The sequence below is a fragment of the Chamaea fasciata genome, unplaced genomic scaffold (assembly GCF_029207755.1).
Source record: "Chamaea fasciata isolate MVZ Bird 193981 ecotype frontalis unplaced genomic scaffold, bChaFas1.0.hap1 SCAF_8, whole genome shotgun sequence".
Taxonomy (NCBI): domain Eukaryota; kingdom Metazoa; phylum Chordata; class Aves; order Passeriformes; family Sylviidae; genus Chamaea; species Chamaea fasciata.
The window spans coordinates 33,675,477-33,747,565 of record NW_027094093.1 but is presented as its reverse complement, the minus strand read 5'-3'; the positions used below and the strand labels follow the sequence as shown (position 1 = coordinate 33,747,565).

At 41.8% G+C, this 72,089-nt stretch overlaps 2 protein-coding genes across 2 annotated transcripts; both read left to right on the top strand.

The window, feature by feature from the left end:
* The first annotated feature begins 388 nt into the window (after positions 1-388).
* On the top strand, positions 389-4,580 carry LOC136293532 (basic helix-loop-helix transcription factor scleraxis-like). The gene is made up of 2 exons (XM_066190400.1): positions 389-853; positions 1,002-4,580. Exons 1-2 carry the CDS (start codon positions 389-391, stop codon positions 1,050-1,052), a joined length of 516 nt encoding a protein of 171 aa, XP_066046497.1. The 3' UTR covers positions 1,053-4,580.
* A 29,447-nt stretch (positions 4,581-34,027) lies between these two features.
* Positions 34,028-69,793, top strand: NXPH2 (neurexophilin 2). Its single transcript, XM_066190399.1, has 2 exons — positions 34,028-34,255; positions 67,003-69,793. Exons 1-2 carry the CDS (start codon positions 34,202-34,204, stop codon positions 67,744-67,746), a joined length of 798 nt encoding a protein of 265 aa, XP_066046496.1. The 5' UTR covers positions 34,028-34,201; the 3' UTR covers positions 67,747-69,793.
* Positions 69,794-72,089: the final 2,296 nt, after the last annotated feature.

The window sequence follows — 72,089 nt, the reverse complement described above, 5'->3', positions numbered from 1 at the left end:
CCAGCCTGAATGATCCTGTGACACACGTATACACACACACGCATACACACGGCTGGAACAGACATGGAATACGGGGGCGCAGAATGGGTAAAAACCGCATTGGATTGTCCACCCCACCAGGAGCCAAGGATCGGTCACACCGGTGGATGCGGGAGCGCTGTTCCCGCGGCAGCAGCAGACGAGGCCCCCCCGGCAGCGGGAGGAGGAGGAGCGGGGGGTTTCCGCCGAGCCGGTGCCGAGCCCGGGGCCGCGACAGGTGCGGCGGCGGCGGCGGCCCCCGGCCGAGAGCAGCCGCCAAGCGCGGCCGGCGGGGACACGGGGCGAGCAGGGGCGATGAGGCACCTGCCGCGCATAAAAGTGATGGAGCGGCGGGGCGGCGGCGGGCGCCATGCGGGGCGGCGGGGGCGCGGCGGGCGCGGGGCAGGCGCGGGGGGCCGCGGGCGCGGGGCGGCGGCGGCGGGCGCGGGGCGGCGGCGGGCGGCGGGCGGCGGCCAACGCGCGGGAGCGGGACCGCACTCACAGCGTCAACACGGCCTTCGGCGCCCTCCGCCGGCTCATCCCCACTCGCCCGGCCGACCGCCGCCTCTCCAAGGTGGAGACGCTGCGCCTGGCGTCCAGCTACATCTCGCACCTGGCCAACGTGCTGCTGTTGCAGCAGCGCCGGCAGGACGAGGCGGCGGCCGCCGAGCAGCCCTGCCCGCAGCCCGCTCCTCAGCCCAGTCCGCAGCCCTGCTCACAGCCCTGCTCACAGCCCTGCCCGCAGCCCGCTCAGCCCCCGCAGCCCTGCTCGCCACCAGGTGCCTCCGCGCCTCGGTCCATCTGCACCTTCTGCCTCAGCGACCAGCGGCAGCGGGTAAGGGCCGGGCTTCCCGAGGGTGCTCTTGGAGATCTCTGGTGGGGAGGGTGGTTATTGGTATCCCCCTCAGGTTTGGGATTGAGCCGACCAAGGGTTCGGTGCTGTCCTTGGTGCCTCCTAACCTGTGCTTTTATCCATCGAACAGCACCGAGAAAGAGAGAAACCATCGCCTGGCCCAGCCGTAACCGGACTCTGAACAGGCTGAGGGTCTCGCACCGCTTCTGCTCTGACTGTACCACCGCTCTGGGTAACATCGCCTCACTCGTGCTGCATGTTTACATTTAGATAGCACAGTCCTAAAAGAGTTACTTTTTAAGCTTATGCACTTTGTTTCATATTGTAAGGGGTTCTTTCAGGGTGTTTTGCAAATGAAATTCACTGCCTCTGTTGAGACGGTTGCACCTGGCGCGGCAGCTATTTTAGCGCGAGAAATATTAAACCTCAGCAGCCAAGCCCTGATCCTGATGCCTCCTAAACCTGTGTCGCATGATGAAACTTGAACTTCCAAACAGACAGTGTCCCCTGTCAGGGGAAGCTGTCATGAACACGCCGTGCCCTACGCCTCCAGCCCAGCCCGGGCTGCACGCCGCGCCGCCGCCCACTCCTCCAGCTGCACGCCAGTCCTTGGGGACAGGGGCTGATGCCGACAGCTGACATGCTTGAGAGGTCTCGACGATGCTGGAAGATTATTTTGAGGTGTTCACAGAAAGTCGGAAAACTTCCAGTGAAAGCAGCGCCGTTGGCTGTGCACAGGCGCAGCAGCGCAGCAGCACGGGACGGGAGAGGGAAGGGGAGAAGTGCAGTGTAAGCGATGCTCTTTTCTTATTAACACCGCGAGTCGTGCCAGTCCTTTAAATAGCACGGGATACTCCTAAATCTGTCTGGCACCGAGGGTTTCCCAAGGGCTTTTTCCCATCACCCAGGTCATCCCATAACTGTGCCCTGTACATCACCGAGGTTGTTTATCTCCCCTCAGTTTGCTAACTTGTGAATTTTTTTTTTTCAGAAGTAACTCTAAAGGACAAATAAGCGTTTTCTATTTTCAGATTTGGACAGGCTAAAATCTTAAACCCCAGTAATGCTGGATTCTAAGAAACACAGAGATAGGTTAATTCTGCAATGTTTTTTATAGCTATTTATAATCCAATTAATTAGGATTTAATTAATCTTAACTTGTTACTTTGGGAAGCACTCTGTAGTCTTTAAGAGCTTGGTAACTGTACCACTCCAAGTGCTGCAAGGAAAACTTGTCTCCTTTTTCCTCCCCTGATGCCATCTGTGCAGTGCTCCTGGCCAGCCTTGCTGCCAAACATGAGGACTGGAGAAGCAGCACTGTGTTGTTCACTTTCTTTTCTTTTCTCTTCTTGCCCTACATATATGCAAAGTAAATGCTGGCAGTCGTTATGAAGGACTTGACTTGGCAAGAGCAAGGTCGTGGTGTACTCCTACACAACTTCATTTTTCAGTTTCCCTTCTCCCCTGCCCAAAACACTCTGGCCACTTTTTCTGTAGCACAGTGAGGAAAAACCTGCTCTACCTACAGAAATGCAATGAGCTCTTCCTTTGAATTCTAACAAAGAAAAATACCCAAGCAAAGTCCACATCACATCAGCCTCTTCAGTTATTAAAAGCTACAGGCTGTGTTTTCCTGGATTGAGAGGAATTTTTTTGTTGTTGTTTTTAGAAGGTTTCTATCATTAATCATTTTTTTAATGGGGAATTTTCATTTGCTGCCAAATCATGGTCTTTGCTTGCTTTGGCACTGATTTGTGAAGCTGGAACTCTTTACAGCTTTATACAAAGTGTTTTTTAATTTCTGTGTTGTGTCGGCCTCTGTGTGTGGGTATAGAGTTCTACAAACTTATCTTCCTGTATTTTTTTTAATCAATTTGAAAATATTTGTCTTTTAAGAAGTTTTTTTCTCTACAATTAAAGATGATCTTACAGTTAGGCCCTACATTCTTATGAACACATTAAACCACAGCATCTGACCTCTTTATAGACAATTATCACTAATTTATTCATTTAGTTGTATCATTTCATATGATACCCTAAAATGGCAAAACATAATGCAGTTTTTCAAACAATTTTATGAAAATTTTGCATTCAGCATGCTCTGAATTTTTATATTTGTAAGAAAGACAATAAAATTATTTATTTCAGGTTTTCAAAATGCTGTGATTTTATTGCAGTTTTAAGAGGTTTTAGTGTAGCTCTTGGCAAATGAAGTATATTTAGATTTAATAAGATATCTTTATACTTAGTTATTAAAGGAAATGAGTACAAAATGTGAGGTCCACTTTTGTACCAAAGTATGAGCTGAAATCTTATAACTCGAAACTCTCATGAATAAATTCTACAATCCTATAGGAATTTTGTGTTCTCCTTTTAAATGGGATTTTGTCTCCCTAGTTTTGTAAAGGGTTTATACAAAATGCTTTTCAATGACAAAAGCAGGAGCAGGCCCTAACTACTTAGCCTTCTCTCCTGTTTCATGTGGTTCAGTGTAACATTAAATTCTTCTCTTTTTACTCAGGATAAACTGTTGAATTCAACTGGGCTTGAAGATTTTTCTCAGGGTTTCAATTACTACATAATACAGGAATATCAGTAGCACTGATTGATTGTGGCAGAAATTAGACCCCAGAGCTCTGTGGCTCAAATATTTATGGTATAGACAGATAATGTCTATCCAAAGCAATTATAACAGTGATTTCTCTGAGGAGCATTTGTATATGTGTAATTCTATGTATTTAAATAAGGAAAACTGGGGACAAACCCTTCACTTTGCTAAAATTTATTTGTAATGTAAAACTCCTCTAACCCCAAGAGCAAAAAAAAAAAAAAAAAAAAAAAAAAAAAAAAAAAAAAAAAAAGAGGATTGAGCTCTTATTCTGTAATGAGTTTTCTATAAATCAAGGGAAAAAGAATTTAATTTCTGGAGACACAGATGAATCGAGGGCTCAGATTGCACATATAAAGAGCTCATCATCATTAGGTGTTTTACGGAGCTTTTACTGTATGAGCTTGTGTGTCTTATCAGTCCTATTTTTTTATTCATGGAGCAGTGTTATTCATGGCATGCACAAATATACAAGTCAAAATCTTGAGGGTGTCTGAGAGCAAGTATCTTACTTGATGGTGAGGCATTGGAATGATGTGAGTTTTTCCAGAGGTGTCAAACAGCCTCTTGTTCTGCAGATATTGGGTGTCTGACTTATTGTATGAGTGCATTCTGTTCTGTATGTATGAACAGAGGCATGCCTGATGTCAATCCCAGCTTTGTTTTCCTGTAAACACTTGGATATTCAATTTACATGATGCATGAATAAAGCAGAAACAGTGAGATATACACCATTTGGTCTCAGATTCTATTAAATTATTGTTAAAATAATCCAAGCATAGTACTTTGGATAAATCATTGTACTTACTCTGCTACATCACTGTATAAAAACAGCACCAAGCAAAGTGAATAAATCATGTTGTTTCATTTTACTGGTTAAGTTTAAAGAAGCATTTGAACATAGTTCTTGGTTATTTATGAATTAATCATAATGTAAGTCAAAGTAGTTTCATATGTTAGCTTCTATTTTCACTTCTGTTCTACAAAACAGAAGCTTCCTTTCATGGAAAATCTGCTTCTTTACAAAAATCTGTATTTGTTTGCAAAATGTGATTATATTTGCTAAAACGAACAGTATTTTTGTTACTAATTTAAACAATAAACTGCAATGAGTAAGATGGAAGTTCTCCTCTATAGTCCTCTCAAGACACAAGAATTTAATGTTTTTCTTTACCTTTTTCAAATCTATCTCTCCAAGATTTCAGCAGCATACCAACATGTATGATTGCACCATGTGTGTGCATTGGCAGGAGAGAAGGGAAGAGGGTGGAAAGCTCGGGAAAATGAAAAGTGAGCTCCTCTGCTCAGGGCCTGTACAATATCCTAAGTGCCAAACACAGGAGGAGATGGAGGGAGGGAAAGGATGGGGCAAAATGCAGGGAGAAGAAAGGGAGAGGTTGATTCATCAGTGGAAGCTCATCAGGGCAGACAAGCAAAAGAACCCAGAGTGTGAGCAGTCCCTGCCATGTTTCTGTGCTTTGACCTGTTGAACTGTGAGATTGTTGTCACTACACTAAGAGAATATCACCAAATTTACATAAAACCTAAAGTGAGTGCCTAAATAACACCTTCGAAAAGAGAGAATGACGTCTTGATTAATAGTAAGAGCTACAGGATAATTCAAGGTGAGGAGAAATAATTTATATAAAATTAGCTAAGATAGACAGCATGCTACAAAGGCAAGAGATCTGGGAGATTTCTTACACCAGGAATCCTTTGAAGGTTGAAGAAAAATGTTTCTAACGAATCAACATGAGGATTGTGGGGGCAAAAATAAAATTATTACTGAGATAAAAAGTATCATTGAGTTTCATGAAAGCTTAGGGGGGAAAAAAGCCATTTCTCAATAGTGAGAAGAACTAAACTGGCTGCTCTGGACGTATTTCTTCAAGAACTTTCTCAAAATTTGAATATACATTCATATCCAGGCAGCCCAGGTTCTTATTTCAAGTGAAATCCTTTAGCTGTTACAACATAATACAAAGTCTTAGAAACCTTGAAGATTCATCCCACTTTTGACACTGTACAGCAAGGATTACAGGCTTCCTCAGAAAAGGAAGGAGAAAGAGAAGGCATGGATGAATAAAGAAGAGTAACCAGCAGCCCACCATGGAGGATATTCCCCATGATGCCAAGAAATTTCCCTCTTTGCAAGGATTTGACATCTTGATACAAGTAAACTATGGTGCACCAAAGAAAGTGATCCCTGTTTTGGTGACAGATAAAATGTGACAAAATACTTAAGACAAAAGTTGCTTTAGAGAGGCCTTATCTCCTCTCTTTCATTTACTACCTTCACATCACAGTACTGTTGTGAGGTTTTAATTAAACATTTGGAAATTGCTATGTGTTCTTCCAAAGGAGAAGCCAATACAAATAAGACAATTACACTGAAATGGGTGATGGAACAAGGAGGCAATAAAAGTAATTCTACTAGTTATGGCATCTCTCTCCAACATCTTATTGTATTTCCTTCACATTATTAAAATAAGACCTACTTTCCAAGCATATGTATGCAGATCATTTTTAAGTGCAAAGATTGCAGAAACAGGTAATTCTTTCAATAAGACAGTGGAGCTTGGTGGGAGGGGTAGGCATCTGTCAGGCCCAGATAAGATCAGACAGCTGTGCTCTATCCTGAAAGGGTGCCATGAAGCTCAGTTTTCCTAGGGAAATAACATCTTCCGTGTGAAAAGCAGCAAAATGAAGTCTCCAAACAAATAAGTAGAGAAAACATGAACTCTCAGAGCTCATTTTAATCTGAAATACCAACTCTATGTCAGGTGAAAAGATGCAGGATGAGAGAAGGATAACATCTTTGTCAAACAGTAAAAAATAAAGGGCGGGAGAATCATTTCACTATATAGCTTCAAATTAATCCTTTGTATCAGAAACAAAGGTGACTTTAGCAAAAATAATCACTGCAGAGAGCCACTGAGACAGTAAGAGGATTGGAACACAGGACACCCAGGACAGGCCGTGGGAAGAGAGGTGGTTAAAACAGAGACAAGAAAGCCAAGAAAGCGGAAAACCAAAAACAGTGTCGCAACAGCTGCATGAGATGGTAGAGCCAGGCTTTCCCAAGGGATACACAGTGAAAGCACAAGCAGCAAAAATCACAAGTTGCAATAAATGAATCTTTATTTTCTTTTACTTAAGGAAGAAAGTTTCTCACCGCAAGCACGGTTAAGCACTGGAACAGGTCACCTAGGGAGGCTGTGGAAGCCTCTTCCTTGGAGAGCCTCAGAACTTGACAGAGCGAGGGCCCAGTTGGGTCTAACTTTGAAGTCAGCCTTGCTTTGAAAATAGAAGATGTATCAAATAACTCAAAAGGTCCTTTTCAATCTAATTTTCCGGTGATTTTATGAAATGATGACCTTAAGGCTCTCTGGAAAGAAAGTTTGTAGAATAGAATAAAAAGAAGAATCAAGGACTTCACAGGAAAAACCAACACTTTTGGTCAGTGCCAGGGTCTATTATGCCAGACAAGATGAGGGGCATCCAGATATGCATATCAAGAGAGGAGCAAAAAAGATTCCTGGAGAAAGTAGGAAGTCAACAGGCCTATAAAGGGGATTTTTAAAAATAGAAAGAGTCAGAGGCAGGGGTCTGTTTCTCAGGTCTGAATTAGTAAAAAGTTTTTAATTATTTGTTTGGAGGATGGTTAAATTTACAGGTAACAACTTTGGAGGGCCGATTAGAACCAGGGATTAACTCATAGAAAAATAGAACAAGAAATGTTCTTTAAAAGATGTGTTTCAGTGTAGAAATGTTGGTAGTGCCACACTTGGCAGGAATAATGCACCACACAAACATATGATGGAAAATGATAAGCAGAAAATTATTTTTGAGGTGTTGCACACCACAGACACGACAAGCCTTTGCAAGAAAAGCAAACCCCACACTGGATACAAATTTCTCCAAGATTCCTTTTGACAATATTTTCTGTGATTATTAGACCTTCCCTGAATTTTGTCTGAAACATCTGGTTGGGTGGAAAATCTGTTAAAAGTTGTAACTTAGAAGAATATTACAAGTAGAGAAGTACACAGTCTTAACTACTGTGTCTGTGCAAATGAAATGATGGAGAAGGACTTGAGATTGTGAATGCCAAACTAGGTAACAGTGAAAGAGGATATCTGTATCTTATTAACTAATAAATGTCTCCCAAAGACACCAGCAGCAGTATAAAAAGAAGTTACAAGACCCTGAAATTTTCAAGAGTAACATTTCAAGAACCTGTGGTGCTGCTAGTGATGGGAGCCTGAGAATATGCTAAACACATGCATATACAACAATTAGAGTGACAGAAATGCACAATAGAAGTTTTAGCATTGTGGTAAGAGGCATAAAAAAGTGATTCAAGATATATGCATGGGAAACAGGCACGAGGCTGCAGAGAGTAAGGCCCTACTGTGTGTTGTTTTGTTACCACTGCAACCGATTATTTTTATTTGCCACACTGCTCAAAGAAAACCTGAGTGGAAAAGACAGCCTTTAATAACAGGTGCTGTGAAAGATAACAGCATAAGTGAGAGTTTCTGGCTGATGTAAGAGGCAGTCTCAGGAACGCTCAGTATCTCCAGCAGTGTGAAACACCAACCCTGGAGCAGCCAAGCATAGGTCAGGCCCACTGAAGCACGAGCAGTGGCCAGCGAGACAGACCCAAAGAGAAACTGCCAAGAGCAGCAACCCACAACATTCCTGCGCCACACAAAACAGAGCTGAAACCAGCCAGAGGCAGGAGGAAAATCAAAGACCACTTTTCTGCTACATAAAACATGTTAGTGCTTATTTTAGCCTCTGCAATGAGGTGGAGCAGAAACAAAATGTACGTTATGGGGAGCCTCTGCATTCCAGCAAATGCCGCAACATTGCCGTGTCCTCCATCACACCAGACAATCCTTTGGCACCTGGCAGCTGTCACCAGAGTATTGCAAATGAGCAGATCCTCTTCTCTGCAGGAATTGTTTCTCTCTGCCGTCTTGGTGGGTTTGCCTCTCCTCAATTGGCCCAGCTTCCCCCAGGATGCGAAATACACAGGAAAAATTACTTGAAATACCACTACCATTAGGAAAACACCACTGCTCTTGAAATGTTTTAATTAAGATGGTTAAACTGCTTAATTAAAACAATTTAAAAGGCCTATTCTCATTTCCATTAAGGACTTTAGAGATCTTATGCCCTCAAAGAGTGCAAAGGGGTCCAAAAGTCTCCATAACGTAAATAAGAATTAGGGAATTTATTTTCACTGGCGTTATTTACAGTTAGTGATCTTCTCATGTTGGCTTAATCACCAACTGATTCTAAAAGGCTAATAATTTCACTCCATTACCCTCCAGATCTGCTTCTCTTTCACAAGTAGTTTATCAGATGCCAAAATTAAAAAATAAATAACTAAATAAATATATAATAAGAAAAGATTAAGAGTCAAAGTAATGCAGAAAATCAAAGCTGTTAAAATATAAGGTTGGGAAATTGCTGAACCAGTGATTTGGAATTTGTTGCTCACCACCTCCATCTGCTGAAAGTTTCTGTCTGTACCAGCAGAAACAGATCAAATCTTGCAGGTACCACTGCTCCTGGACTGAGAAAACAGCTTAAAATATATCAGAAGTATTTTCAAAGAATGCATTAGACAGTTGGTTCTGGTGGGTAAGGCTCTGGTTCCTTTTGCCAGCTCTCCTAGTCCCATACTCTGCCACAGGCAAAGACAATACCTTCTAAAACTGTACTGAAGGAAATTGCTGGAACTTACCTCTCAATGTGCAAACTCATCTGATTTTCAATAAGATTTGGGTCTTTGAAAATGAAACTAAGGTTTTATGGGGGAAAATTTTCTAGGATACATGTGATGAATAAAAATCACAATGCACACAAAGATCAACATTTGCACACACACAAACTCCCTTCTGTGCATGTACTTCCAGATCAACCATTACCTGAACCACACAAGAACTGACTAGTTTGGAAAGGAGCAGGGACAGAGGGACCATCTTTGTGTATTCCAAATTGAGAAAATGATCAAAATAATGCAGAATTTTTGAAGGGGTGGACATCAGCTAAGAACTGATGAAGAGAGAATACGTGTTTGCTACCAGCTTACTTCCACAAAGACCCAGAGTATCCTTCTCCATTCCTGCTGAACAAGACCAGCCATGCACAGGGAGGAGGAGCTGGGAAAGACACTCTGCTCAATGTGTTTGTTCCTTTTTCCACTCCCAAGACATAAAATTGAAACGCACATTTCAGTAACTTAGCTGGAAACAGCACATTATGCAATTTCCACTGAGCTGGTCCCCAACGCACAACTGCTGCTCCACAACCAAATGTCAGCAGAGCAGCTGAGCCACACACAGGCCTGGGAGGGAAAGGGAGAGCTCAGGAGCCTGGAAGGAAAAGGCAAATCTCAGTGCTGACCAAGGAAAATAACAAAAACACCTTCTGTTTGGCTACTTGATGACATATGGTACATGGTTTGAGCTTCCTTGTGAATCCCTGTCAAGTCAACTACCAAGCAGAATTGGAATATTACACCAGAAAATGTCCCAATCCCAATCTTTTTTCAGGACTGGTACTCCATTATGCTCCCACTTTAGGAGGAAATGAAACCTACAGCCCACTTTGCCTCAATATGTAAGGATAGGTTTCTAATAACTCTGTGTCACCTTGGAAAATTAAAATAGTACCTCTTGTTCTGATTGTATATGAAAGTATAGCTAAAACAAATTTCATGGCGCTGATTAAGTGTCGTGTTCACTAAACTTTCCAATCCCATTATGGATCTTTCCATATTGGTGTTTGCGGAGGCTGCGCGGTGAGTAAGAAAAATCAGATTTCAGGTGCTCACAAGCATGACAAATAGGCATTGAAGTGGCCTTGAGCACTGTGATGTAGTAACAGAGAGGAAATTGAAGCATTCAATATTCTGAGGTGCCTGAGCCCTCTGCAGATGGATCTTGGACTGTTGTTTGGAATGTAGCAAAAAAAAAATCCAGTTTTGTGAGGGCTTGTTGTTTGTTTTGCTTTGGCACTGCCAAAATAAATAATTTTTAATGCAGGCAGAATAATATGAGCAACAATAATACACACACTAACTTGCAGCTCTTGCTTTAGGTGCCCATCTCTAAACAAAATCAATGCAAGATTTAGCAAGTCCTTCACATACAGGAACAAATCTGCAGTTCCAGGAGGCTACTGTACATTTCTGTGTTAATTAGGAGCTTTGTGGAATTTAATTCAAGGTTGCTGACAGAAAAGCTTGTGATGAGGAGTATTTTAAACCCATGACTGACAGTAACAGCAGTGCTGCAGTCTATTGCCTTAGTTGGACTATGTGTTCTGCCCATCTTCATACCCCACTATTTCATTAAATAACTCGATGCTTAACAGCTCATGAAACAAAAATATATTTCTGCATGTTAAGCTTTGTATCATTCTACATTTTATAACTGGAATAATTAAAATACAGAAATTCAATTATATGCTTTTATTTTGGGGCCTGTTTCTATCTGGCAAGTAGACCTGTGGAAAGAGATGAATTCGTAGTTGAATAGATGATCTGAAAATATTTATATATTATATAATCCATTTAGACATTCACTTTCAGTGAAGGAAGATAATAAGAGCATGTGTCTGATCATAGGAGTCATTAGTACATGCATAGAGATAAATTTTAATCTGTTATACCGCACTGAAATTATCAAGGCTTAATATCTTTAAATTAAGAACTTCCCTGTTTTAGATTTTCATATATATGGAGGTGCTGCAATTCTGAAGTAAATTTTAGTATTTAAAAAGTCACAAAATAATAGAAGAGTGATGTTTCCTCTTTAAATTGTCAGGCACAGCAATTGTGAGTCCCAGGAAAAATTTCTGATTTGTTAACACAAACCTCCCTGATCTTCCAACAAAAATAATTCTCTGTCTTCAAATAAAATTAACTCAGATTAGCTTGTGGGTTTAATCAAACATGTAGAACGCAGATCAGAGCAACAAATTGGCTATTACTCAGTAATATGCACAGGTGTGACCCTGCAAAGGTCAACAGCCAGGCACTTTGTACAAGTATGGAAAGTTAAAAATAGCCTGTGCAAGTGTAGTTTATATAAATTGGTGATGTACAGTAGCCTTTGAAGGCGAGTAAGAGTGAAAAAGTGTACTTAATTACCTAAAATTTAATTGACCTGCACAGGAGGAAAATATGAAATATGAACAATCCAGCAGCTTCATGAAAGAAATGAAGTGGTGCTTTATAAGACTATTAGAATTTCTATTGATTTTGTGAATAATCGTGTCCTTGATTATTTTATCTCTCTTTCCACACATTCAGCCATCCCCTGCAAATGAAATTTAATTATTGTTTAGACAGAATCTGAGCACATCCTCAAGCAAAATAGTCCAACCGGCAATGGCACAACAATCCGACAGCTCCCTGCAGCAGTACACAGAATCCATCCAAAATTGGATTGTGTCCCAGCATGCTGCAAAACTACACTTTGCTGCCTCTCCTTGTGTTATCAGACAAAGCCAAGTCAGCCAAAGGATGAAATCAGGTGGCTGTTGGTGGAATTCCTGTTTCTACCTCACAGCCAGCACTCATTTACTACAGTGCATTAGGACCAAGCCAGATTCCCCGCTGGTGGCCCTCTCTGTCAGGAGCACAGAGGGAGGAGAGATCCACCAAAGAAGAAGTGAATTAACTTCCAGAAGGAAAGGGGCATGTGGAGGAACAACCAGGACAACCCAACATCACAGGGCTTGTGCAATACAGGTCACAACACCAAGGTGATGTTTCAGACTGGTGAAGACTCAGGCCGGTATCACAGCCCTCGTTATGCCAAGATCTGGTCCAAAGTGGGAAAATCCACATAATTTTGAGATATTCTTCATGCCTCCTTTCAGAGGAAGAAGAGTTCTTTCAAAGGCACCAAACACTGCGCTCGGCCATGACATTTCTGTAAAGGTTGCAGGAGTACAAACAAGAGCTGGACTCAGCAGCTGCCTGTCATCTATGCCAGTTCTGGATGCCAGCATAGAAGACTGATTTAAAATTGCATGATGTGGTACATTTAAAATGTACCTCAAAAACCTGAATTTATACAGGCTGGATTCATCCCTAATTTTATGAGTACATCTTGTCACATTTTCCAGGCAGCTTAACCTTTTGAAACTACTACCTATTAGTGGGCCAAAACCATCTTTTAGGTTTAGAAGGGGTTTAAATTCAAAATATACTTGGCACTTCTGTTTCAAGTAAAGATTAAAAGCTGGTAAAAAAGAGTCTCACACTGAGCTAAACCCACCCCAGAATGGTGTTATAAATATGCAGAGGCTACAGAGAATAAAAAACAAAAAAAGACCTTTCTGCAAAGAAAGCTTTTTCCTTCTCAGGATCAAATGTGATCCAAGAGAAAATGGTGAAAACTATAAAAAATTACACAGAAGGAGAGTCTGCTGTAAAATATAGAAATATTCTTTTGTAATATGTAAGAGAACAAGGAAATAACCATCATTTATAGCTCTAGATTGAGACACCCAAGTTATTCTCTGAATACTCACCAAATGACCATAATCAAGGTCTGAGTAAAGATATCGTACTGCAATGAGACCGAGGAATGGATGTTACTGAAGCCAAAGGGAAAGTAAAGCTTGATGTTCTCAATTTGAACATGTCCAACAGTCACCATTAATAAAGTCTGATAGCAAGATTTCTGTGACAAACCTTATTCAGGCTTGAAAAGAGAAAATACAACTGTGAGTGTTTTGAAAGGTTGAACGGAGTCACTTGGGAACTACAAATTCACAAGTATGACCTCTAGTAGTTTGTGAGTCTTTAGAACACACTTTGAAAGGTTTGATATAATGAAGATATAATGCAGATAAATGGAGATAAAAAGGATGGTCCTGTACAATGACCAGAAGAGCTTTTACTTGTACATTTTCTCAAGAGAGAAAGGAGAAAAAAAAAAAAAAAAAAAAAAAAAAAAAAAAAAAAAAACAAAAAACAGAACAAGACTCTACCCATATTTGTAGGCAAATGAGCATATGCAAGTGGAAGCCAGAGCCCTGGTGTTTTCTGTAATATTCCATGTGCAGCTGTGAATGCTTGCACTAATGCCAGTTAATCTGCAGAGCTATGGGCCGAGGGAAGGCAGTGTTGGCCACAGCACTGGAGTCATCTACTACTCTTCAAACACTGAAACCCAATCCTTCACATCCTCCTGGGCTCCACCAGAAGGGAGCAGATGGAGCCTCACTAAGCTGCTCGTTCAAACACAAATGCATAATAAGGCAGTAAACATTAGGGCTTTGACACCATACCAAAGCACAGGAACGGCAATAGTTTTACTAAAAGTGCTTCTCACTTACACCTATCTCTGATGCTTCCAGTAGAGTGAGAGTTCATGGCTTAAACCAGGACTAGCAGCAAACAATTAACCCTGAGTAAACCTGGTTTATATTAAAAAACAATTAAAACTAAAGAAAAGATCCTTTGCAATGGCATGGTCTGACTCTGCTTTTATTTGATGCACCAATTTCAAGCAGCTCTGCAATTTATTGTTTGCATCCTTTTAATGAAGGCTTATCCCTGAACTCCTGCACTAAGTGAATGCTTTTCAGCTTGCTTTTGGGTTTTTTTTTTTGAAAGGTCTGACAATTTTCTTTTTCATTCCTACTCCAGATGAAATATGGATTTTTTTTTTCTCTTTCCAGCAGTCCAAGCTTTAGAGAACAAATAAAATGAAGATGAAAAGTTCTTTCTGCTCAGCTTTTTAATTTAAAGGCTTTTCTGCTTTAATTTTCCTTCTTTCTTTTTTTTAAATTCATTGAAATCTTAGGGTCAGTAGTAAATGTGCCATTTGAGCATCTCTTTTTCCTGAAACCATGGCAGAAACCGTCCATCCCTTTGGGATAAATAAGCTGAAAGAAGACTTTCTTTTGTTCTCTTCCCCATGACTGAAGTGAAATTGCTTGTGCCACTGGATTATAACTTCATTTTAAAAGTGTTTTCTTAATAAATGCAAAGTAGGACTCAGACTACACAGAAAGATAGACAGGACAGAAAAGGATAAGGGATCCACAAGAAGAATAAACCTCAAAAGAGTTTTCTCCTATTTTGTGGATATCTTATTCTAATTTTGACATCCTTCCTCCTCACAGAGCAATTCTGACTGCAAAACTTTCCAAACCACCTCTTTTGAGCTGAGGAACATTTTCACACCATTTTGTGATCTGATACACTCCAGCCACTCACATGTGGCCTTACTGTTTTGTCAGGATGCATTCCTGCCTCACCTTATTACATACCTTGAGGATAATATGTGTTCCAATACAGTTGAGCAAAGAAGAGAATGTGAAACAAAGTCTTGATTCTGAATTCCCTGACCAATCTTGTCATTCAAATGGAAATAAAGAGTATGGAATAAATCCAGAGAGGAGAAAGAGAACACAGTTTTCTGTGCTTATTCAAAGGATAATGATGTCCTAGGGGAGACAATAAAAGAAAATGAAATTGTATGAAGGACACCTCCAATACATCTAGTGAACCTTGTAGGAAAACACAATAACAAAATCAACAATAAAATCTATTTGTGAGGTGGCTAAATAAAGCAAGCTAGGAACAAGACCTTTGAAATGCATATATTGTAAACTGAGTTCTAATACTTCTAAATAATTATTCATAATCCAGGCTGAGATTCAATAAGGATATTTACCCAGTGCTTACCTCTTCTTTTGTGCAACCTACAAATGATATGGGAAAGAGAAACATGGCAAAGCTCTTCAGCATGGTGCATGCCATGTAGTGTTCTGCTCAAAACAATGCCTACATTTGCCCAGAAGTTGTGTGAGTGTTTGAGGAAGATCATCCATGCGCTGTTTTGTTCTGCATGGATGGTTATTCCTGTTAAACCTTGTTGATTTTTATGTAAGAGGAACAACAAAATAAAAGTGCGGAATACCAGAGTCTCATGCTGCATTATTTCACAAATATACTGGCGACACAAAGTCCAGCAGCATCTCCAAATCAACCTTTTGTATCAGGTATAACACTGTATTTTCATCTGATTGTAACAATTATCCCTTTGTGCTGAAACTGAGCACAAGGAAAATAGTCTAAATGGACTTTGGAAAGAGTGGGATGAAGTCACTGAGCGAACTGGAGTAATGCTTGACAGAATGGCAGGTAGCAATCTACAGGTTTGCTATAAAATATATGTATTAAAAAGAAAAGAAACCAATAAACCAACCAGAATGCACACATACTTCTAGCCCAATACCTCAGCATAAAACAACTCATATTCATAATTGATCACAATACACCCCTCTCAGTTTAAAGAGATAAGTTCCTAAATACTTATTCAGTGCTTTGAACTCTGAAAGTCTTTTAATTGAAAGAGACCTGCACACTTCAGCAGTACTTAAATGTTTTCAGGTAATCCAAGATTCATCTGAAAGTTCAAAGAGATTCATGTATAAAGTATTGGCATTTCAAGTGACCAACTCTTAACCTGTCAAATGATATATCTTAAAAACTACAGCAAAAATCTCTTTTTAGAATACTTTGGTCTGGTCATATCAATAGCAGTAGAGCTTGGCAAACACAGAGGCTGTAGTTGAAGTTCATGTCAATATAGCACAAGGTCCAGGAAAGACTTGCTGTCTCACTAAAAGCTTTTCTAAAGATTTAACTAGAAAAATGCTAATGCTATTGTAAGATTTCTCTGCACTGCACCCATGTTCACCTTGCAGGAGCTTCCGATACGTTGTCAAAGATATTAAACAGAAACGTAAGTAATGAATATAAAACAAAAAGTGCTTTTGCACTAGTGCAATAAGGACAACATTGACATTTCAGGAATTGCTGAATGATAGCAATCATAACTCTGGAATTATTTACTGCAAAATTAGGGCCACTAAAATAACCCTAAATATGCAATTCTCAAGTACAGGAAAAGCTCAAGGAGAAAACCCCTTGGTTCTTACTCTTGCATCATATATTATAAATTAAAAATTAGCTGTATCCAAGTCTTAGAACATTTAATAATTACATTTCCATCTTCTATTTTTCCCTTGAGGTGTGCTTCATTACACAAGTGCACAACTGATTGGGGATGCTCTGACTGACCTCTCTGTTCTCTTAAAAGTCCAAGATGAATTCCCACTTACTATAAATGATCAAAGTTTTATAGACTAATGACAGTTTAAAATACTTTTTCCCCCACTTTTACTGCAGTCCTGTCATTAAGACTAACAATCTAAAGTAGCTAAGAGAATGAGTAAGCAAGATGATTTACACAGATGATAGTGCAATGGTAAGAAGTGGGGAAAGATCCTTTCAGATTTTTTTTGTAGCTGAAGCATTAAAAAGATTTACACCAAGGTCTTTAAGTGAAAAGAGAGCATTGCCAAAGAGGTCTGGCAAGCTCTTCTATCAATAAAATACTCTGCGCCATAAATTTAACCAAACTCTCAGCTTAAAACCTGATTAGCACTACAAGGAGTTGCCTTGTTACCAGAGAAGCCCACCAGCCAGAGTCCAAAGGGTCTGATAAAAATCAGACAAGGCAGCAACACTTCTATAAAATTTTCACCACCATGGTATCTCTCATACTTTTTATTTTCCCATGATGCCACATACAAAAGTTGAGGAAATATTTAGCATGAGAAAGCACAGGCTCTAATACAGAACTAAGTCATATTGAAATTATTTAGGGCTGGGCACGGCAGTAAAACTTTGTATGTTTCTGTACCTGGCTGATCTGGACCTTTATAGCAAAACTTACAAAAATCATGGCATAGGGTTTAACTTCTTTCAGAATGTTCTTCAGTAAGAGGTCAATTTAGAACAAGCTTGTATCTTTTTCGCAATCCAACTCCTACTATTTTTGTCCATCAGAAATAGCCTGAATCAGACCTGACTTCAGGTGTAGGGCAGGTTCAGATCAAGGCCTAATTTTATGACTGTACCAGTACATGCATTTTACATTTGAAAGCAGCAGTATTTGATACAGTTCACAACAAAATTTCAAGACAGTATCACAGAAAGAAAACAGAAGGTTTGCTGTTGCTCAGGATAACTGAATGTTATTTGTTTGGTGCTAAAAATGGGCTTAAGGTTGTAAGCCATGAGTGTTTTGACAGTCCTTGCTTCCAGATCAGCTGTTCATGACATTTCCATCAACTATCAACTTGGATTGCAGCCCATCTAGATCTAGAAAACAGGTGCCATCCAGTTTTGGACTTCACCCAGAAAGAGTAGGGAAGATACTCATATGTCCTCACCCTCACCCTGAAAGTCTGAATAAAGTGATAAACTTTATATAAGGAACTCCAACAGTCACATTGTAGCAGGAAGAAAAGCAAGGGGCCAAAGGGGTGGACAAGCAAAAGGGTCTGTTGGTTGCTTGGTCTTTTTATGGCACAGCAGTGCAGGCATCTCTGCTGAGGGCAGCAGGTTGCCCCCATTCAGACATCTCTGAGCCAAATTCTTTAACCTCCAAACAGATACAAACATATAGAAATCCACTCATATGGAAGCCAGGCTTGCCTACTGACCAGTCCACACATCCTGTGCAATTCGACTCTGAATCAGGACACAGCCTTGGATAATGGTCCATCACAGCAGAGCTGAGTTTCTATGGAAAAGTTTGATAAACAGCTGGATATCATTCAGGAATTGTTGTGCTTCTTTAGCTAAAGAAGGGCAGAAGAGAAAGCCACCAAAATGGGAGGAACCTTCCATAACCAACATCTTTTCCAGATCACTGCTGTGATTTGACAGTCTACAGGCAGCCAGAAGTGTCAGGAATTTAAACAATTCTGGTTACACAAAGGTTACAAACCTTGCTGGCAGCATTTACAAACACAGAAAGAGGCAGATCCCACTCCTTTTTCTGCTGTGCCCTTCCTCAACCAAACTTTGAGCACTTGTAGGTCCAGTTTCCAATTCTCCAACTTTCACCCGGGTCTCAGACTACATATAACACCCAGCTGTAAAGTAGTGTCACAAAATCTAGGTATTGGCATGGTAAAATAACACCAAAAAATTAATAGGGAGCCAACATGCATCAAAGGAAAGTCAGCCTACAAGTCTTACTCCTAATCTTTTATCTGCATCAAAGAATTTACTCCTCTATCCAATCACAGATATTATCTACTCCTGTCTAAAATACAGTTAGTGTTTCTAATGGTATTCTGATTGAGATAAGGGAAAAAACACTGAAGGTTACTCATGAAAGTGCTTACCAGTGTTCCTCATTGCTCAGAATTATAAGTTTTATCAAATAAATTCACTGTTTCAAATTATAGGAGAACCTGTGCCAGCATTGCATGTATTCATTCAAAGACATACACTCACATGTGCATAGAAAGCTCCAAAAATGGATATGCCCTAAACAAGAAACAGGACAGAATGTGACCTTCATGACAACAAATATTCATCTGAACACAGAGATTTTAAGCTGTTTTAGGAAAATGCTTGCTTCACATTCACCAGTTTGGAGAGGGATGATTTCTCTTCTGCAAATGCAACTCCATCAGCTCTCCAATGGCAGATGGCAGGAGTGATCAGAAACAGAATGATTTTACTTTCTGGTCAACATCCAGTTGTCAGGATTTTTACTTAGGCTCCTTTTTCATTGAAATTAAGGAAGAGCTGCATCTATTTCTTCATTCACATACAAAATATTTAGGAAAAATTAGCAGAAAACTCATAGAAACACAGCATCTTCCCTCCTGCTCCTTGCCTTAGCATCTTGTACAGCAGCCTGGGAAACCAAAACAGGTCATGCATTGAAAAACAGTTTTCAGAACAATTCATTAAAAGCACTGAAAAGTGCTGTTGTTTTCATGTTCTCCCCAGATGATGTGTTGCCTGCACATCATCTATGCAAGCCCTCATTCCTTACAGACCTGGTCCCAAGACAGAGTTAAAAGTGGGAAGATACATTACTCATGCAAGCATGAGAAGTTAAAAACGTTCAGAGGGGATTACAAATGTCATTTTTCCCACTGAATCTCTTTCACGCCAAGTCCTGTTCACTGCACACGTTCTCACAACTGTCCCCTTTGGCTGCACAATTGTAGAACCATCTCAATTTCAACTATCATCCTTGAGGGAAATGTAGAACATTTCTCTTGTTTTCAGTGTGTTGGAAAAGACATGAAACTTATTAATAAAAAAAAAAATTGTTACTTCTCTCCCATATATTTCCTCTCACGTGAAATACAACTTTTACATCCTCCATCTATAGGAGTTGTGTAGAATTGTGATTTATAGCAGTTTTTTCACCCACTTTCATTATATTGTTTTTTAATCCAAACAATTTTCTTTTTGTTTTGCTCGACTTTGTATTTCAATTACTGGGCTTTCTCCTACAGTGTATGAATTTAAAGAAGTTATGAAATTCTGTGACACTATTTGTTGCAGAGGCCTGTTGTCAGTAGATGGCAGCATGTGGCTGCTTAGTGCACAGACTGCCAAAATTCTTACAGGGGAAACAAACTCACAGACAGAAACAGCTGGGTCTTTGTAAACCCCTATCCCTACATATCTTTCCCAGCAAAATACTGCAGTCACGTCTCTTACAAAATCCTTCAGGGCCTGAGTCAAACTGTGAAGCTTTCCTTGATTTTTGGTTTGGTGTTTGGTTGAGATTTTTTTTCCCCAAACAGAAGTGCAGCAGAAATTAAAAGATTTCTGCAAAGCAGAGATAATCTGGATAAAGTCTCTTGGTACAGATACTCAGAAAGGTTTGTGCATTTGGAATTCCAGCCCTGTATCTGAAGTTCAAGACATCAGTTCCAGTAACAAAACCAATTATTGTATCCCTTTCTCTTCACGGTTCTTGACTACACAGGGTATTTTCCTGCTCTCAAACAATACACACACATATACAATGTATTTTCTCTTTTTTCCCCTGTATAAAAGGATGCAGCAGTGTATCCAGGAGAATACACCTAACAAAATTTAAAATAACGCATTCCAAAATTTCACTCCTCTCTTGACTGGTTTTCATATGATCATTTAAGTGGAAACAAATGCCAACTTAGTACCATGCACATATTTCATTCACTCTAAATTCCTAATTTTTTACGTTCCCGAAACCAAAATGGGCTTGAGAAAATGTACAAAGCTATTTGCACTTGCAATCTACAGTTTGCTTCTGTGAGTAAGTAATTATATTAAATCCTGTGGGCAACATAAAGAAAAGTGTATTTCTGTATGCAAGGTTTATTTCAATTTATGTGATGTGATTCTTCCAGGTTAGGAAGTTTAGTGTGTATTTATAGCAGAGTTTTCACAGTGGATAGAAATCTTCTTTCTCTTACCTGGAATTATCCCTTTCACTTTCTGGCAATATAGAAGCTTAAAAGTGTATTTTTCTGAAAATTTTATAAAAGTGCTAAGAATCCACAAACAGCTTGTGCATCCCTGTGTTGTGTTGGTTCCACAGCCAGAATTACTTGGTCATTTCAAAATAAATGCTAAAAAAGACCAAGAACCTCTTTTAGGTTGCCGCTGTGCTTTTCTTACCTGACATGATTTCATTAGCCTCATTCTGTCCCTCAGAAGCAGCCGAAACTCCACTTTTTCCTCATTGCAAGTAGGAGCTGATTCAGCACTGAGGGGAAAGAAAACCCTTTTGTCAAACAACATAGTGCTTTTAAATTACAACATATCACACAATTGATCTTAATAAAACAAGGCCTCAGAAGGGCCTTCTGACATGTGAGAGCTCCTAGGTGTTTTTAAAGCAGCAAGACCATTTGTTTTGGGCCTGTGAGGGTAGTGGAGATGGCTCCCATGCCAGAGGCAGGATGGCTGGAGTGCCCAGCAGTGATGGGAGCACTGCCTGCGAATCCTGTGCTGCTGGGGGTGCTCATGTGCTTGAGTCACAGGCTCCATCAATCCTCTGAGCTCTGGGCACCCAGATTAGGACCTCTCCCTGCCCAGCCCTGCTGCCCCAGGACTCCCAGTGTCTGTCAGGAGGAGCACGTGTCCCCTCAAGCTTCCCCTGGCTGCTCCTCAGATTATTTAATCTCCAAAAGTCCATCTGTCAAGGAACAGAAGTTGAAACCAGCTGCTCATCCATGGAGATATTTTTCATCCAATTTTTGCCACAGACTATCTCAAAAACTCCAAATTTCAATATGCCTTTGAAATTCGGTGTGCTTTGAATTGCAACAGATGAACTACAAAGAAGGCTGCAAAAATCCTTTGTATTGCTAAGCAGTATTAATGGAGTAAAATGATGATGGGATTTAAAGATCCCAAGGTAATGACAATTAAAATGGCATCAATTATTGTGAAGAATGGCAGTAAAGGTCTGCATCAACCTAATACTGTAAATACAGGGAAACACAGGACATTTTCCACTCCTCCAGGTTCTAATGCTGCCACAATATTTCCTACTTAAAACTATTGCTCTGCAGTTTCCGAGCACACCTTACAAGCAATGTGGCTACTGACAACACATTTCTTTATGTCTGTGATAAATATTCTTCCCATCCTTTGATTTCTTTTTTATGACCTCCTTTTCCTTATTACCTTGCCATTAATCTCTATTTCCTCCCTGACTTCTCTCTGCAGGTGTTTTCTCCTGCATTTCTTCAGATCTTAATAAATTTGATGCATAATAACACTGGGGGGAGGGAACGATCTTCTCTGAAGCAGCATTTAACAAAGGTAAGGTTAAAAGAGGGGCAACAGGATCTAATGTCATTATATATTTAAATAGTGCTAATAGTGCATGAGCAGGCATGCCAGAATTCACCAGCTGTCCCTAAAGGTACAAGCCAGCTTTCTGCCTCCTCACATTATAGCCCAGTTTAACCTCTGCTGGAACATAGCTCAGCACAAATAGATTGTAAAACCTCCTTCACTACAACCAGTCTAATTTATCTGCCTTCAGAAATGTTCAGAGTTTTTCTGTAGAGTTAGAAAATCCAAGATTGCACTCAAAGTTACGGAAAATTAACACAGCAGAGGTGTAATAGTAAAGCAGAGTGGATGAAGTAGCATAACAGAAGATTCTTCCTGGATATCTATATGTAGATGGAAAACATATCTGTATATTTGTATACATAATCTAAATATTACAGATATTTCTATAGACATATATATATACATATATCTGCATAATAAAACTGATATATAAATAGTATTTTCTGTATGGACAAACTGTGATACCATCAAAATAAGCAGAATTTGGCATACATTTGAATGGGAATTAATACATGGGAAATAGTTCTGGACATAGAAACAGGCAAGAAATTAAGGCACAATTTAGCAGAGGCAATAAGATAATTGTGCTGTGTCCCCCTAAAAGAACAGCCATTGAGTTGCAGGTAATGATATCTGATCAAGACAGTTTCAAATGTTAATGTTAATTGGCACCTAAATGCAGGTAGAAAATAACTGATCAAAATTTATGAGGAGTCACATTCTCACTCTCTGACCTCACCATTAAGAAATATAGAACCTACAAATGAGAAAGAGAATGAATTTCTAGAGAAGTGTGTGAATAGGAAGAATATATTTAATTTTGGCAACGTTCAAATGGATGTCCAACTTCTAGTGTTTGCAATCAGCTTTTTCAGGCTTAAACATGTAACACTTTCCTTGACTGAGTCTGTGGCTGGAAAGGATTTACTCTTGTCTTGGATACCCTACTGAGACAAAATGCTCTCTGGCAGCCCGCTGTGACTGTATCTCTCAGATTTACTTCAGACCTTCAGCAAAAGAAATTTGGTATAATAAAAAAAATCTCTTAAATTCTAGTCAGACAAGCTGGTATTCAGTTAGGGCTTTTATCACCCCAGAGAAATTATAGAATTGCTCACTTATAAGCTTCAGATCCCTTATAACTTTAGGTTAATAACATATATCATGTACCACGCCTTCAGTGAGCTTCCATAGCTGTGCCAGATTCCATCAGTGGAAGATTTTGGCAGTGAAGTACCTTCAGTTCAGCAATCCAACCAGACTCAGTAGTGAGTGCTGTCCTGATGAAGTCTCTGTTACAGACACAGAAACCTCAGGCAAGATTTAACTTTGGAAAATTGTTGGAAGCCTGGTTTGTGTGGCAGAGCTGGAGGTGGAAATGCACTTTACACTTCATACACTACAAAGCAAACATTACCACAGCTAGAAGGTTAGAGCTGCTCCACATCAAGAACAAAATACTTCACTCTTCTGTTTAAGCCTTTATAATTTTACAGTTCAATAAAATGTCTCAGGTTTCAGCCAGTCTCTCATAGTGTATTTTCTGACACTGCCTGCATTAGGCAGCCCTTGTCCTTATGCAGGTTCCTGTACCTACAAAACTATTTCATTTAACTGTTTATAAAACAACTTCTCAGTTCTGACACTGCCAGAAAAGTTTCAAATACAGCATCTGTCCTTGTACTTTTCCTGCAGTCACCAATGCTTTGGAAATGAAGCCACATCTCAAAAATCAGGCCTGGATTACAAAGAGGTAGTGCAGTCGCAGAAGCCAGCAGTGATGCACTGAGCTTCAAGAGCACAAAGGGTCTGAAGATTATTTTTAATAACCTGGCCTCGTCTTGAAGGAGAAGTAGGAATTTTAAAGGAGAAAAAAAGATGAGGCATGAGATAATCAGCTTAGATAAACCAAAGGCATGATTTGATGCAGTTTGCTCTGCAGTCAAATTATTGGGTACATAACAGTCGCACTCTGGGTCACTTTAGGCAACTTCTAAGAGGCACAAAGAGATTTGGGAAGCAGGGGACACACCACGTAAAAGTACAAACCAGTTCATTACTGTCCAATACACAAAAAAAAATTGCTAACAATTATGAACTACCAATCCAATCCTTGAGAAATTCTCTGCTCCAGAGATGACTCCAGATGAGTGCTCTAAACAGCATTTGCCAGCCAGGAAGATCACATGAGGAGGCTTTTCTGTATTTGTCCTTGGAACAGGTTGAACCTTGGTGCTGCAAAGCTGCAATCTTAGCTCTTGTTTGCTTCTTAGAACTATGTATTTTTCTATGTTTTTTTCTTCCTTTCGAATCCTTGAGCTGTCAATTATGCTCTTCTCACCAACCTTATCTCTGCAGTTTCACCTTGTTTCTTTGCACGGCTCTGTTCTGTGTAGGCTTTTCCAGCTCCTGCCATCAGGCCAGCAGGTTTCTCAGGAGTCTGAGCTGGGGCTGCACAAACATTGCTGGATCTTGGATCACAGCCAGCTAAACCACTGGGAGGAGGGTTACAGGGACAACAGGCTGTTCTGGAAAACTATTGGCATTCTCTTATGAAGAGCCATCGCTTTTATTGTCAGATCACGTTGCTGCGAGGGAGCAGAGAGCAGCAACACACACTTAATAAAATAAAAGAATCTCTTTGCATCTCATTCAACTCTGACACAGCAGTGAGAGCAGCAGAGGATTCACACAAAAGCAGACAGAAGTACATAACAGACCTCTTCATTTGCACTAAGAAGTTAAGCAACAATAAGCCTACTTAGGCCTGCAGATGGTTCAGTGCCTATAATGCTTGGCTTGGGTTTTAATGCAGAAATATCAAAAGCTGTTAGTGGCAATGCTGAATGACCTCCTGCCTACAGTCAGTGATTTGCTTTTAATACTGAACACAATCTACAGAATGACTGATCATATTTTGAGTCTCATTAAGCAGTCACAAATGGAAGGGAAGAGGCAATAGCTAACTCTCTCTGCCCTGCTGAGCAATAGCAGGATAAAGCACTGCCAGTCCTCACAGATAAGAGCCTGCACACTCTGGGAATGAAGCAGCAAGAAAAGTTTGGTGTGTGCAAACAGCCCAGGCAACGTGTGCCAGATGTGACACTGCAGGAAAAGCACAGGAAACAAAAAAAGTCATCACGGATATAACAACTTTATGTGTGACACTCTGTCTCTCTTGTGGGATGAAGAAATTTCCATATCCTACCAGGCAATCACATCGAACTGCATGACCCCACTGCTTTGTTCAGTTGAACAGCTAAATAAGTATTTTCCATCTTTTCTCAGATGGAAGGCTCTTAAAATGTCCCAATATTTCAACACAGTAAATGTAAGTCAACCTATAAATAGTTTGTTATCCAAGCTATTCTTCTTGAGCCGTGAAAAGAAATCCATAAATCTTTGGACAGCAGGTCGGACAAACAGAGCAGACATAAGCCTCCTCACTATAACTATTTTTTCCCTTTTTAATGTCCCAGCACTCATCTACTCTTTACATAAGGGTTGTCTTGCAAAACCCATTCTACTAAGCACTTTGATTTTACCTTGAATGTTGGTTGTCATAGAAAATTAACTATGGTAAGTGCTTTTAGAAAACTGTCACAAATGTGGAAATTGCAATTACTAAACAAGGATCCCTGGTAACTTCAAAGCTTTTGGACATAACTTTGAAGAAGTCTGTGTATGTCAGGTTTCACCTGTCTATATTTATGTCCACTATTGCCCTGAAATGACTGGAGCATCAGTACTGATGAAAGAACAGAGCATTACCTGTTTATACCAATGGGTCTGATGCCTATAATGAGTTTTGAAAACACCATTGAAAATTTCTACTTGCTACACTTAGATATTTGCAAGCTGGCTACAATGTGCCTGATGTGATGTGAGAATAAGGAGGGAATTATGTGATAGCACAAAATCCCAATCTTTTATAAATTACTTAATCCCACAAATCTTGTTATCCTTAATTCATTACCTTATTGGTGACATTGGCTGGCTGAAAAGTTACAGTAGCACTTGCCTCCACTGATCATCAGACCAAAGAAGTCTGTTAAGGTTTTAATTTTGGGAACACTTCTGAAGAATGTCTTCTGATTTGAGAAACCTAACTTTTCTCATCCACCTAGATATTTTCTTGTCTTCTTCCCTTCTGATTCCACTCTCAAAAGAAAAGAAAAACTGATCTGTCAAATCTTTCTTTCCATAACTCTGAAACTTTTAAAATTGGCAGAGGCTTTCATGGGTCTTTTCAACTCAGTTTTATAGCCATAAAAAATTGACAGATCTCTGCAAGAAAAATGAGAGCATGATAGATTTGTCAAAGACTCAGTGGATAAAAATGAATGCAACAAGACATATATATGCCTCTTTCTGCTGCAAGTGAAAGGAAAGCTCTTCGGAGTCACCAGCAGGAACATTCTGTTCCTCATCCCCCAATCACACCAAGTTTACAGCTTTGTCTCCCTGTGTTCAGTCCAGCAGCACCAGGCCTGGTGATATCAATGATACCCCAAAGATGCAGTTTTGGACTCCTGTACTCTCAAGGCCAACCTAGGCTGATTTTTACCACACTTTCCAGAACTGAGGAAACTTGCTCTGTTCCAGTTCTCTCAAAGGATATGTGACTTTCCCTGCTGTATTACAATTTGCATACAGGTATCCGTGCCCTGAGCTAGATGGTGAAGTCTGAGGTCAACACAGCAAAACTGTGGTGTGACTTTATACAGGAATTTAATAGGTCCCTCAAAACTCACTCCTGCTGTCCTTAGATAACCCAGCTTGTCTCACTGCACCATTTTTAAACATCCTGCCCTTCTTGAGATGGGTTTCAGAGCAAGAGGCAAAGCTAAACAGCATTGACTGCAATACGTGGCAAACTTAATTGCAAACTCCTGCCTCTCTCCTGAATTTCTGGTCAAATAAAGAACCAAAACAATTTCTCCAAGCCAGGCTTCTTCAAACCCACTTTTTTTTTTTTTTTTTTTTTTCAAGCACCTGGTCTCCAGAGATCACAGACATTTTAAAAAATATCCCAGCAAACAAAAAACAAAAACAACAACATAAACTACCTTCTTCCAGGGAAGACTCCTGAGGCTCTCTGCTTTATTCCAATGCTGAATAAACAGAGCATCTTTGGAGCAGCTTTGCCAGTTCTCCAAAACAACAGTGCCAGAAACTAAAGTTTGCCTTTCTCACACTCTTCATCCTTAGAGAGAAGCTGTTTCTCCAGAGGGTCAAAGCATTTCTTCCAAGTTCCTCAGTGGTTCTGGTCTGGGTTTTAAAGAAAAAGAGGCTTGTGTTGGTTTCCCCACTTCTGAACAAACCTTCCAGAGGTAATTCCCTTCTTCCCCAACAGCTCTGACCCCACCAGGGCCACAAGTGAAAGGGAAGGTGGAAAAAATTGTGTTTACTCTCCACCTCAGCTTCCAGGTGACAAGATTACAGGCAGCATCTGGGAAACACAAATTCCTTCCACGTGGCCTGACATGAGGAAAGCTCAAAAAATTCCCTTTTTCTCTGGGATACAAAACCATCTTGTGAATAATTGCTTTGGCTTTATGGAAAACGATCAGGGAAAATAAAGAATTTGTGTCAATTTTCAAAAATAACCGATTATGTATTTAACCTAAGAGCTTGTGCATTTGTCAACCTGCTCTAATTGTTCTGATAACAGAAGCACGTTGTGGATGTTTTATGAGCAATTTTATCTCTCAAGGCACCAAAGGCCACTGGGACATGCTGTACTTTAGCCTGGGTAGATTTAGAACAATAAAAAAAGGAGTAACACGATCTGACATCTGCTGATAAACAGTGTGAAAAGAGATGCAGAGTGCAACGTCTTCATTGGTGATTCAAGTCACGTATGTTGGAAATGATGTAAATAAAGACATTCTTATTTTGGCAAGTTTGGCCAGAAAAACGATGGGTTTAAAAACCACATGGGGCCACTTTAAGGCATAATGTGATATGTTTCTCTCTATCTCTGAAAAAGTTCACTTGGGTATGTTATCATCCCTTTAAGCTATTTATATTCCTACCTTGCTGAAAATCTATTAAAAATATTATATTGGAGTTGACTTTTAGAACGAGCTAGAGTTCATCATGACATTAGTAATTGTACATGTTTTGTACAGATATTTCCTTATCACTCCTTATTTGAAAGGTAACAATTAAAAAAATGTACCTTTTATATAAAGATTATGACTTAGAAATGCAATAAAATGAAATGGATTTGAAAGCATCTGCTGAACAGTATTTTTTTCAGTAATAAATGAATGCAACAGCAAATTTAATCTCTCAAATCGCAGACAAAATTTTAGCCCAGCTCTGGGGCTTGTTGTTCCCATATTATAAAGTTGGAAATTTTTTTTTTTTTTTTTTTAGAATTACACAGCAAGTATTTTTGTCATAATGCAGATTTGCATCTTTTTTCTGTTGGGTTAAATATAAAGCACATGGTACACGTTTATGGTTTATACATATTCTATGGGGGGAAAAAACAGATAAAAAATTAGATTCTCAAAAAAAAACCCTGAAAACAAAACCAAAGCTTAAAACTAAAGCAATTTTAGGACTTAGAACCTTACAGATAAATTAAACAGGGTAGCCACAGCATAAATGAATCTCACATGAGGGTTCATTATAAATGAAAAAATGTTCCTTTGCAAGAAATTAACTGATTAAATAATGTATCAATTTCTGATGAGCAAAACATATTAAAAATTTTGAAGGTAGGAAAAAGCCCCCAAGGGTGTTAATGCAGTCACTCTGCCCTCAAACGCTGTGATTGCTTTCTTTGAATGTTTAGTTCTGCAATAACTCTAGCTAGTATGACTTTTAAAAACAATTTTATTCAATAGCTCTCTTTAACCAGTTACAGACAACCCATTTTCCTTGAAAGCAGATTTTCATCATTACCTCTTCTCTTTAATGTACCTTCCAAAATCTTTCCCATTTTCTTGTTTTGACATTTCTAAAATAGTTTATAAACTTTGGAAGTTTTACTTGGGTTCTTAATGTCTCAGTGCCGAGTGTGTTGGGACTATCAAGATAAAAAATAACTTAGCATTTAAAGATAAGCACAGATCACCAAAACAAGGCAAACTATTGGTGATCGAAGTTAAAGAATTTATTAGAGGTCAGAAAGTGCAATAAACTGAACTCTGAAATGACCAACGTGGGAAACTGCAAGTCAGAGAGATGAGATCAGTAATAAAGCTGTGAAATCAGTAATGATATAAATGTAGAACAGCAAATGCAAATCTAATTCCTAAGAATATGAAGAGAAACACAGTATCAGCAAATATGGGCTTTAGAAATATGCAAAGCTGTTGAAAGCAACCTGAAGGAGGAGGGAAAAAGACTTGGAAACACAGAGAAACAGAATAAATTCCTCTGGGTTTTGGCTTGTTTTAAGGTGGAGGTTTTTTTCAGAAAGGTAGATTATTCTAGGATGACAAATATTTAATTACCTGCCTTTGATTAGGTTACTAATTTTATAGACAAAAGATATAGAGTCATTTAGCAGCACTTCATTAAAAATATGATTGGATGCCATGGAGGTAAACAAATAGGCTGGAGAGGGTGATCAGGAAAAAAGTTGTGAAAAGGGTAAGGCTTGGTTTAACAGACTGTGTTCAAGGTCTGGGAGGAAATAACTAATAGGGTTCTTCAAAGATTGATCTTTGGGACCACTGGTATTCAATAAAATAATTATTCAATATATTAATTAGCAATTCCAGCACTGCTATTGAAATATGCTGCTCACACAGAAACACCAGGCACTCAGTAGTGTGAGGGATCTGGAAAACACATTGGAACAAACAACTGGAACAATCCAGAGAAAATACAATGGGGATGCATTCTAGACAAGGAAAATACAGTCACATCATGTATCAAAGAGTCTGTATTCAACAGAGATAAATTCAGCATTAATGGTGCTCCACAGGACTCCAGCATCTAAATTCAAATGCTCACCCACATTAAAAAAAAACAAATAGATGTATTCCAACGGGAACAGATAAAAGAAAAGTTTTACTAGACTAATACAGAAAATAGAGTGCTTTGCCTGAGAGAGACTGCTTGGCTCACAGGATTAATAAAATTTGAGAGAGAATCTGCACCTTACAAAATTTTTGGGCTGCACATTAGGAAGAGGAGCTCATTAACATAAAGCAGTTGACTGTAAAAGGATCCAGCTATCGAAATCAGCAAATTTGAAAATTAGAGGTTAAGAAGAGGTTTTCAAATGCCAGAGATGTGAATTTTTGGAGCATGAAACTCCCCTACTCCTAACTAGCTAATTTAAAGGCGGATCTTGAAGAGTTTACAAAAAAACCTCACACTCCACTGTCTGCAGTTAAGGGAGATAGACTGAATGACACAGGCAGCTCTTTCCACTACGCTGTCCCCAGTAGCTGGAAACAGAGTGAGGAGTCTTAGGACTAAGAGGATTAAAAGTTGATGTCAATGCTTTGAATTAACACGGAGGAATGAGATTTGAGACTTGAACTGAGGTTGAAAACGGATTGGTTTGCTCCTAACTACGGGCATCAAGCTTGTTTGTGCGGACAAATTACTTGATAAAAGAATAAAAATTACTACTGACTTTTTGCACAGGCATTAGAGATCATCTGTTAATCAGGTATTTTTCACTGCCTTGTCACAGCCAAGATGGTTTAGCAGGATCCTGAGCTTTTAGTTTATTTTTTCCACAGCTCATCAATCCATTTCTAGAGAGATTACAAATTCCTGCAGTATGCAACCATTATTTCCTGAGATGAACCAACTATTAGTTATTGTGTCTTAAAATTAGACCAGAAAATTTGCCCAGCCCCATTTAAATTATGCTTGAAGATCATGCTAACACAGTAAAGCAAGGGAATGCAAAGGCCTTCCATTCTCTTCTTAGCCAGCACTACTGTGACTTTTCTGGCAAGTAATGCAAATAAAAACAATACTTAGCACTTACTCTGTGTGATGCTTCTCATCTTCAAAGTGCTTTACAATTATTTCCTGCTACTTAATCTGGAAAAAGCATGATTTTCAGGCTGGCTTCTGGTAGCTTGTGTGACAAAGCTAATGTCATTTGAATCTACACCATTTGCATTTAATTGGATAGAAAAGCAGTGCTTTGGTTTCAAAGCTATGGTTTCATTAAAAGCCAATTAGAGAAATTCAGCTATGAATTTATAGAGCACAGATTTTTTAAAAAAAAAATTTTTTTTTGGGGGGGGGGGGTTCTTGGGGGTTTTTGTTGGGGGTTTTTGGGGGAGTTTTGGGGGGGCTTTGTGCTGTTGTTTTTTGTTTGTTTGTTTGTTTGTTTTAACAAAATACTTGATCCGAATTTAGCCCAGTTGCGACTGATGGCTTGAGGAGCCTTTTGAGCCGCCGCACAAAGCGGCTCGCCACCAGCGGGGCCGCGGTACCGCCGGCGGGCGGCAGAGGGCGCCCGAGATGCGTCCATTCGCCACCGGGCCCCGTCTGAGCGCAAAAAACGCGATTTCGGCGACGCCGAAAGTACCATTTGTCACTATTAAACGTACGCATAGCGGCGTTCGGCTGTTTTACATCCACGCAGCTTTTTGGATTTAAAGTCTGCTACGGGTAAATCCTAACATGTTTTATTCTGACCGTCCTGTGTTAAACCGGGTGTCAAATGGGGGCACGAAAACAACGTCGGGGCAATCCCGAGTACAGAGTGGGTGGAGAAAGGATCGAAGGCAACCCCAAGGAGAAGGCTGATGTAAAGCTCGACATGAGCCAGCAATGAGCTCTGGCAGCCCAGAAATTCTCCTGTGGCTGTCTCGAAAGCAGCGTGGGCAGCACATCAAACAAGGGGATCCTGCCCCCTTCCACTCCAAAGGACATGGACCTGTTGGAGCAAGTCCAGAGAAGGTCACAAAGATGCTCTGAGAACTGCTCTGGAGCCCGGCTGGGAGAGCTGAGGGTGTGTGCTCTGGAGAAGGCTCTGGGGAGACCTCAGAGCCCCCGACAGTGCCTAAAGGGGCTCCAAGAGAGCACAAGGAAGAAATTCTTCCCTGTGAGGGTGGGGAGGGCCTGGCACAGGTTGCTCAGAGAAAATGTGGCTGCCTCATCCCTGGAAGTGTTTGGGGTCAGGTTGGATGGGGCTTGGAGCAACCTGGGATAGTGGGAAGTGTCCCTGCCCAAGGCAGGGGATGGAACAAGATGAATTTTAAGGTCCTTTCCAACACAAATCATTCTGAGAGTCTATGACTCTATGAAAAAGAACTTTTGAATACTGCTACAAAAAGTAACTACATGAAGAGCATTATTATCCATTAACTCAGTGACCATCACCATTCCAGTTTTCCCTGAATCTTTGAATCTACTGCAAATTAATTCATTTTAAGTTGTTCCCTTTGTAAGTAGATTCTTTCGCTATAGATAAAGCCTTTTGTCTAAACTCAAATGAGTGATTGTGGCTCAATCACATCCATGCTTTTTACAAGAACCTTGCAGCAGGGCTAGGAAGGGAACCAGTGGGATGTAACCAAACAACCACAATCATTATCTGGTAAAATCATGGCTGCTCTCAAGTGCCACAAGAGGGATTGCAAAGCTGTTTCAATTGACAAGGCTTTTAGCAGTTGAAGGTACAGGGCTTGTCAAAATGTAACCTGAACTCAGACCTAGTTAGAAGATGAGGCAGAGAATTAAGAGGAAAGTAATCTGCAAATGACAGGCAGGGTTTGGAAACTGAAACCACTACTTGCACTTCAGCCCGGTGGCAGAGAGCTCACATATCACATCATGGAATAACTGATGAGCAAACACAGGCACTGCCGGACCTGACACAGGTGTCCCTGCTGTGGTGGCACTGATCAGCCCAGGCTGTGTGTGGTACCTGTGCCACACCCGGCTGGGGTCACCATTGCCCCAGCCTCCTGCACCCAAACCTTTATCTCCCCTTTCAAGGTTGCCACCTTACACGGCTGTCACTCCTGCAGCTCAAAAACGCAGGGACAACTGCTTCAGCCTGCTCACGGCTATCTCAACAATTAATCTGGCGAGTATTCATTAAACTGTGTTATTAAATGGATCTGAACCCAGTGGCTTCTTTGGAGATGGGTCGTGCAGCCCTCGGGACTCCCCGCAAGCTCGGACACCATTACCAGACCCCGCGGCCCTGCACAAGGAGCCCGCTTGAACACGACCCTGTGCCTGAGTCCGCTGGAGTGCACCCCGGCCCCAGGTGACAGGTGTGCGGCGTCCCCAGGACGGGCTCAGTGTCCCCGGGACACTCTGAGTGTCTCCGGGCCGTCCCACCATGTCTGCCCACAGCTGGGAAGCACAAACACGTCGGGTTTCCCCACAAGGACCGTGGCTGCCCAGCCGTCTGTGGGTGCCGGGGGGCAGATCCAAACAAAGCAGCTGTGACAGGAGTGCCGTATAAAGCCGGGACCGAGGGACGGCCGTCGAGTCTCTTCACCTGTCTCTGCCTCCCTTCAGCGGCGCGGCCGAGCAGCCCGGGGCGGCTCCCAGAGGCGCACCCAGGCTCGGCTGGGCGGCCGCGGGCGGAGGAGGGGCCGCCCCCTCTTTAAACTTGCCGTGAGGGCCGGGCCGCCCCGCCCGGGGCAGCGGGGTCCGCTCGGCGCCCGGCGGGGACGCGCCGCCCCCGGCACCGCTCCCCTCAGCCGCGGCCCGGGCGGGTCCCTCCGGCGCGGAGCGGCGGGGCCCGGCCGCGGGCTGTGAGGGGGCCCCGCCGTGCCCCGCGGGGGGAGCCGGGCAGCGCCGCCGCCTCCCGCCCGCCTCAGCCCGCCTCCCGCCCGCCATGGCCGCCCGCGGAGCCGAGCGGCGCCGAGCCGAGCGCCGCGGCAGTGTCGGGGTCTGGCCGCTGCCTGGCAGCGCCCCGTGAGCGGGGACAGCGGGCGGCGTGTCCCTGCGCTCGGTCCTGCCCCCCGTCCTCCTCCCGGAGCGGCGATGAGCGAGACCCGCGCCGGGGAAGTCGCCGCCTAGACCGGCAGCCAGGATGGTGCCCCTGCAGCCCCTGCCCCTCGTCGTGGTCCAGGGCGTCCTCCAGCTCGTAAGTCTCCGTCCCCGCAGCCCCCGAACTCTCACGGGGGGCTTGGGGGACACCGATGCCTTGCTCCGGGGAGCGCTGCGGGCGCGGTCCCCTCTGGAGCCCGGTTCCGAGCAGCCCCCCAAACCTGCCTCCCACAGCCCCATACATATTCTTGTTTTTCTCCTTCTTTTTCCTTCTTTCTTTTTTTTTTATTTTTTAAATTTTTTTTTCGTATTTTATTTTAGTGAAGCGGCTTTGCCTCTGTCCGCCCCGTTTGGGGATGCGGGACTCCGGCGTGCCCGAGCACGGCGCGGCCCCGGGTGCCGGGATGCGCCGGGAGCCGCCGCGGAGCTGGAGAATAGGGACGGGAGGGATGTGTGTGTGTGTGTGCCGAGCATCGCCGAGACCGCCCGCTCCGGGAAAGTTTTCTGCTGGCTTTAAGCCCCCCCTTTTTTTTTTTCGCGTGCAAGCCATAGATGGGTGTGCAGGTAGAGCCACCTGCGCTCGGGAAGCTCCCCCGGTAGTTTCGGCTTGCTGCAGCGCTCCCCAGGTGTTTCCTTAATTTTTCTCACAAACTGTGGGACCTGCCGGCGTTATGCTGAATATTCCGCTGCATGCGGTGGGAGAATGCGGGGACTGACGTGGCGGCGAGGTGAGATGCAGTGTGCGAAATTCGGAGCTCCGAAGGGAGGGAGGCGAAGCGAGGTGTGCGGCTGGGGACGGGCGAGGAGCTCAACTTCTCCCACGCCCGCCCAGCGCCTCGCTCGATGGTAGGAAACAAGTGGATGGATGCTCGTGTTCATGAGGCGGGAGAGGTCATAAAGAGAAAAAAAAAATGTATTTGCAAAAGGATTTGGTCGTCTTTGCTTTTATTTCGAAAAGGTTTTAACTGCCCTTGCTGTTTTGGGGGGAGTTACGGTGTTGTTCTCGTAAATACCTCTGCTGCAAAAGTTCTGCCTCTCTTCTCCAGCTGCCTTGGACGCGAAAGTTTGTCACGAAGTAGTCAATAGGCAGTGTGTAATAAACCTTGAAGGGATTTAAACACCCTCCTTAAGAACTGGAGTCTAGTATTACAGCGTGAGGTGATTGATTAGTTTTTGAGGAAGCTTATGTCAAATTCTAATCCGGTTTTGGATTGTGCTTGTCGTGTAATGTTTTTTGCTCCAGCACTTTATCATAGCAATGAAGTAGCGAGCTGCAGCCCTGCGATAAGGCGCACATTTCTTTCACACTCCCATCCTTTTGGACAATAAAAGGCTGTTTACATTCTTCACATTCTTGCAGCCCAGTTTCCAACTAAACAACGCGCCGGGGTGAGAGATGGGAAAGGAGAGCTGCAAATGGATTACAAAGTTGCTGAGCAGAAGGGAACTAAATAAAAACAACTTCCTCACAGCTGCAACCTCTCTCACTCACTCACACCCTCCTTTTTTCTTCCTTTTTTTTTTAATTAAAAAAAAAATAAATTAAAGAGCTACCAAAGGGATCAATTGAAACTTGTACCATCAGGGATGGGGTTTGTTATGCAATGTTTTATGGATGATGTTGAGAAGTTGCTTGCTGTGAGTGAAGGCTGGCTAAATGAAGCAGAGTTGCTGCCTTTAATCAAACAAAAATCATAAATAGCCACTGCAGGTTCTCAGGTGGATGTGACACTCAGCTCACCCAGGAGGATTCATTTTTTCTGCATTCTTTAGGTACAAACCAACAAGGTTTTGGAGTCAATTAGTTTTATAGCTTATATCAATTAATTTGAATAATAAAGTAAAGCCAAAATGACAATGTGTGAGATTTTGGAGGTGTTTTACGTGTACCTTTTAATGTTATAACCTATTGCTTAAAAGTTGTGTAAATGCATTTTGGCATGCTCATACTAGAACATCTGGTTAAAGTTACAGCTTATTATAAATTCAGAAATATTTTATGTTGGTGGTAATGCATTGAATGCAAGTCTGTGCTACTCTTTGTTCTCTAGGCAGAATTTGGAGGGGCTGGTGGCTTCCTGTAATCTGATTAGCAGGTTTAGAAGGGAGGCATTGGTAGTACTGATTCTTGACTTTTTCTTTCCTTCCTTAACCAAAAATCAATGTGGATAATATTAATACTACAGTGAAGGCTCAGCATTTCAGCCAAGGGGGAAAAAAAAATCCTGGATTTCAGTGTTGCAACACAGCAGCATTTTAGCAAGCCAGAAATGCTACCATCAAAACCTTCCTGATGGGGCAATCTTGATTTTTAATAAAATCAGAGGTCTTGGAGTGGGAAATATTTTGGCACTGCATTTCAGTGAAGGGAGAAGTGTTTTTTATTTTAATAGGTTGAACTTCAAATGCTGTCTCGCCTTTGAAATACCAAAGTGTGCTGTCTACTTACCTACTTCTTAAAGATGCATAAATTAGGATGAAATCCATGTGAAACTTCACAAATTTGAGGAGATTATGGCAGAGTGTCTCACTGAATTTCTGAAGGCAGTGTTAGATGATTCTTTTTATGCTGTATCTAACATTGTTCAGTCAGAAGTTTGTGTTTAGGACTTTTAAGACGGCATAGATGTATTTTTGTAACATGCTTCTATTATTATTTGGATTAATAGACAGGGTACCAGTATGCATGCAGCAATAGCACATACATATTTCCTAAAATATTTTGCATATTTGGATATATTAAGGAGTCAGGAAGGCTGCTATTGAGTCAGGTTAAGGTGCTAACTTGCTCCTATATAAATATATTAATTTTTAAAGCCAGGTTTACCTTCTGTTGACAATGTGGAACAAAACAGCAATTTGCAATGTACAGTCAGTGCATGTCTGGGCTGTTATTGATAAGAAGATGAAAAATTGCTGTGTTGTGCTATCATTAATAGGTCCTCTTGCTTTACTATTAATTTCCAGTAAGCTTTTCCAGTTGTCACATAATTGCTGAATGCCCTGTTAGTTATCTCTTCGGAAGGAATGGAGTTCTGCATGTTGAGAATTGAAGTGAGTGAAGCATAAGGATAATGCAGTTTATAGAATCCCTGCTAGTGTTTTGTTAAGTCAGCTTTGAATGCCTTTAAGGGGGGGTGAAGGGGGGGCTTCTTCTACTTCCCTGTGAATATGAGTTTGTCATTTAAAAAAATTCTTCTTGGGGAATAAAAAAAGCTGTCACTATCCCTTTGTCTAGGCAAGGTGCAGTGACACACACACACACTCCCAGGCAGGACCTGTGGTTCTGTGGGGTAACCAGGCACTGTAACTATTGGTTTATTCTTGCATTTCTGTGCTCTGAAATTAAGAAACGACCACAGCAGCATTTTCCAGTGCTTGTACTCGAAGTTGCTTCAGTATTCTATCAAAAAACTCTCTTCTAACATTAGCATTGGGCAGAGTTGTTACTGCATTAGAAGTCTAGGAATCAATCATTTTACAAACCCTTCAAAGCAGTTGATTTTTTTGCCCCAACACCGTTTATATAGATGAGGAAAAAAAAAAGGACAAAGGTTGTTAATTTAAGATTTTTCTCCACCAAGTTTGAAGTATAGCATTTGACATGAGTGAAATTCAATGACAGGTTGTTTGTCTTGGAATTTCAAGGGCTGAAATTAACTACAACCAAAACAGTTTTTGACAATGAAACAAGATTTTTACAGAGGTTTGGGGTTTTTTTAACAGAATTTAAGGTTCTTAGCGACTTGAGCTCGAAAGAATATTTGCTATAGTACAAGATACCGCTTCATAAGAAGAAATATATTAAAAGCTGAGCTAAAGCTGCCTTTCCATTTAAAATATGCATATCCTGTGAGGTGTAGAAACACAGAGATCTGGCTACTTTAATTTTGTCTGCTTCCTTCTGGCTACTTTAATTTTGTCTCCATAGCCTTGCAAATGTGGTTCCAGGTAGCATGCCCTTGCAGTGAGAATCAGAAATAGGCACCGTACGAGACTCTCAGCACCATTTCAGAAAGGTAAATGCTTCCCTCTGGTCATCTTGAAGTGCAGAGATGAAATTCCATCCCCTCTTAATTTCAGGGAGAACTTTGACATAAAATGTATTGGACCCAACCTTTCACTTGGCTTTCTTTGGGTTTTTTTGGTTTGTTTTTTTATATGCTGTAGGCATCATAAGCCTATGTCTCCTTGTATAATAACGTAATGTAGGTAACCCAAGAATTGCAGGTAATTTGGAGCTAAAGACAGATCAACAAATGCTGGTTTCAGCAGACTGAGAATTTATTACCCTGAATAAGGAGTTGTGTCTTAAGGTGGATGGGGCCCAGTTTAGTTTACGCGGGAGGTTCACAACTCAACCTGTCCTTGCATCACATCTTCTGACCTAGTTCCATGAAATTGGTAACTGATATTTTTCAGTTTATTTGTAGGTTGACCAGGGCACAGAAATATTACAGATCCTGTTTAAAACCTGTACAGCAAGACTTGTTTGACTGGTGTCCAGTAGGCCACAAGATACCCCAGGCTTCCCTAGCACAGGGCACATAAAATCCAAGTCTCAAACTTTCTATCTGTAACACACAAGGAATTTTCCTGCCATTGTAAAGCACATTGAGAGATGTCAGAGCTGTGCTGGAAGTGTAACTGACAGGGAAGTGAAACGGAAAGACTGGTGAAGCCCCACCAGTGAAGCCCCAGTGCTAAAATAGGACACTCTCTTCACTGCCACCTTTCTGGTTTTCCTCCTGTGCTTTGGTTTCTGCAAGAAGGGAACTCCGGGATGGGAGCAGCAGAAACCACTCACTGACCTGGACATTAAGAGCATCACAGAGGTGCAACTCTGCTCTGAGTGCACCAAATTCCTATACTGTTAAAACTTTTACCCTTAATCAACACTTCACAAACAAAGCTGTACAAGAAGCAAGGGCTGCTTGGGAAATTTGCGTTGGGGTGCCAGCAACCTGATTGTGGTCTGTGGGTGAGGTGTTGACCTTTATTTGGTCCTAGTGTTGAATAAGACACGGTAATTTTTGGGCACTTCTGGTAAAGAGCTGCAGTAAGGAAAGGTCAATGTTACTCTGTGCTGAATGGTTTTAAGACAAAAGCTGAGATTCCATAGGTGAGGATCGCATCAGAAACAGAGTGAGCTGATAGGGTGCTCAGGGAAGCCTGTACCTTTGGATTTTTCACACCTATTTGTCAATGTATCAAAACCAGAGATGAGAAAAGGAAAGGGGTTTTTTTAGGGTTTGAGGACAGTCCATTTGCGCAGCTAATTTGTCTTCGTATCCTGATTTTTGCCCACTTTTAACCCACCGAATCACTGTACCTCTTTTAAAGCACAAACACCGGCTGTTAAATCTTTGCTAGATCAAGTCTTGCAGAACTGGAAAACAGGAAAGTGGAAGTTCCCATTCACGTGGCTGCTATAAATTCATCCTAAACTTGACTTCCAAAACCACCCTATTTTCAGGCAACTTTGGCCTTTCACTTCGAGTCTTAAATATGTTTATTTCCCCGACCCCATTCATCCTTCCCATTATATTTCCATTCACTCCATTTCCCACTGGTTTTGTAGCTTTAGTTTGTGTAGCTGTTTAGGTACTTAAAGGGTCAGTCAAAGTGAAAACATGGGGTGGACCTGCTCGGCAGTTTTTGCTTCCAGCAGAGCATCACTACTGTGAAGTTAGTCCAGTCTGCAGGTCAGGAGTTGGAAAACAATGCTAATTCCTTTCCAGTTGGGAATCTCCTTGTGGGCTGGTGTTCTGTGCTGGCTCTAAGCTCAGTTGCAGTTAACACAGAGGTTCAAGGAAACACATTAGAAGTGGGGAGGAGATGAAGGGCTATGAAGTTGGCGCAGCAGTTAAGACTGAGTAGTTTTGCCTTTGCAGCAGGGATTTCAGGGCTGGTGTGATGCTCTGCTCTCCCTGGAATTGCAGTGCTTACTGTAAATATAGAATTGGAACGATCGACTGTAATTTAAGGTAGATTTAAAGAGCTGTAAGAGCTGTACTTCTTGAGATAGGTTTTCTCTTTGTTCCAAATGACTGATAGTAATAGAAGCTATTATTAGCTGGGAAGTGAAAATGAAAGAATAGGGAGAAATAAAAAAAATAAAGTGAGGAACCTAATGTCTCTAAAATCAGGTTTTATGTGCATTGGGGCCAATTATGGTTATTGTATCATTACAGTATAGATTTGAGGCTACTCCAGAAGCCCTCATTCTGCTTCTCCAGATCCAGCGTGTTTGGTTTATGTTTACCATCAGTTGTGAATTTCTTGACATTATAGTTCTTGTTTTAGGTGATGACCAGGTATTTCTAATACCATCAATCACCAGAATAAACACAACCTTAATTTCGTCTTACTTTACCTGTTATCTAGGAAAATAAAACACTGTGCATAGAAGTGCTTCTATATTTGTTCTGCTATTAAGTAGATTTAAGGGGTTTTAATGGAGAAAGAGCTAGCTGTGCTTGAGGCTGACCTGGAGGAAAAAAGCCCTGGGACTTAGCTGAGGGAATAAGAGGAATATGAGAGAAAGATGATGGATGTAAAACAGCCCTGTGGGCAGGTGCAGATCCTGAGAAGTTACTGCAGGCAGAGAAGGACAGACAGACTGACAGTGACCAGGAATATTCCCACAATAACAGCTCTACTTGTGCACAAAACCCAGGTGGGTGAAATACGGGACCTTGAAGTTTTCTGTCCTTCCATGCTGCCTGTCTCTCTTCTCCTTGCAAGCACCTGCTGGTTGATTCTGTTGTTCATAACGTGTTTGGAAAGTTGGAATTCCTGCTCCCAGTGGGAATTTAAAGGTCTCATTGGCAGTGGTTTGTTCTCAGTCCTTTGGCTCTAGCTGTTGCTTGTGTTTCTCCGCCATTGGGAGCCTAAACCCAGGCAAGGTGTTCCCAAGTTGAATTTTCTCCTTACCCGAGGCAGTTGGGTGGTTCCTAGAAGAAAACTTCTGAAATTGTAGTAGAGGAATAGGCACATAACAGTAATTTTATAGTGCACTGTAATTGGAGTTCATGGCACTTTATAGTCAAGATATGTTCCATCATTATTTTGGGAAACTAAAGAAATAAAAGAGAGCTTAGAGGCAAATTTCTTATCTTCACCCCAGTAGACCAGAAGAATATTCTGCATAGCTGACTCTCTCCTTCCCTGGCCCATCTCCACACGAGGGCAAAGAGCTGCTGAATCTGATCTTAACTGGCTGTCAACAGGGGCATTTTTGGAGTGATGTCGTTTGGATCAAGGCAGGAGTGGAGCGCGGTCCTTCAGTTTCTGGGGCAAACAGAGCGCCGGGGAGAGGTTTAAAGCCTGCGGTGTTTTCCGCTCATTAAACTAACAAAATGCTAATCAGCTTGGTGGAAAGATTCGCAGTAGATAATGTTACTGTGGCACCACTGACTTATCGGGCCGCTTTAAATTAGGTGATTGAAACACCTCAGTCTTGTTTCAAACCGATTCAGTTTTGCCCATTGACTACTTTCAGTTCTGTTACTGTTGCAGGCAAGGAAAAGACGGATGCTAAACTCCTTGTGGGGCTGGGACAAATCCTGTGGTACAGCTGCTGGTATGTGCCAGCCTCTGCCCTCTGCTGAGCTGCTGTGTCGATTTCCAGGCATCTAATTACTCTTCCAGTGCTGGAAACATCCATTTTTTGAGTTAATTCTGAGTCAAACTGCACTGTCTTTTGTGCTGAATGACAAATCCATCAGTCTTCTTTGCCTTCCCCTGGCTTGGGTCTGCTCACTGCTGTGAAGAAGTTTCTAACCCTCCAGGGAGCTTTTCTAAGCTGCATTCTGCTGAGAGCTGCCTGCTTGCTCCCTCTGTTTCTGACTCCCTCCATGCTCCATCTTCCCAAAGTTTTTTTCCAAGCAGAGGATGCTCAGTTCCTTTGGGAGAACCAGCAGCTTCCTTGCTTTCCTCTTGCTCCTGGAGATGCCCCTCAATCCAAAGTACAGCAGCCCAAGAGCAGGTAGAACAACTGCCTTCCTTTCTACTACTTAGCTTCAAATTTTTTAATTTAAATATTCCAAAAAAATATTTTTAGAAGCATTTTATTAATTTTTTTCTGAGGAAACAAATTGTTAGAGCTACCTTTCCAGAATCCAGTGGTTATCCGTTCACCCCTTGCTGATGGCTTCTGTCCAAGCTCTCTGGTAGCAAATCAATCCAAAGGTTTATCAGCTTTGGGTCTTAGGTTGTATAATGTATTTCCAGAGTGTTTCCTTTTCAAACTGTCCATTTTTTAACTCATTTGTCGCGATTCCAAGTCTGAGTGGATATCCACTTCTAAAGCACGTGATTGGAATATGATGCGAGGATTGTTTTTTAGGGAGCAAGTCTTATAGAACTGGAGATTCTGCCCTAAAAAGCATTTGTTTCTAAAAGGTATATTTTTCCCCTCTGTGTAGGGACTCCCTCTGCCTGATGGTCTTTTTGTGGCACTGAGTTGTGTTGTGTAAAACTTAGATCCAAGAGATGCAAACAACTGCATTTCTACCACATTACCATCCTGGGGCACAGAAGGTTTTTATTTTCTTTATGCTTTCTCTCCTTCCCACTGGAACCCATAATCCCAGATTTATTTATTTTATTTTTTACATCAGTTTTGGTGAAATCACAGTTAATGCCTTTCCTTAATGTTCTTGAAGAGTGGGAAAGCCATTCTCATCCATCTCACTCTTCAAGTCTTTTCTCGTTTTTCTTCCGACTAGAATTCAGTATCCCGTTTCTGGCACTGAGCAAAGCTAGCTTAAAATAATACCAATGTGTTGAATGTCTGACAGGGGAATAAATGCATTGTTGAGTTAGGACCTATTTGATTCAAATTAAATAAAATGCCTCTAAATGTAAGGATGAACAAATATAACATACCTCATACTCAGATCTATTTTATGGTGTTCACCCCATAATCCTTTCATTCAGACACGTGTGACCTATGTGTTATCAGCAATGGGCAGCCTAATGCTGCAGTAACCAGGGAATTTAAACTCCATATTTTATTCAACAAAACCTTTTTGTGGGCATTGGATGGGATGTGTTACTCTGCTTGCTTAGACTGAGGGTTCAATGTTGCTGTTTTTAATCCTTGATGTTGAACAATGGAGGAAAGAATAAATTTAAAATAGCAAACTTTGTATCTATGCTGACTAAGGACACCATTCTGCAGAAATTTGTCTTTTGTTGAGTTTGCAGTATTCTTTCAATGAACAGCACAGTTATATTTTTGGTGGAATAATAAGATTAATATGGAGACAAATATAATGGCTATTGTATCTTGTGGTTTGATGGATTGGATTGTCTTGTCCATTCAGAGTAACTACTAGATTTATTTTTATTTTTTTCAATAACTGTGAAGGGAGATGGAACTTTGTTCTGTTTAGATGTTGAAACTGTAGTCCTGATAATGCAATTCAGTTGTCATTGACTGACTTGTTCTACACCAGTGAAATCCTTCTGTGCTTTCAGGGAGTATTGACATAAACTCAGTCTGTGATCAGTTATTAATAAACCCTGCTGAACGTGTGCCCTATGTCCCTATTCCTGTCTCATCCACTGCAATTATCTAACAGAAATTTAATTATCCTTGGGATCACCAGCTCTGATCCAATGGAAGTGCACAGAATGGTTGAACAGTTCCTTCAGTGATGGGCAACAGCATGACAGGAAGCTTGGTTTTCTTAGGAAATGGGCTAAAATAGCATTTGAAACAGAAACAAGTTTGTAAGCCAGAACACACCTGCAGAGCAATCAGAAGTTCACCAGGATTTCCCGGGGTGGCCCCATTTTGGTGTTTTGGACAGACATGTAGAGGCTGCAGAAGAGCTTGTCATCTTTCCTTGGCTGCAATGGAAACGTGGGCTGTTGTAAAATTTGTTTGGTTCTGACTCATCCTCAAAATACTCACCTGGGAAAGGACTAGTGATCGATTTTAGTGGGGCAAGAAAACCTACATAAATTCAGTTGGTTTGTTTGGGTTATTTTCCTTGCTTCTTCCATTTGAGAATAACATCTTGACTAAATGCGGTCAGGAGTTTTCTACACACGCTTCTGGAAAATTCAGTCATTAAAAGATAATACAGAGGTTATCGATACCATGACTTTGAATTAAACACCTGCAGATTGTGTCTGGTACCTGAGAATGAGATTCAGCCAGCTCCCCAGACAGAAGGAAAGGTCCAGAACAGAGATTGCAGGGATGCCTGCTTCCACTTGGACTAGCAGGCTTTTTAAAGGTAGCTGGGTGGCTTAAGGTCGAATAGAACAGCTTTTAATGAGTAATGAATAAACAGGTGGTATCTCCATTCTCTCTGCACAAATAAGTCAGTGCTTATCCCCTGGTTAGGACGGCAGAAGGGAAAATGAGCTTGGATCTCTCAAGGCAGTATCAAATTTATCAGGAGAGACAGTATTCTACAGCAGGGTGCTCAGTCCCTGCCCTCAACGGGACTGAAACCTGCCTGGATCTACCTTGAAGAGACACAATAGGTGCAAATGTGTTCATTTATTAGGTGGGAGGTGGAATATGTACAAATTCAGTGAGAGAAGGAAAGTGACTTTCCCTGCACCTACCTGAGGATGTCCTTGCTCCTGCAAAGAGACACTAGAAAATAAAACATGGTAGAAGCATCACTGCAAGCATTTTTTCCCTCTTTTTGCAACCTTAGTCAAAGGTGTGTGAAAACCACATCCTGGATTGGATTCTTCAACAGAAATCAAGGAAGGAATGCCAGGGTTGTATCCTGGGAAAGCCCATCCGTGGATTAGCAGCTTGGGTGACTGGTGAGGTGTGCAAACTGAAGGGAATTTACAGTCTTAAAATGTAAGGACCACTTGGGTCATGTGTCTTACTGTGTGATTTTAGAGATTATAGATTAGGGCACCAGTTATGAAACCGGGCAGGAACTGCATTTGCTGTCTGTCAAACTCTCCCTGCTTTTCTTGTTCTCCTTATCAGCTGGATACCTGGAAAACTACCCAATACCTTCCTGTGATGTAGGATTGCTGATGATAAACACTTCCTAGTGTTCTTCCTTAGTGCTTTTTTAAAAGGTCCCATGATAATCCCTAGGAAATCTCACAGCTGATGCTATCATGTTGTTTAGTTTCTCCTAATACTATGTATAAAGTTTTCTCAATTCCTTCCCTTTATGCTTAGCTATCTTCTTTTCTATCACTCTTGAGACACTTTGTTCAGGATGAATTATTTGACTGTTCCTGGGCTCCTTTTCCTCAAAGATCTGCAACATTAGCACTGTGAGTCACAGCAAGTTTTGCCTCTTTATTGATCTTTTCTTCTGATTCTGAGTGTTTGGAGTAATTTATTTATTTTTTTCCCTTGACTCTTTCCTGTTGGTTTTCACAGAACATCTTACTGGAAAGATATGTGCTGACCCAATTTGCTTAGACAGTGTCTTTTAACCCTAACACAGAGGAGTCTTGGGGAATATGGCAATTGCTCAGATTAAGAAAATGGGCTTGAATCAGGAAGAAGACAATATATTCTGAATAATTCTCTTGGAATATTTTTTTTTCCACTTCAAATTATGATGCTTTCACTGCCTTTTGTTTTGTTTTATGGGCATGTGATGTAGACAGGTTGGGTTTTTTCTGGACATCTGCAGCCAACCCCTGAGGATGGGACACTGTGTGTGCTCTGTGGATATTCTGAAGATGTGAACTACGTGACTGTATTAGCACCATGCATGAGCTCACAGGCACAGCCACAAAAAGGAAGATGAATCCAGCTGGGAGGTTTGGGTCAGCTCAGAGCTTAGGGAGAACATTCTTGTATCTACCAGAAATATTACCAGTCTCTCCCATGAAGTATTTCCATTGCAAGCTCTTCAGGGGTGTCAGTGCTCTGAGTAAAATTGATAGTGTCTGAAAAGAAAAATACCAGCAGGAAATACAGATAAACAGATTGTGCACCTAAATGTTTTGCTCAGTCCTTAATTTCCTATTAAAGAAATATCCCATGAATTCCCAAGGGACAAATTTCTTTGCAAGCAGTGAAAACCTTTGTAGCTGTCAGTGTGTAAGAAAAGCTTCTGTTGAAAGATGCTATTAAAGAATCACATGTGCTGTTGATATAAACCTGATATTGCTTCAAATTTCCTATTACTGAAAGAAATACATTTAGAGTAGTCTGTAAAATAGTCCTTTTGCCTGGAACCACCACCTTTTCTCATACAAGTCATGATCTTTAATAGATAAGCTTTTCATTAAGAGCTGGAGAAGGTGCTAGTTTTTCTTTCAGCAGTTAGAAATAAGAACAATAAATGTGTGGGGGAAATGCAGCAATTTGGTTAGGAACATCAAAGTGTGTTCCTATCTGAAATATAGACAAATCAGTTCAGAGAAGGCTCCAAGTGTAGAATTATTGACCCCGGAGAATAAGATACAGAATAACCTTCCTAGGCTATACTTTGTCAATTTTAAGTAGCGTTTGCAAGGTGAATAGTTTAACAGTCTCATCACCCCTCAGCAAAATATTAACAGTAGATTGCATCACAGCTTTTCCTAAAAGTTGTTTTTCCCTTTATAAATTACATTGCTGTAGAAGTATATTAATGTTCTATATATCTATTAATCTTCTGTAAGATAATATGAATAAATCTAAGTGATTGATGTAATTCATAAAAGCCCCTAATTGTCTCTTTCTTTCTGATCTGGTTGCTAATTTCGTGATGTGGTCTCAATTCTGGGGCCAGCTGGTTGAGCCCTCTCTGTGCTGTGTCAGAATCCCAAAAGCAGTGAGGTCTGCAGGTGCTACATCCAAGTGAAGGGTGTGAAAGATTAAACCAGCGGATCACAGGGTTAAAAAACACTTTTTGAATCTCCTTAATTATAAATACAAATCTCATCAATTAACATTTGAGATTAAATTCTTCTTTCACATGGTGCTAAGTGTATGTCTGCTCCATGATATTTTGAAACCCACCAGGCAAAAAAAAAAAAAATTGTTTTATTCAAAATGCGTTTGAGCTGTCTACTCCAAAATGCACTGTCTTCCTGACAACTCAAATAGGAAGCAGTCCTGGATGTATTGCCAAGCAAGGAAGAATATCTCATTCTGTGCCATATTCAGTATCTATATGTAAGGCAACATCCTGGGAAGTTAGCAGGTGAATTCTGTCCTTTAAGTTTACCACACAATACAAATATGATGTTTCAAGGAATGTGTACATTAGAAACAAGGGGAAAATATTGCTGATTTCAATTAAATGCCAATCAAAGCCTTGAATTCATATAATCACCTTTGGTCCAACATCAACAACTGTCAACAATATATTTTGAAAATAACTTTTTAATGAAATCTGAAGCAAACAAGATTGTTTAAATCATATTTGGGAAGATTACTTTCCAGGGGGAGTCATTCTGTTATACTGTGATTTCCAGCAACTACGTCAAATCTCTTCAGTAGTGATGGCGATTATGGACAGAGTGATTCAAAGTCCATCTGTGAATTCAGTCTGCAGTCTTACAAGAGAACAAGACCCACCCCCCTTGTTCCTGCTTAGAGTGTGACTCATGAACCACTGTCTTCTGAGCCTCAGCCCAACTGCTTTTCACTCAGTTGTCCCCTTGTCAAAGCAGCAACATCCTAACTTGGAGGTAGAGGTGCTTGGGAGGCTGTGTCAAAAACCTGAACAAAATAGGTGACATTCCTCTGTGCTCTCCTCATCCACAGATCTAGTTTTTTGATAAATATTTGGCAACCAGTTTAGTCAGTCATGGTAAATTTAGTAAATCCATGGTAAATCTACGCCGTCTATTCCCAGTCATCGTATTCCCCTTCCTTACCATATTAGACTTTAGAAAGGATGTACTCCATGATTTCCCAGAGGGCTGAAGTGAGTCTGGGCAGCTGGTAATCTCCTAGATTGTTTTTAAGCCTTTTTGAAAACAGTTGCTGTATTTGGGGTCTTTCCTGATTGTCCTCTCCCAGTCTTCAAAACCTTTCAAACCCAATAGTGAACAGCCTCACAAGAACATCAGCTGGCTCTTTCAGTACACTTGAATTGGCACCCACCCTCTGGGCCAGGTTTGGGCTCAGGTTGCTCAGGGGACCCCAATTCCCTGCTCTGTCTGACTTATAGCAGGGATTGTGTAGGGAACAGAATAAAACTTCAGAGGGCTTGAATTAGTTGTGCAAGACTCAAATGGATTCCTTGGAATTCAGTATGATATCGCTGAGACAGGCACCGTTGATTTTTAGTGGTGGATGCTAAATGATCATCGAGCCAAAAATTAAATAATCGTCTACAAAGGAATAGTTTTCATTCACAGTTTTGTCTCTAATTTCGCTAGAAGGATGTGGAGGGTTCACTTTAGATCTCTTTAGGAGATCTAAGCTTTACTTAGAGGGCAGGTCTTGAGCTTGGTCTTCCACTATCAACAGAGAATTGCCCCACAGAGGCAGAAAGAAATGTTCCTTGTGGACAAGGATGCCAGGGTGGGGCAGAAATGGGCACTTACTTGGTGACTCTGGAACAGTCCTGTAAGAGCTGCTTCATTCCCCACCTTTTCCTGCAATTTGAACATGGGATAGTGTTCTACGTTAGCAGTGTATGAGATTCAACAAAAATTGGGAGAACAGCATTAGTGTGGGTTAGCCCCATCCTTTTTGTGATTGAAAACTCAATCAGAAAATGTCTTAAAATACAGATTTAAAAATTATTAAAATCTTTGCTGTGTTACATTTTAGCAATGCCTACAGATACAGAAATAATACATCCTTAAGGAAGAAGATGTGTAATGCTTTGAAAGTCTCATCCTTCTGAATTCAGTCAGAGTTTTATGGAGAGCAAACACAGAGGTAAAACTCCAGACTGGTCTTTGACCAACAACTTTTGCCCCTGCAAAAATGATTTGCATTTTTAATGTTAGTTTGTGTCCTACACATTGAGGGCTTGTACAAAAATAATTTGAGAAATTCTATATAGGCAAATGAACCTCAAAGCAGTTATAACGTCTGAAAAATTTATCAGATGTTGGGATATTTTTCAGCTATGGCAAGAAATTATCATTAAACACAGTTGAGCACTTTCAGTTTTCTGCTATACAGGAACTTCATTCTCCCCTCAGTCTGTGAGCTGATGTAGTGACAAGCTGCAGAGAGATGACAGATTTCACTAAGGATTTGGAGTCTGAACACCTGTGCAGTGTCATGCATTTAAAAATAGAATGTGACAGCAAAACACATCAACCTTCTAATGTCCAAATGGCAACTACGGGTGTTTTTTCCTTCAGCTTTTATCCAGAGAAATCACTTTCAATCATCACTGGCCAAGTGAAAATACAAAGCAAGGCTGTTTTGTTGTGGTCCAAAATAAACAGGGACAAGTCAGAATGGTGAGCACAGGTGCACAGAAAATATTCAGTAAATGCCCATTTCTCCTCGGTGCTGTTGTGCATCTTATTAAAGGTGCAGAAAGATTTCTTCAGGAAACCCTTGGAGGTGGGGTAGGAGAGGGCTGCCAACCCAAACTGCTTTGCCTACCTTGACTTCTGCATGAGTCACTCAACACTCCAACGAATGCATCAGAAAAATAAACAACCAACACTTTTTTTTTGTTTCCTATAATCTTCTCTCTGGGAGCAAAAGAGGCATTAAGCAAGGGCAAAAAGATAAAAAGAAGCTTGCTTGATTGCAGGGTTAGATGTGTGCATTCTGCTTTCCTCTGGAGGAGCCTGCGTCACTGGCAGTGTTGGAAGGGAACATCTCTGCTGCCCATCTCCCTTAATAGTATCCTTGAAACGTTAATCAAATCCAAAGCACATAATCCTTTTTTTTTTTTTTTTTTTTTTTTTCTTCACGGAGGGAACGAGGTTTCCCAGTCTGCCAGAGCCTCTGAGCCCTCTGCCAGGCTGCTCTGCTCTGCTCTAAGGTTGAACATAATTATTGGTCACCACTATGGGCTGCTCAGGAACCAAGTCTATCCTACTTTTCCCATTACATGATGTTAACCTTTCAGCAAGTGCTCTTTCTTCAGCAAAACCTTTGTTTTCAGGGATCAGATGTTTTCTCTTCATCTTGGGTACAATCATTTTGAGAAGTGGTTTTGGCCTCTTTTCTATTGCAATCCTATTAGCTGTGTTTAAAAGGACGTTTATTCAGTGCTTTGGGACAAGATTTTTGTGGGGTTGTATGATGGGGAATTAGAGAGGGTCCATATTTAGCTCTTCTGTGCTCTCATTTATGGATGAGAAAGGCTGAAATCTACTTTAAACTCAGACAAGAATTAGCATTTTGGATGACAAAAGCTATCACACATGAATGGGTTGCTTCCTAAAATCAATGAAATAAATTAGACTCCCTGTTTAGGAGCATCTGGCACCCTTAGAACCTAGTTCATATAATGATGTCTCTGTTTGTTAAAAAGAATTATATAACAATATGGTTGATTTATTTCAAGATGATTGGCTTAGCAATTTAATTGGACTATGCAGTATACCAGAGCACAAAAAAAAAAAAAAAATTTAATTAGCTCATTTGTTTGTGGATGACTGCAAGCACTGCACATCAGGCTCTGCTCCTTTGGAGGTGAGCAGTCATTTGATCCTGTGAGGAACCTACCCCTGTCAGCTTCCAAGGAAACCATGCTCACAGCCAGGGAACAAGAGCACCACGCTGGTGCTCAGGTGTTGTCAAAGCCCACAGAAACCTTCCTTGGAATCCACGGAGCGCTCTGTGACTGCTGGCAGGCTCAGGAACCTTCCTGGAGAAACAGCAAGGCAAAAATGTGCCTTGAAGAATAAAACTCGTTTTCTCCCCTCTGTGGCCTCTCTTTTCTCTTGAGCTGATATTCCACCTTCCAGCTCCTAAATCATATTAACATCCCAGAAAATTAGCATGCGCCATCCAGGTTTTATATCCATCCTGGTGCAAAGTTTTATGTCTTCTGTTTCCAGGATGTCTACTCATACATGAAAATCAGGCATTTGCAACAGCATTTGACTCCTTCACGAGGTCACCACCTCCCACCTGAGACAGAACAGTACTATTATTATTATCATCATTATCATTATGGTTATTATTTTTGTTACAAGAATAAAAAGAAACCTCTTAGTAACATGAAAGCAACGTTTATTGTAATGTGTTCAAATTACTTAATATCCAAGCAATATTTTCAGAATAGCACTTGACGGTGGTTCAAATAACTTTCAAGATCTCTCCATTTTATTTCAGTTCCAGATGCAGCCAAGAGATTGCTGACTTGTGGGCAAATTTCACTTAAGTGTTTATTAACTTGTTTCTATACTCCAATTTTACACCAGTTTAAAGCTAGAGGTGTGGATGTTGATTTCTCTTGTGTTGTTAAGTTAAAACACTCTGTCCCACATGATTTCCTTTTTCCATTACTATAATTGAACAGCAAACTCCCCACTTCTCTCCCACCCCACAAAGCACACAAAAATCAAGGAAAAACCTAAATTCAAATCAGAATAAGGTTTTGACTTAAAACATAAAAGAAGAAATAGGGCTGAAATTCCATAGTTATCGCACCCTGTAGTTCCTAGATACAGCTGCACATCTGGTGTGCGAGATAATGCGCTGTTTAGAGACCACGGTAGAACACAGAAAATTGGAAATGCTTTTCAAGTCTTAACACTACATTTCTTCACTACTGGGAGCAAGTAAGGCCCTGCTTTTCACTCTTTTTGTAGGTTGTATCATTTGATTCCCTCTGGTTTTTTGCTCTGTAAATAATACATGCATGAAGGAAATCGGGAAAGGAATGATTCTGTAAGAAGTGTTTTGTGCAGAACAGCTGAGAAGGTTTTTTATCAATTCTCAGACCATGTACTGAAGTTTAATTGTGATATTAGCCACAGGATAAAAGAAATAAGAAATGCTCAGTTGAGGACATGGGTGGAGCAATAAAAACAGCATGTATCTTGTTCATTCACTTACCACATGATATAAATCATTAAAGCCAAAGGCAAAGGTGGTTTGCCATTCTCTATAACAGAGGATATTCTCTCAGGACTAGCTGGGGCTACAATTCACTTTTGCCACAATCACACCTCTCAGTTATTTGCATGTTCCTAGTCTGTAGCTATCAGACAGAAGTTAAACCTGCAGCAAATGTGCTTCCCTGTTACTTCCTACTGAAACTCGTGGATGTCTGCATGGGTCTGATTCCTGATAAGGAATATTTTCCTTGTACAGTCATGCAAAATGCAAGACTATTTCACAAAAAAATGACCCAGGTGTAGTGCATTTACTTTGGACTTACTGTACAGGAAATCAAGTATGTCTCTAAATGTAGAACATCAGACCTGATCTGACCTTTTAGAACTTCCACACAGCAGTGGGAGCATCACAGCCTGGCCACGAGGCCAGGGAAGCAGCATCCCAAACCAGAGAGAGGAGCAAACTGGGAGTGTAGTGACCCTTCCTCTCCCTCCAGCCTGTTTATCCCATGGAGTGACCGTGGAGAAGGGGAAAAGCAGCCAAGTGAAGCATCTTGTTGGCACTCCAGAGAAGACATCTCCTCCCAAGTATTGAGCAGCAATGATCTACACGTCAGAAGTTTTTAGACATTTTGATCCATATTCAGCTGTCAGAATTTTTGCAGAATTTCGAACAGTGTCAAACCAAAGCTTATCTCATAAGACATACAACTTATCTGCACTAATGAGGCGTTGCACTTTGCTGGCTGGACAGAGATCTGCTGAGATCCTTCTTTTCTGGAGCATGATGTGGAAATACTCACTCCACTTCGGTGAAGTAACGTAATCAAGCTCCTTGTTCCCTGAAGGTGGGTGGTAACAATCCTTGTTTCTCACGGAGTGCAGCCATCCTGCTCTCCTCCATGCATGCCTTGTGGACAGGAGAAGCTGCTATGCCTCAAACGGGAGCTGGAAGGTTCCCAGCCTTGGTAAAATGGTAAATAAATCTGGGGAAACCTGGTTTATTTACCAATTTCTGAAGCCAAAATCTGTAGCACACTACCTTACATATACTCTGGTGAATTTGATGGTTGTGGCTGGTCCGGATTAGGTTTGTAACAGTGGGTGATCCAGGCACACAGGGAGGTGGCACAGGGCTGTGCTCCATTTATCCTTATCCCTGCAGCATCACAGGCAGGTAGGACAGGCACACAAGCCCTTCCTGAAATGGTTCATCACAAGAACTGGCACTCCTGTTGGTATCAGAAGCTGTGGTGTAATTTGATGTAACAAGTTTATTGGCCTGATCATGGAGACTCAGAGACTTATAAAATCACATTTTTATTACTGATTCAGTCACGCACATACATATTTATAGCTTTGTAATTGATCACATAGGGCAACACATTAAATTTTAATACAGGGAATTACTTCCTGTCCCTGTAGAACCACCTTTTGTATCCACAGGAGACAGTTTAAAACATTTACAGCAGAGTTGCTTTTATGTCTATCATACACTTATTACCAGCTTGGGTCTAGGCAGTTAAATTTAGATTTGTTTCCTTCTTTGATCTCCACAATCTGTGGGAAAACACGCATTAGGAACAAGAAGGATTGCGTGACTTTTGAAGCCTGGCATCACTTACACATCACCAGTTCTTGTAGCTTTCCTTTATCAGCTCACATCTCACATCTCGTGTTCTAAAAACCTGCTCTTCCTAACCCCTGAATGTTTGGGGTTTGAGGTTACTTGTTGACACTCATTCCCAAACCTATTCATGACCAGTGCTTAGGTTTCTTATACAGACTCAGAATTTGACAGTTTAATGGAAAACACTTCACTTTGTCCTGTTCAGTCAGTGTGTGAATTAAGCAGTGATTATAAGTCTTATTAGCAATTTTGGGTCCTTCTGAACTGGTTTATTCAATTTTTTAAATAGTACTGAGAATAGTAGTGCAAACTGACTACTGCAAATTGGTAATTTTCAGAGTAAATCTTAAATTAGCAAAGTCTGTTTTGGAAGCAAATTCATTATTTGCCAGGGAGGTCAAGACAGAAAACAAGAAATAACCCCAAAAGAAATCTGAAAACAGAGGTGTTTAAGGAACACCTTGGTTTTGTTACCCTGCATGGTCAAGTCCTGTAGCAGGGAAAAGTCAAAGGGGTTGTTAGAGGAATGTGGATAGGAGTGACCATGGAAACTTCCTAGCTGAAGGTGTCCCTACCCACGGCTGGGGGTTGGAACAAGATGATCTTTAATATCCCTTCCAATCTAAACCATTCTGTGATTCTATGATTATCTAAACTTTTGAGGAGGGGAAAAAAGTCTGCTGCAAGTGAAGACAGACAAGCCAACAGAGCTGAGATTTCTCACTGAGAAATCTAAACTGACCTCAGGTACAGACCTTTGGGGGTTTTGCAGGTTTGGGATCCAGCTGGCTGGATCCACTGATCCACTGATATTTGCATTCCAGTTTGCATTATTTGTGCAAACACAGGGAAGATTTCTTCAGATTATGCTTTTATACAGCCTTTCCTGTAAAACACCACTAGTGTGCCTCCAGAGAGAACACTTCCCCCTGCCCTGTTTCTAGGATTGTACATTTTCTGGGGTATATGTTTCAGACATATGTGCCTTAAAAGCCTCATGCTAAAGTGCCATTCCCCTCACCCCCAGCCCTCCTGGATGATTTATCTGCTGTCAGGGCTTGTTTCACCAACTGCAAGCACCCTGCTAGTACAGTTCTTTTACACAACCTGGAAATGTTATTTTTTATATGCCAATTGGAATACATCAAATGCATAGTGAAATGAGACCAAATTAACACTAGGGGTTATGTACACTGTAATTCACAGTAAAAGAAAGATTGGAAGATGTAAAGATGTGTTGAATTTGCTCCCTTCTTGTTTGATACAGATGTGGAGCAAATAGGTTTGAAATTATATTTTTGCATGCAAATGACAGCAATTTGTATTAACTCCTATTGTGCTAAAATGTAACATTTTCATCTGATCTAAGCCTTTCTGTCTTCAGATCCTCTTTCTGTTCTTACAGTGCATTTACAAAGATCTTAAATATTAATTATCTTGGTAAATTCCTGCAAGGGAACAAACCAGGCACATGTTGTGACATTCTTCCAGGCGATCTAGGTGTCAAACTCATCTCCCTTTGTTCAACACGAGTAATGGATTTATTATATTAGGGCAGTTGACTGACCAACTTCTGATTAAGCCCTGTTAAAACTTCCATGGTGACTGGATTTCAAATTTGAACCTTGTTATTTTCAAAGTGTCTTAAACCTGTCATGTTTTTTTCCGTAAAGGAATTCTGATTTTCCTATTCTTGGGGACATAAAAAATGGCTGAATAAATTAAAAGGGATTAAAATTGGGTTTCAATAGGACCTTACAGTATGAAGTCACTGTTAGTACACCATTATGAGGAACACAATGACTGCAGGCGTGGCTGGCTCATGGCAGGCAAAAGCTAATATTGTTTCACCTTAAAACTTAATAATCAGGCAGCCTCAGTCAATGATTTTCTCTTCTTTAAGGGAGTAATTCATTTAGGAAAGCAGCATGCATGCCTGTGTGTAGGCAGCAATGAAATACCTCCAAATGCCCGAGTGTGCTACCTCAAGCTAAGTGCTTTGAAAAGGGAAAAGAATTTTAATTTAATTTAGAAAACTGCTGTGGCCTTCCACGCATTCAGCAGGGAGGACACAAGCTGTGAGCAGGCGTGGGGACAGGCAGCTCCAGCACAGCCCCGGCTTCCACACTGGCTGCGTGGTGGGGAGGAGAAGGACAACCCTCAGCCTGGCCTTCACCCCAAACCTGTGCTGCCATCTGGAGCACGTGGGGAAAGGCGGTGAGAAAGGGCTTGCCCAGCAAGGGACAGGTTTTGGTGCAGTCCTGGGGTGGTGCTGTGACACTGCCAGGCTTTTCCTGGGCCTCCATCTTACTGAGGAGATGTCAGTTGTTATAAATGCATGTTATACAGTTGGCTTTTCACAAATATTAGCATGAATACTATATGTATAATTGTACGATATTATGTTTTAGTAATAGTTTAGAAAGGTAATGAATGTATAATTTTTGATCGTACCAGAGGGTTAACAGTAAAAAGATGAGGGGTATTTTGTTCTTTGTAACATCTAAACTGACCAAGCCAGAAGGTATGGGGGGGTCGCCTTGTAACCCTGCATAATGGCTGCTAACTTTCTGTTTTCTTATCCAAATGAAAATAACCAGAAACTTCAGGAGAAAGATTTATGAGACCCATGTTACCAGACGGAGTGGAGCCACCCACAAATTAATCTACCAGATAAAATGATTGGAGATACTTGAAACAGATAAAAACTCGACAAGAATGTTTGAATCATGTATTTAGGTCTATTAAATATGTAACACAGTGATCCTTAAAAATAGAAATCTGAAAGAGTGAAGGTGTGCTGCTGGCTGGCCTTGTGCCAAGCACCCTCGGCCGAGGTACTTTTGCTTTTCTGTCTCCCAATTGTGTATTTTTATTTTTTATTAAACTTATAAATTTTTCTAAGAGAGTTGAACTCGATTTTCACATCAGTGGAGGAGCTTCTCCCCAGCGTGTGACCCTCACACCCCTGGGCAGCATTTCCAAAGCAGGTTTGCCCTGCTGTGCTCCCTGGACAGCCTGAGCCGCAACACCAGGCACTGTTTGAGCAGCAGTGGGTCCCTCTGTGCTAGCACCAATCCAGCTCCTGCCCTTCCCATGTGTTCTTGTCACAAAGCTTTGAAGCAGAAATATTTTTCTTAGGGTGATGCCACAAATGCACTGAGCAGCTCCCAGAGCTTGGGTCCGACCGTGCTGCTCAGGGTGCATTAATGATAACCCGTGTGGGCAGCAGGGTTTCCAGGAGGAAACGTCATCCCTGAAGAAAACAACTGAAGCATTCTCTGGAAGAGAGAGCTTTTAACCTGAGAGTATTAGTGTACTTCCCGTCCCTGCCCAGCTGATGGACTCTTGGATACATCCACACACTTCCTTCAAACAGTAGGAGGATTCGAGAGTAATCCAGGAGTCACTGGATAACCCCAGTTAACTGGTTCTCTAGCAGGAGCTTGCCCAGGAACTTGGGGTGACCACAGCTTTCCTGAGATGGCAGTGCTGAAAGCTCTTAGGGCAGCTCTGTTCCACTGGGAGCTTTCCACGCTGAGCTCTGTGGTGACCCTGCCTGAGCCAAGAGTGGTGCCAGAAAAACACGTTTTTATGCCTTAAACAGTGCGTTTCCTTCCTAACCCTCAGCTGGGTGCACGCTCCGACAAGATGCACTAAACTGAAAGCTGGGGCGAAGTCCAGAAACTTGGGAATTGTTTCCGGTCACTCTCCCCTGGCTGCAGTTGTCTCCCATTAAAGGCAGTGGAAGCACAGACGCAGTTCTCCAGCAATGGGATCTTTATCTCCATCGCGTCACCAGCAGGTTGTTAGAAAATGCAGCCTGCGGTGAAGCGACACAAAAATCTTACGCTTGATTTAAATAATGGTGTTCCTTGCCTATTAAAATGTAACTTCTTACTTTAAAAAAAAGATTAATTAAAATGTACAAGAATGCAATTCAGTTACATTTAATGCTTCAGCCCAGTGCTCACTTTTCATCACTCATTCCCAGAAGTAGTATTCAGGGAAGCACGGCATTCTCAGTCCTGCCATTAAAAGCACAAATGACTATCAAACCTGTTCTTTTCAAAAGCCTGGCTCAAGTATCACCATTGTTAGATTTTTCATAACATATTACTTCGGTCATTACTGTTTTGCAAGATAATTGTATCAGTGATCTAACTTTTGACAGGATCCAAAGTGGCTGAAAATAGTTCACTGCAGCACCTTTGTCTTTTAAAGGCCATTTGGGGCTTGTTATTTTAATCCTTGTGCAGCCTGATTTATCACTTCAAACATCTGTCAGCTGTGCTTTGTCTTGAAATTGATAGTGATAGTGTTACTGATTTTTCAAGAGCAGCTGGTAGAGGTTCATTAGTTAAGCTCTCAAAGGGAGTAGATAACTGTAATATTTTTCTTTGTTAATCATCTCTTACGCATTGTAATAATACAGAGCTTGAAATCTGCTAGAAATGCACGGCTTCTCTCTGTTTCTAGCTCGTCAGAAGCATCCTTTCATTCTTTTAATCTGGTTCGATTATTAAAACTCTCCTCTTCATAATGCAGTAAAAAATTGAATAATTGCACATGAGTGGGGAGAGAGAAAAACCAGCCTTTGCTGTGTCGCATTTAGCACTGAGGGAGGTCAGCGAGGTCTCAGAGTTCACATCCAAACATGAAACAACTCCGGAGAGGAGATTAAGGGCTCTTCCATAATTGATTTTTAATTTAAACTTTACAAGGCATAAAAAAACCCTCCTGACAACTTCAGCAAAGTCAGGTTCATTTCTAACAGGCACAGCAGTTTTCTATTCACGCGCTTTCCCTGCCACACGAAACAGCCTCCATGGTTAACTACGATTCTTAAAACGTTTCCCCCCGCAGAAATCTTTGCCAGGCAGGCTCCAGCTGAACACCGCGGTGACTCCTGCCTGGAGCTTCCAGGGACCTGAGCATCTGGGAAGTCTCCTGCAGCTGAGAGCGTATCGGCGCTAGCACCGGCTCCACCGGCAGCGCTCACACACAGATAATTACCGCTTGAAATTAGTATTTTAATGAACTGATCCCGGCAAACGTAAAGCCAAATCTCCCAGGCATTGAAGGAAATAAGCAGGAGGGGAAATGATTAACTGTAAAGTTCAGCAGACGGCTGGTCGGCAGGTGCCGGCTTGGCAGAGGGGCTCAGTGTCCCTGCTGCCCTTTGTGGGGTTGGGGGTTGGTCCTGAAAGCTGCTGTGGGTTTCGGGGACAGGGTTTAGTGAGACTTGGCAGTGTCAGATCAATGGTTGGACTCGATAATCTTTACAATCTTTTCTAATGTAAATGGCTCCATGAGCTACACCTGCAAGCAGCACAACTTCAGTGGAGATTGAAAACACCTGGCACATCTCACAGGGTTTCCAGGTGAATAGGATTGTCTTCTAAATGTTTGCTAAAAATAACTAAATGCCAGATCTCCACCCTAAAAACACATCTCAGTCCCATAAGACAGTACCTGTGTCCATAGTACCAGTGAAGCTCAGTGCAAAATAGATTGTGAGAATTCAGCCTGAATCTCAGCAAAATGCACAGAGTGACTAAAAAAGCCCCTTCGGAATCTGTGGGGATTATTCAGTGTTAATATAATAATAATAATATAAGTTTTCTGTATCTACTGTATCTCGGGATTTTTATACAAGATTTTTTCAGACCCTTCACAGAAAAGTTTACATTCCTGTTACTTTCCCCACCCTTGCAGAATGCCTCACATATAGTGAAGAACTAAAACTACTTAGTGATATCTGAGGAAAAAATTTAAAAGTTGCTCCCCAACAAACATACAAATAAGACACCTAATTTTTATCTCAAAGCTCTCTAATTTAGATTTAAGGCAGGGGGTGGGAAATCCAAAGAGTCAAAGTCTTCAAGAAGAGAATTGGTGCACATTTTTTGGCAAAAAACATTTCTCAGAACAAATTTTCTGTTCTCTCAGCAAAAAGGTAGATCAATTCAATGCATGGATATAATTTAAAAGCAATCTATGCTCTGAGCAATTTATCCAATTGCAGCTGGAGGGAACACTTCAGATAACCTAAAACTACTTGTCAGGGTTGTGAAAAAGGCACATTTTTGAAATAGGAAATCTTTGCAGGCTTTATTTTTAATTTTCACTCTTTTCTTCTGCTGCTTCTTTCTCCCAGTTTTGTTTCTTTACTGAAGTGCTGTTTTAGTAAAATAGTATTTTGCTTGCTTGCACAAATTGGAGAATTTTAAAGTGCTGGGTTTTTTTTTTCCTTGTAAAATATGATGCTAAGTCTGAAGTGTCAATTTTGTTTAAAAAACACAATGAAATTGTATCTGGGAGGATTGGAAATTTCTCCCAACACACCCCTTTTACATTTGTATTTTTGTCTGTGGGTTATTTGGATTTGTGGGTTATCATCTGATATTCTCATTAAACCAAAGATTTCTACCTGTACCTTTGCTGGTCTGTAGGTGGATGCAGGTGTAGGCAGAGATCTTTCTCCCTCAGATGATTTGAGGAGGAATGCTAAGCCCCTTTCTCGAGTGCTGTGCCCAGGTCTGGGCCCCTCAATTCAGGAAGGACAGTGAGGGGCTGCAGCATGTCCAGAGAAGGAAATAGGGCTGGGGAAAGGTGTGGAGCACCAGGAGTGGCTGAGAGAGCTCAGGGGGCTCAGCCTGGAGAAAAGGAGGCTCTGGGGGTCAGGCTCTGCTCTCAGGGAACCAACAACAGGACAAGAGGTCATGACCTTAGAGGTCATGGTCTTAGCTGTGCCAGGGAAGGTTTAGGTTGGACATCAGGAGGAATTTCCTCACACAAACGGTGATTAGACACTGGAGCGGGCTGCCAGGGAGGTGGTGGAGTTACCATCCTTGGAAGTGTTTAAGGAAACCTGGATGTGGCACTCAGTGCCATGGTCTGGTTGAGATGGTGGTGTTAACTCATAGGTTGTACTCAGTGATCTCAGAGGTCTTTTCCAGCCTTAATGATTCAATGATTCTGTTCACAAGCAGAAAATGTAATGGGCTGCAAGGTTCAATCATGAAGGCTTTCTTTTCTGCTGAAGCATCTTTTCATTGTATTTTTAACTACACAAGGCTGGGTAAAATTGTTAAAATAATTCAATTCTGTTAGTTATTGAACAGGGGATTTCTTCCTTCCCTGAGGGAAAGAAAGTTGCAATAGCATTTAAAGGTTTCTAAATTGTAACCTCCCTAACTTGTCTGGGGAACAGTTGAGAAGTCTGAGTACTCTGCCACTGTCCAGCTGGAGATCAGCACCCTGACTCCCAGCTCTGCACTCTCCCCCCATAATGGTTATCTTTGCTGGATTTGGCACACTGAACCCCACAGTTCCTCTGTATCATCCTGCTCAAAATGAAACAGAAATCAAGCAATTGAACAGTGAATTTGTGACTTAATTTCATCTTTGCACCAGACTGTTTTGAAGAGTCAGTTATTGCCCCAGAAGAGAGAAAACCAAGGCACAAGAACCTGCTAGTGTTAATTTAGTTTAGCAAGGAGGAGGCTGTACAACCTACAAAGGCATTTTAGGTGCCTGAGGAATGAGGGCCCCCTTAGTTACGAGGTTCAGCCTCTCTTCCGAATATTCGCATTCCACCATTCCACCACCAGCTCAGTGCTTGGTGGATTATAGAATGACAGAAGGGTTTAGGTTGGATCTTAAAGCTCATCTCATTCCAACCCCGTGCCATGGGTGGGCAGGGACACCTTCCACCGGACCAGATTGCTCCAAGCCACATCCAACTCAGCCTTTTTGCTTCGTTGCAGAGCATCTCCATGGCATCCCAAAAAATAAGCCTGTGACTGGATGGAACAAACATGGCACTCTTATACAGTCCTGCTGAAAGATGTTGTTTAACTCCCAAATTCCTCACAGCATTCCTGACAGCAGTCACATCTGCAGCCATAAAACCCTCCACAGCCTCTGTCTTTGAAAAAAAAAATTTAATAATCAGTAAAGTTCAAGCTCAGCTTGTTGTGATGAATTATTAGAGCCCATCATCATTTTCTTGGGGGTAAAAAAAAAGACTAAAAGACTATAATGGAACAGAATTTTATGGTTTTTTCCATTTAATTGATGATGGGCTGAGTTTTTATTAATATTTCTGGGCTCTAGTGTAAGATGCTGAAAAAGCTAATATGAGATCATTGTATCTGGTTAATGTGTGTGCTTTGCAAAATTGATAAGCCCTGTCAAGACATAAATTATTTAAAATTTGATAAATGTGTTGAAATCACTGAATTTTCAAACCGATAAAGCAGAGTTATTTCTCTTCCCCGGCACACACCCCCCTTCAAACTGGGGCTTTTGTGCAGCCACTCGGTGGGGCCACAGTATCTCAGGGCCTGTGAGGCTCCAAAATCAGCACAGGGAACCCAGAAAGGTGTCCTGTGCTGCTGCAGAGGGGACACCCATGGGATACTTGGGCATGGGAGCAGCAGAGAATGAGGAGACCACTGGAATCCTCCCCCAGTATGAGTTTTTTACTGGTGAAACTGGGGGCTGGAGGAGTGGTGGTACCCCTCCTCTCCAGCAGTGGGATAAAAAGCTCCCAATGAGCAGCAGAATGGTGCTTCAGAGCTGTTTATTCCAACAGACCAATTCATTTCAGCTAATTGCGGAGAGTTTTTAAATGATTCCTGGCAGGGGTGAAGCTAAAGGAATGATTGCTGGTGATTGATGAATAACCTGGATAAAATTCCCAAAGCACCAGAACTGTTAACTCTTGCGTGGGGACACCTGCTTTTATTTAGTGCCTTGCCCACAGAGAAAGGCACTGGAGTGAGTTCCAAATGAACCCAAATTTGGGCAAGTAGAGAAAACAGAGCATTTACTGATACCAGTGTCTCATCAGTGTGAGCTCATTTCTCAAAAACACCTCACGGGGAATGTTATTTAACCATGTGCTGTCTGCCATGGTCAGGATCGTGCATGGAAGGGGCAGATTTTGAAGAGCAATTACCATATTTTAGAGGAGGGCACAGGAAGAACCAAAGGTTTGAAGTTTAAAACTCCATAAATATAAACCACACCACACTGGTTTGAGCTGTTCTCACCATTTATGCAGCGAAAGAAAACAGCGAGACGCGCTGTGGATGGGGCCAAGATTGTGTTTCTTACTGGAAAATATCTACAGGCTAATGGAAATCTTAGGGTAACTGGGTGCCATTCTACAGCCTCTGTAATAGGGAAAAAGATGAGGTGATTTGTGTTTGGAAATTGATGGTTTGGAGGGAATGGGAAAACACCGGAGCAGCAGAGGAGAACTCCAGCAATAGCCATCTGTTTAAATGGATACACTAACTTCCCTAAGCTGGTATTTTTCAAATACCCTACCAGCAATATTTTTCACTATAGCGATGCATTATAGTGAAATGGAAAGATGCTGAGGAAGTCGGTTTTTTCCAGCATGTGCTGCATTCTTTTAATACAGATTTTTTTTATTGCCCGGAAATTGCTAACCAATGTGAATAAACAGCTGAACAAAGCCATCGGCCCTTCCTCACTAACAGCAAAATGCAGCCAGTGAGGGAAGGGAAAACCGGGTGTTAGAGCTGGGTTCTCTTACATTGCAGAAAGCTTTATTCGAAACACGAAAAAATTCTGCATGCCACAAAGGTTTTACATTACAAAAGCACAAATTCACATTATTCACATCTCTGAACAGTGTCCCCACGTTCAGCGGGCACTGAGCAGAACTCGGCAGTTCTTAGTTAAGCACCTTTTTTACTGAATATTTGCAAAACAACCAATTTACCACCCCGAGCCACGAGTTCCCTTCCCCGCAGCCCTCTGATCTGACAGCTCTGTCAGCTCCTGAATCTCAGCCCTGTAATGAAATCAGTGGAACAAGACAGCACTAGGATGGAGCAGAGTCAAGAATTAAGGCTGTGCAAGACTGGAGAATCCCACAGCCTTGCAAAATGCTTCAAAAAAGACGAGGTAAAAAATACTCAAGCAAAGTGCAAGGCACAGCTTTCTGCAGTGCCTAGGGATTGCTGTCTGGGCCTTAAACAGGAGTATTGCATCCTTATAGTTCAATTTATCAATGATTTCACATTCCTGTGTTATGAAAGGTGTTTTGTTGCCACATGAAATAGGCCAGGTCACTAGCTTCAGGGGTGTGTTTCATTTTCCCATGAGTAAATCTCTTTTGGTGTAACACATACATAAATAAAACTAGCAGTAGTCTAGCAAGGTGCAATTCTGTGATTTCACCATCATGGTCTTGTGCCCTGATACGTTATTGATGTGGCAAACCTGCCTGGCTTTAGCATGTGTTAATGTTTCCCACCCTTCAGCCATCCCCAACCCTATACCCACATATTTCTTCTTTTCCTATCAGAGCCTTCAGCAAGGCACCCCTGGGAAAGCAGCACTCTGCCATCTCATCTGGTGTGACAGCCCCCAGAAGAGACATACACTGAGCACATGGCTCAATGTCCTCTGGATCTCCTCATAAAAAGCCAAAGAGCCATTGCAGGGATTTCAATAAGCATTGCAGAAGACAAGTAGCCCAGAAGGATATTTGAGGGTGTTCCTGTGCCCTTGCCAGAGGACAGTCAGAGCTGGCTGCAGACACCAGCAGAGCCAGAATCTCCTGTGAACCAAACAGCTTCCTTTCCATATATTTCACCTTAAAATATCCAACCACTTTTCCGTCTGACTCAGTTACTAACAGCAATACCAGTTGTAGGTGCCCATGGTTTGAGTGGTCATTAGCGTTTTAAATAGCATTTCATTTAGCCCTGCAAATGAGGAAAGTTTCTGGTATTCCAGCCCTGCCAGGCCCCTGAGCCCAGCTGTAATCTAGAAATGCAGCAGAAAAGCCTCTTTTTTGTGCTTCTCAAGGCCTCAGGTCAGGTTTGGGATGGGTGAACATGTGCAGCACTTCTTGCTTCATGTGAGCAGAGTCACTTCTCTGCAGCAGGGGAGTGATTTCCCTGGCAGTGGGGATGGCCAGCGTTCTCAGCATCATACAGCTGATCCTGGGCTGGTGACAGGCTTCAGAGTGGCTGAAGAACCACACATAAACATGACAGAGCTTCACCAGGAACTTTGCATCACAGCAGAAGTGATGTTTCCCCCAACATCATTATGACAGAGCTATTTGGGCTGGTGCAGATCAGCATCTGTCACTGTTTCCATTAGAATCTCCTATTTCCCCAGGTTCGTAGCTCAGCCATAAAAAAAAATATAAGATAGAGGCAGAAAGTTGAACATACAAGGTCTCAGGCTGAGAGTGATCACTGTTGTCTTTTCTTCCCACGCTTTTAATCTGAAGAAGGAAATAACGTATTTCTGCAGAGACACACCTGGCCCACTGCATTTCCACCCAGCCATGGATTTATTTCTAGTAAAAAATAAATGATAGGACAAGTGGAATGGCCTTAAGCTGAAAGAGGGCAGGTTTAGATTAGTTATTAGGAAGAAATTCTTTACCATGAGAGTGATGAGGCACTGGAATAGGTTCCTGGAAGTGTTCAAGGCCTGGTTGGAAGGTGTCCCTGTCCATGGCAGGGGGTTTGGAACTGAATGATCTTTAAGATCCCTTCTAACCCAAACCCTTCTGTGATTGTATGATTTAGCAATAGTGATGGTCACCTTTCAGCATTCAAGCTGTGAATGTTGCTGCTGTTGCACATTTCATTTTAATTACTGCATTAGGGGTGATCAGGAAGGACACGTGGTATTGGGTTTGGGCTCTGGTTTGGAGCCTATTGCTGCAGAACAGGCCCCAGTGCAGATTAAGGGCTTTGGAGTTTCTAATCTTTGCCAGATGATGAAATGAAAAATTGCAATTTACAGAAATAACAGCTGGATATTGTAAAAACAGAATCCTGTGAGGAACCAGAGGTGTAGGAAACCCTTTGGGATCCGGAGCAGAGGGAAAAGCAAGCCCAGCATTGAAGTGTCCTTCATGAGACAGGAAGCACAAAATCGCACCCCACACATTCCACATCTGTACTCTGTGTTTTGGCTGCTTTAGGCAAACTTCCACCTTGTAATGTTACTGCTGGAGAGTGAAAACCCCATCCCTGCATTAGTTTTACTGGGATCGACCACCTGGATCCTGGCACTGTCCGATCGGTGATGAAGCAGCAGCAGCATTTTGCCAGGAGCAAGGGCCAGCAGCAGTTTGTCATCAGGGGCACGGGCAGGACAACAGTGTCCTTTCTTCTTCCCATTTTAAGCATTTCTTTTTTCTGTTCACATTTTGTAGAAATAGTTGCAGCTGAAAAAGTTTTTCTGTTTTACATTAGGATGATGGTGTAAGGCAGTTCTAAGCAGAACAGACCATAAAAACGCCTTCTCCAAAGCTTCTACTCAAGATTTAAAGGACCTAAAAAGTCTGGTGGTCATTTCTATCCTGTTGAAACACAGATTTTGCTTCTGACCTCTGGATCATCCACTTGAGTTCTGCACTTCCAACAGGACTTCTCTGCCAGAGAAAACAGGAAGAACACACCTGTGTCTGCATCGAGTTGGGAATTTTACTGAGACCTCTGTGTTTGACTCTGAAATCTTAAGGCCATTCTGTCACTACCAGAAGGAGGCTTTGCTTTCTGATTGCAGACTCAGCTTGGCCTTGTCACAGACCTTAAAACTGAGCTGTGCTGTGAGCCTGGGAATACTCAGCACTTCTGGAAGGCTGGGCCTTGCTAAGCACAGGCAGCTGAGCAGCTGAAACCAGCACACCAAAATAGGGCCACGTTCACTGTGTCAAACTAAGGGCACAAACGTGCAGATCAAGTTTGGATCAAATAGATAAAGCAACCCCAGAAAAGACACAGTAAATGGTTTAGGAGACAGTTACGCCAGCAGAACAGGATTTTAAGCCTAAACTAGCTGGAAGGTTGTGGGGAGGAAAAGGAAGGGACTAGAAAATTGTGCTGTTCCATCTCATTCCATCTTTTAGCAGAGAGGCCACTTTGGTCTTCAGGGTTTCCACTTTCCTCACTCAGATATTCATCTAACAAATCTGTGAGCATGGGGCACCTGCCTGCTCTTGCACATCACAGCCATCAACCAGAGGTTTATTCATTTGTCCCTGTGGATGGCTCCTGTTGAGATTTTTGCATCTTCCATAAGCTATTTTGAGTAAAATCCTTGAACTTTCATAGGGCAGTAGAAATTACTCATTACAGTGGTCCAGGCGACTGATTCAGACCCTGTGGGTATAAAAATCAATATGAATGGCTCCTTCTCTGTCTTGGCTGTTTAATTTCCACCCTTGACACTGCCCTCCCTTTCTGTTTTTGGAGCAGGTGTTCTGTGACACCGGTCGGGTCGCACAAGCCACAGATGTGCTGGACTGGGAAGACAAGGATGCTGCAGAGACACTGGTGGACAACGTGGTCCATTCCAGGATCATCAACCCTTTACGCCTCTTTGTTAAGCCATCCCCAGTGCTGAAACACGGCCAGGTGTCCTACTCAGACAGCATAGAAAACTTTTGGGATTGGTTGTCCAACATCACGGAGGTTCAGGAATCTCTGGCACGAACTAAGCGCAGACCTATCGTAAAAACTGGGAAATTCAAGAAAATGTTTGGATGGGGCGACTTCCACTCCAACATCAAAACTGTAAAGCTGAACCTCCTGATCACGGGGAAAATCGTGGATCACGGCAATGGAACCTTCAGCGTTTATTTCCGACACAACTCCACGGGTCTGGGGAATGTTTCTGTCAGCCTGGTGCCACCTTCCAAAGTGGTCGAGTTCGAGCCATCCCCACAGTCCACGCTGGAGACCAAGGAGTCCAAGTCCTTCAACTGCCGCATCGAGTACGAGAAAACAGACCGTGCTAAAAAAACTGCCTTGTGTAACTTTGACCCTTCCAAGATCTGCTACCAAGAGCAGACCCAAAGCCATGTCTCCTGGTTGTGTTCCAAACCCTTCAAAGTCATCTGCATTTACATCGCTTTCTACAGCGTCGATTACAAACTGGTGCAGAAGGTCTGTCCCGACTACAACTACCACAGTGAGACGCCGTACCTGTCGTCCGGCTGATCCGGCCTGGGGCTGGGGGAACACTCATAAAAACGAGCGTTCCCACCGACCTTTTGGAGGAGAATATGTTTTCCTATCAGGTTAAAAAGTCTCTACAAACTGTAGCTGTGTTCGTGCTGTATTGTAACCTACCCAGCTGTTTATGTAACAAATGTTTTCGTTTTGAGGCCGTTGCGTTTTAGCTCTCTCATCGTTCGTAAGGGAACTGCCAGGCTGGCACGTCACAAAAATCAAACAAAATTATGTCTGGAATGAACACTGATCTTAAAAATCACTTTTTTAAACAACTCCATGGCAGAGAAGTTGTCTTTTACTTGAATTGGACAACACTTAGCAGGTCTTATTTCTCATTGGGAACTTTGGGTGACAATGGAAAGGACAAATGATGAAGCAGCCTCAAAGCTGTTCATACTTCAAATAAACATCTGTCCCACTGATTTCTTAAAGAATGTTACACAGACGGCTCAAGTAGTCAAGTCCAAATACTAAGAGGAAGTGCTTAATTCTTTTGAAAAAAAAGAAATCTGCGTTTTTATGAGTTGTAGTAGCTGTAGGTGTTCATTGAAGTGAAGAGTGAGTAGTTCTTCCTTCAGACTTCCTACCCATGGATATGCAATGATGTAATTAGACCTCGATGAGCTTTAGTTTATTTGAGCCCACTGGTGTGCACATGTGGTGCACACTACTTCCTCCCCTGCCCACCATTGGGTTTGATTCCTCTCACACAAGCACACCCCAGTACTAGTTTTGCAGCAACTGAGAATCTGTAAATACCTGGGAAAAAGATAATCTCTGTTTAAGTCAACCTGGTCTAGTGGAAGGTGCCCCTGCCCATGGCAGGGGGGGTTGGAACTGGATGATCTTTAAGATTTGTTCCAACCCAAACCATTCTGTAATTCTCTGAACTGTAACAGGGGTTGGCTTCCAGGCAAAGGAAGCAATTATTTTGCTATCCAGCCTCTGAGCATTAAAGTGCAGCAAGAGAAACACATCACAGCACAAGGATGATACCTGAACAAGCAGCTTTCTCCTACTTGGCACCAGTTGTTCCCTTAGCACTGCACTGCACAACTTAAAGTATCAGCCATGACAAAGAGAGAGAACAAAAATCTGTCTATGCACCTTCACCTCATAAAGCAGGTTTGAAACTGTTAATAATCAGCCAGGCTTTCCCCTAGTGCAGAACCAGCTCCCTGCACTGCAGTCAGAGCAAGGGAGGGTCCAGCTGTGGTTGTGCTTTGCCAGGTGTTGTCCCACTGCAGTCAGGAGTGGCTGGCTCTGGCCACAGGTTCCAGCATCATCCCCTGTGCTTTCACTGGGTATTGATCTGCTGCTGCTGCCGCCAATTTGCTCTCCTGCTCGATGTCACAGGTCCTGTGGAAGGAGCTGGCTGAGGGAGTGCTGATTGCCTCCAGTCAGACTCACACACAGGGAAGTTACACACAGCTGAAATAAAGCACTATTGAAATACTCTGTTTGGTGATGTGCACACAGACAAGTGACTATGGCAGCTCGGAAGGACTCACTCATGAGATCAATTCTGATTTCCTTGGTGAAGACTCACACAAAAAAAAATTACTCTGTTAAAAATATATTAGTAACTGGGTGATTTGTTTTTTCTCTTTAAGTGACAAATTTAAATGTGTGGTTTAATTTGATCAATAACCTAAATGTTTTCCTTCATCTTATTTCATACAGAGTCTCTCCTGTTCTACAATGATGTTTTTTAGTTTGCCTATTCCTGTCAACTCCAACAAGTTGGTCTACTTTGTATTCTGTATAGCGTGTCCTCGCCCCAGCTGTACATGAGCTTGGATTTATTGCTAAGAGTTCAGTGGTTGGTGCTTTTGTAACTTAGCTGTAAGCCATGATTTTATTGCCATGTGTTTTTACTCAGCACTGTAGGCAATTAAAAGAAAACCCTACATGCTATTTATTGCAGAGTATGTGGAAACCATGTATGTATATACACTTAAATATGTGTACATATACAGAACATATGTGTACATGTATTTGTATGTAAATAAAGAGAGTTTATTAAATCTGGTACTTGCCTCTGGCCTATTTGATTTTAAATGTTGCATGTATGAAGACACAAAGTAAAAATAAGGCACAGCAACATCTCACTGAACATTTTGCCCAGCTGGAATTTGTTTTTCCTAGGAGATATTTAAATGTGTGCTTTAGTGCACTGTGTACAAGCCTAGGCAGAGTAGGTTCAGCAGCATTCCATGATATTTGAGAAATGAAGCACATGTTTTGACGAAGACAATCATTAACTCCTTATTAATTGCACAAGGTACATTAAAAAGTGAAGGACTGGTCAACATTCCCAAGCAGGAGCACGCTGGGAGAGCGGGCAGCTTGCTGCTGATTCAGCCCTTGCTCAGCTCCTCATCAAAAGGGGAGCTGGATTCTCCTCTCCCCTGGCTGGGGCACTTCCCAGGCTGAGGGATGTCAAAACCATGGGAGAAACTCACCCCAATCTCCTCCCATCCAGCCCTGGCATAAGGAAGCAGCCTGGCAGCTGAAGCAGGAGCAGAGGGAGGGAGCTGTGACACCAAACTCCATCACACCCAACAAGTCCTCACCACTCTTCTTCCAACCACAACACTTTATGAATCAGCTTAAAGGCAGGTGGTTGGTTTTTCCTTTCAGATTAATTTTGAAAACATCAGAAAAAAAAAAAAAAAAAAGACAGACCCAGCTACATTCTTACTGCAGTCAAAGTCTGATTAAGAAGAAATTATTTACACCCAGCAGGGTCAGCAAAATACAATGCAATGATGACAGGCTTGATTAGGTCAGATGTCATGCTGCCCATGTAAACAAAACTAAATGTGATTTCATTTCACACAGAACAGGCCATGTTTTCAAAAACATTTTCCTCTGTAGCAGGTGACTGTTTCAGACAAGTTTCAAATTGTTACTATTACGGCTCTTAGTCAAAGGATTTTGAAACAAAAAACTGGAAATTATTTAATGCCATTTTTTAAAAGTGACTTGAATGGGCAATGACAATTTATGACTGCTGCAACTTAATCTAGAAGTTTTTAATATACAGCGTTTATTTAATCCCAATCTCCACAGGATAGTTTTGCACACATTTTTATCAATGCAAATGTCATAGAATCGTGGAATATCCTGAGGTGGAAGCGTCCCAGAGAGATCATCGAGTCCAGCTTCTGGCCTTGCACAGGACACCCCAAAAATCCCACCCTGTGCCTGAAGCACTTCCTGAACTCTGGCAGGTTTGGGGCTGTGACCACTTCCTGGGGAGCTCATATTAAATATGTAAACTTATTGCTAAATACATTTGCTATTGTTCTCCCCATCCAATGGACTTACATTAAAAAATTCCAGTAACAAGCTCATTCATGACAAACATATCAACCCCCAGCTTTTTTCTTTAGCCATCCCTCTGTGCAGAGCTGCCGGAACCATGTACATCCATGCTTTTTTACTCATTCCAGCTTAAAGAAGGAAGTAACAGTTTGGGGTTTTTCTTCTTTTCCCCCTGAAGAATTTTGTCCTCTGTCTCTTCAGATTTCTAATCTCCCTGTAGCCCTCACCAGTGGTCACATCCTCCTGGGAGTTCTTTGGCCGGGTGGGGACCACGTGGCAGTGCCCAGGCCCTCACAAGGAGCACCAGGGCAGAGAACAGCAGAGAGCTGAGCACCGTGTGCCGTGAGCTCCCTGGGGTTGCACATTTGCTTTTTAGGGTGAATTTACCGAGCAGTGGCAAATGAACAAACCCCTGGCTGATCCTGATGCAAATGGAAAAACTCTCCCAGCAACCAACCAAGGGTGTTCCGTGCAGATCAGCATCCTGTGCTGCTTTCCTTTTCAAATTGTAATTCAAGGACGTTAGAATTTGCTATTTGTTTTATGCTCTGTTGACCAGCATAATCTGGATAATGTTTTATTTATAGTATAATAATGATTCGTCATTAGCACTGTCTCTATTCAAATTTGCACAGTCGAAAAGACAATAACAAGCTGCTCTACACTAAGTAGCTCAATGAAACACACATCAATCAAGTAGATTTTTAGCTGTAGGGTGTCTAGTTTGAAAAACCAGACTTTGCCATTCCCATCTCTCCCTCGTGAGCACATCCTGCACGTGTCCGTCGGGAGCAGCGTCCTTTGTTTTGGAGCTAACAGATCAAGTGGGTTTACAGAAGAGGAGTTGAATTACCATGAAATATCCTACTTGGTATCAAACCATCCCTCCCTTGGGGGGTTGTTGAGCTTGGGGCTGCAAAACCTGTTCAGATCTGCAGCCAGGAGCGATGGGAGCTGAGCAGAGCCCACAGGACACGGCCGAGGCTGCTGCCACCAAC

What these genes read in the sequence shown, in the direction of transcription:
- LOC136293532 (XM_066190400.1), top strand. Translation starts at nt 389, where the DNA reads ATGCGGGGCGGCGGGGGCGCGGCGGGCGCGGGGCAGGCGCGGGGGGCC. An exon ending in TCAGCGACCAGCGGCAGCGG is followed by an intron (nt 854 to 1,001) that starts GTAAGGGCCGGG and finishes TCCATCGAACAG; the next exon opens with CACCGAGAAAGAGAGAAACC.
- NXPH2 (XM_066190399.1), top strand. Translation starts at nt 34,202, where the DNA reads ATGGTGCCCCTGCAGCCCCTGCCCCTCGTCGTGGTCCAGGGCGTCCTC. An exon ending in TCCAGGGCGTCCTCCAGCTC is followed by an intron (nt 34,256 to 67,002) that starts GTAAGTCTCCGT and finishes TTTTTGGAGCAG; the next exon opens with GTGTTCTGTGACACCGGTCG.